Source organism: Triticum aestivum, chromosome 6B, assembly GCF_018294505.1.
Source record: "Triticum aestivum cultivar Chinese Spring chromosome 6B, IWGSC CS RefSeq v2.1, whole genome shotgun sequence".
In the NCBI taxonomy this organism is placed as follows: domain Eukaryota; kingdom Viridiplantae; phylum Streptophyta; class Magnoliopsida; order Poales; family Poaceae; genus Triticum; species Triticum aestivum.
The window spans coordinates 570,631,284-570,699,034 of record NC_057810.1 but is presented as its reverse complement, the minus strand read 5'-3'; the positions used below and the strand labels follow the sequence as shown (position 1 = coordinate 570,699,034).

Here is a 67,751-nt window from a genome sequence, read left to right as displayed (position 1 = left end):
AGTTGAATTAATATATATATATATATATAGAACTAGTTTATTTTTAGTAAATGCTTTAAACTAATTGAATTAATATAACTAGTTTATTTTAGTAAATGCTTAGTTGAATTAATAGAAGTAGTTGAATTAATTGAATTAGTAAGTGATTAATGTTTCGCCTAATATGAACATAGGAAATGTCGTCTGACGACGGAAAAAATTTCATTATGTGCGAATACTGTGAAGACCAGCGCGGCCAGTGCGACAGAAATTTCCTTGTTGATGGTAGGCGATTCAGCATCAAGCTGGATGAGACTTTCGAATTCGATACAGTAAGTTACAACAACAAGTCTGTTTTCGTAATTAAGCATGACTTATATATGCTTCATTTGCCTGACTTATAATTTTTAATTTTTACTATTCTACTAGCGCATCCCGTGTCATGCAAGATTTTTTGTCTTGGATAAGATAGGTTTCAAAGATATGGAAACTATGGAGGTAAAGAGAGCTTACCTGAAAACTGAGCATGATGGTTATACTTTCAACGTCAAAGTATACAATACACACACGTACACATATTTTGAATGCAAAACTTGGCAAACACTATGCAAGGCTTATGCATTTGAGCCTGGTATGGTTATTGTTGGGGAACGTAGTAATTTCAAAAAATTTCCTACGTACACGCAAGATCATGGTGATGGCATAGCAACGAGAGGGGAGAGTGTTGTCCACGTACCCTCGTAGACCGTAAGCGGAAGCGTTATGACAACGCGGTTGATGTAGTCGTACGTCTTCACGATCCGACCGATCCAAGTACCGAACGTACGACACCTCCGAGTTCAGCACACGTTCAGCTCGATGACGATCCCCGGGCTTCGATCCAGCAAAGTTTCGGGGATGAGTTCCGTCAGCACGACGGCGTGGTGACGATGATGATGCTCTACCGGCGCAGGGCTTCGCCTAAACTCCGCGATGATATGACCGAGGTGGAATATGGTGGAGGGGGGCACCGCACACGGCTAAGGAATGATCCGTAGATCAACTTGTGTTGTTGTGGGGTGCCCCCCTGCCCCCGTATAAAAAGGAGCAAGGGAGGAGGAGGGCGCGCCAAGGGGAGTCCTACTCCCACCGGGAGTAGGACTCCTTCTTTCCTAGTCCAACTAGGAAAAGGAGGGAAAGGAGGGAAGTGGAGAAGGAAGGGAGAGGGGGGCCGCGCCCCAAACTCTTTGTCCAATTCGGACTAGGCTTGGGAGGGGCGCGCGCCACCTCCTGGCTCCTTCCCACTAAGGCCCATTAAGGCCCAATACTCTTCCCTGTATTCCCGTAACTCCCCGGTACTCTGAAAAATACCCGAATCAGTTAGAATCTTTCCGAACTCCGAATATAGTCGTCCAATATATTGATCTTTACGTCTCGACCATTTCGAGACTCCTCGTCATGTCCCCGATCTCATCCGGGACTCCGAACTCCTTCGGTACATCAAAACTCATAAACTCATAATAAAATTGTCATCGAAACCTTAAGCGTGCGGACCCTACAAGTTCGAGAACTATGTAGACATGACCTAGAACTATTCTTGGTCAATAACCAATAGCGGAACCTGCATGCTCATATTGGCTCCTACATATTCTACGAAGATCTTTATCGGTCAAACCGCATAACAACATACGTTGTTCCCTTTGTCATCGGTATGTTACTTGCCTGAGATTCGATCGTCGGTATCCAATATCTAGTTCAATCTCGTTACCGGCAAGTCTCTTTACTCGTTACGTAATGCATCATTCCGTAACTAACTCATTAGCTACATTGTTTGCAAGGCTTATAGTGATGTGCATTACCGAGAGGGCCCAGAGATACCTCTCCTACAATCGGAGTGACAAATCCTAATCTCGAAATACGCCAACCCAACATGTACCTTTGGAGACACCTGTAGTACTCCTTTATAATCAATGGACCCGTTCTTGGCAACAAAAATCTTGCCTTCGGATCTGAGGTAGAAGGTATACCCAATGGTTTCCTTAGGGTAACCTATGAAGACGCATTTTTCCAACTTGGATTCGAGCTTTTCAGGTTGAAGTTTCTTGACATAAGCATCACATCCCCAAACTTTTAGAAACGACAGCTTAGGTTTCTTCCCAAACCATAATTCATACGGTGTCGTCTCAATGGATTTAGACGGTGCCCTATTTAAAGTGAATGTAGCTGTCTCTAGAGCGTATCCCCAAAATGATAGCGGTAAATCGATGAGTGACATCATAGATCGCACCATATCCAATAGAGTGCAATTATGATGCTCGGACACACCGTTACGCTGAGGTGTTCCAAGCGGCGTGAGTTGTGAAACGATTCCACATTTCCTTAAGTGCGTACCAAATTCGTGACTTAAATATTCTCCTCCACGATCTGATCGTAAGAACTTTATTTTTCGGTCACGTTGATTCTCTACCTCATTATGAAATTCCTTGAACTTTTCAAAGGTCTCAAACTTGTGTTTCATCAAGTAGACATATCCATATCTACTTAAGTCATCAGTGAGAGTGAGAACATAACGATAGCCACCGCGAGCCTCAACGCTCATTGGACCGCACACATCAGTATGTATAATTTCCTATAAGTTGGTTGCTTGCTCCATTGTTCCGGAGAACGGAGTCTTGGTCATTTTTCCCATGAGGCATGGTTCGCACGTGTCAAATGATTCGAAATCAAGAGACTCCAAAAGTCCATCTGTATGGAGCTTCTTCATGCGTTTGACACCAATGTGACCAAAGCGGCAGTGCCACAGATATGTGGGACTATCATTATCAATCTTACATCTTTTAGTATTCACACTATGAATATGTGTAACATCACGTTCGAGATTTATTAAGAATAAACCATTGACCAGCGGGGCATGACCATAAAACATATCTCTCATATAAATAGAACAACCATTATTCTCGGATTTAAATGAGTAGCCATCTCGTATTAAACGAGATCCAGATACAATGTTCATGCTCAAAGCTGGCACTAAATAACAATTATGGAGGTTTAAAACTAATCCCGTAGGTAAATGTAGAGGTAGCGTGCCGATGGCGATCACATCGACCTTGGAACCATTCCCGACGCGCATTGTCACCTCGTCCTTCGCCAGTCTCCGCTTATTCCGCAGCTCCTGTTTTGAGTTACAAATATGAGCAACCGCACCGGTATCAAATACCCAGGAGCTACTACGAGTACTGGTAAGGTACACATCAATTACATGTATATCACATATACCTTTAGTGTTGCCGGCCTTTTTTGTCCGCTAAGTATTTGGGGCAGTTCCGCTTCCAGTGTCCGCTTCCCTTGCAATAAAAGCACTCAATCTCAGGTTTGGGTCCATTCTTTGGCTTCTTCCTGGCAACTGGCTTACCGGGCGCGGCAACTCCGTTGACGTCCTTCTTGAAGTTCTTCTTACCCTTGCCTTTCTTGAAACTAGTGGTTTTATTGACCATCAACACTTGATGTTCCTTTTTGATTTCCACCTCCGCTGATTTCAGCATTGAAAATACTTCAGGAATAGTTTTCACCATCCCCTGCATATTGTAGTTCATCACAAAGCTCCTGTAGCTAGGTGGGAGCGACTGAAGGATTCTATCAATGATCGCCTCGTCGAGGAGGTTAATGTCCAGCTGGGACAAGCGGTTGTGCAACCCAGACATTTTGAGTATGTGCTCACTCACAGAACTATTTTCCTCCATCTTACAACTGTAGAACTTGTCGAAGACTTCATATCTCTCGACCCGGGCATGAGCTTGGAAAACCATTTTCAGCTCTTTGAACATCTCGTATGCTCCGTGTTGCTCAAAACGCTTTTGGAGCCCAGGTTCTAAGCTGTAAAGCATGCCGCACTGAACGAGGGAGTAATTATCAGCACGCGACTGCCAAGCGTTCATAACGTCTTGGTTCTCTGGGATGGGTGCTTCACCTAGCGGTGCTTCTTGGACATATGCTTTCTTGGCAACTATGAGGATGATCCTCAGGTTCCGGACCCAGTCCGTATAGTTGCTGCCATCATCTTTCAGCTTGGTTTTCTCTAGGAACGCATTGAAGTTGAGGTTGACATGAGCGTGGGCCATTTGATCTACAAGACATTTTGCAAAGGTTTTTAGACTAAGTTCATGATAATTAAGTTCATCTACTCAAATTATTTAATGAACTCCCACTCAGATTAGACATCCCTCTAGTCATCTAAGTGATACATGATCCGACTCAACTAGACCGTGTCCGATCATCACGTGAGACGGACTAGTCATCATCGGTGAACATCTCCATGTTGATCGTATCTTCCATATGACTCATGTTCGACCTTTCGGTCTCTTGTGTTCCGATGTCATGTCTGTACATGCTAGGCTCGTCAAGTCAACCTAACTGTTTTGCATGTGTAAATCTGTCTTACACCCGTTGTATGTGGACATTGGAATCTATCACACCCGATCATCACGTGGTGCTTCAAAACAACGAACTTTCGCAACGGCGCACAGTTAGGGGGAACACTTTCTTGAAATTATTATGAGGGATCATCTTATTTACTACCGTCGTTATAAGCAAATAAGATGCAAAAAAACATGATAAACATCACATGCAATCAAATAGTGACATGATATGGCAAATATCATATTGCTCCTTTGATCTCCATCTTCGGGGCGCCATGATCACCTTCGTCACCGGCATGACACCATGATCTCCATCATCATGATCTCCATCATCGTGTCTCCATGAAGTTGTTCGCCAACTATTACTTCTACTACTATGGCTAACGGTTTAGCAATAAAGTAAAGTAATTACATGACGTTTATTCATTGACACGCAGGTCATATAATAATTAAGACAACTTCTATGGCTCCTGCCGGTTGTCATACTCATCGACATGCAAGTCGTGATTCCTATTACAAGAACATGATCAATCTCATACATCACATATATATATCATTCATCACAACCCTTATAGGCCATATCACATCACAAGGCATATGCTGCAAAAACAAGTTAGACGTTCTCTAATTGTTGTTGCATGTTTTTACGTGGCTGCAATAGGATTCTAGCAAGAACGTTTCTTACCTACGTAAAACCACAACATGATATGCCAATTTCTATTTACCCTTCATAAGGACCATTTTCATCGAATCCGATCTGACTAAAGTGGGAGAGACAGACACCCGCTAGCCACCTTATGCAACTAGTGCATGTCAGTCGGTGGAACCTGTCTCACGTAAGCGTATGTGTAAGGTCGGTCTGGGCCGCTTCATCCCATGATGCCGCTGAAACAAGATAAGACTAGTAGTGGCAAGAAAATTGACAACATCTACGCCCACAACAAGATTGTGTTCTACTCGTGCATAGAAACTACGCATAGACGTAGCTCATGATGCCACTGTGGGTTACGTTGCAGAAAATAAAAAAATTCTACGCTTCACCAAAATCAATCTATGGAGTCATCTAGCAACGAGAGAGAGGAGTGCATCTACATACCCTTGTAGATCACGAGCGGAAGCGTTCAAGAGAACGGGGTTCAGGGAGTCGTACTCGTCGTGATCCAAATCACCGAAGATCCTAGTGCCGAACGGACGGCACCTCCGCGTTCAACACACGTACGGTTGGGGAAGACGTCTCCTCCTTCTTGATCCAGCAAGGGGAAGGAGAGGTTGATGGAGATCCAGCAGCACAACGGTGTGGTGGTGGAAATAGCGGCGATCTCGGCAGGGTTTCGGCAAGCTCAGCGAGAGGGAGAGGTGGTACAGGAGGATAGGGAGGCGCCAGGGACTAGGGTGCGGCTGCCCTCCCTCCCCCCTCTTTATATAGGGGCCCTGGGGGGCGCCGGCCCCCTAGAGATCTAATCTCAAGGGGGGCGGCGGCCAAGGGGGGGACTTGCCCCCCAAGTCAAGTGGGGCGCCCCCCACCCCTAGGGTTTCCAACCCTAGGCGCAGGGGGAGGCCCAAGGGGGGCGCACCAGCCCACCAGGGGCTGGTTCCCTTCCCACTTCAGCCCATGTGGCCCTCCGGGATAGGTGGCCCCACCCGGTGGACCCCCGGGACCCTTCCGGTGGTCCCGGTACAATACCGGTGACCCCTGAAACTTTCCCGGTGGCCGAAACTGGACTTCCTCTATACAAATCTTCACCTCCGGACCATTCCGAAACTCCTCGTGATGTCCGGGTTCTCATCCGGGACTCCGAACAACTTTCGGGTTACCGCATACTAATATCTCTACAACCCTAGCGTCATCGAACCTTAAGTGTGTAGACCCTACGGGTTCGGGAATCATGCAGACATGACCGAGACAGCTCTCCGGCCAATAACCAACAGCGGGATTTGGATACCCATGTTGGCTCCCACATGTTCCACGATGATCTCATCGAATGAACCACGATGTCGAGGATTCAGGTAATCCCGTATACAATTCCCTTTGTCAATCGGTACGTTATTTGCCCGATATTCGATCGTCGGTATCCCAATACCTCGTTCAATCTCGTTACCGGCAAGTCACTTTACTCGTACCGTAATGCATGATCCCGTGACCAAACACTTGGTCACATTGAGCTCATTATGATGATGCATTACCGAGTGGGCCCAGAGATACCTCTCCGTCATACGGAGTGACAAATCCCAGTCTCGATCCGTGTCAACCCAACAGATACTTTCGGGGATACCTGTAGTATACCTTTATAGTCACCCAGTTACGTTGTGACGTTTGGTACACCCAAAGCACTCCTACGGCATCCGGGAGTTACACGATCTCATGGTCTAAGGAAATGATACTTGACATTGGAAAAGCTCTAGCAAACGAACTACACGATCTTGTGCTATGCTTAGGATTGGGTCTTGTCCATCACATCATTCTCCTAATGATGTGATCCCGTTATCAATGACATCCAATGTCCATAGTCAGGAAACCATGACTATCTGTTGATCAACGAGCTAGTCAACTAGAGGCTCACTAGGGACATGTTGTGGTCTATATATTGACACATGTATTACGATTTCCGGATAACACAATTATAGCATGAACAATAGACAATTATCATGAACAAGGAAATATAATAATAACCATTTTATTATTGCCTCTAGGGCATATTTCCAATAGTATATGCGTAGGACTTGTAAACTGAGACGGAGGGAGTAACATAATATGTTACCATCACATAGCGCTTTCCAATGCATAATGAGTCTACAAAGTAATAAATGAAGACAACTATATTACCACACCTATGACACTACCCACTATGAAGGTAGTAACATAGACTAGTAACATATGTATGTTACTAGTCTAAGTTACTCTCCACTATGACTCGCCTTAGGCTGGTCATAGTGGGAGTAACATAGGTAGTAACATAGATGCCACATAAGCAAAAATGATGATATGGCAAGTAGTTAATGAGGAGAGATGCAAATAGAGTAACATAATATGTTACCATCACATAGCGCTTTCCAATGCATAATGAATCTATAAAGTAATAAATGAAGGCAACTATGTTACCACACCTATGACACTACCCACTATGAAGGTAATAACATAGACTAGTAACGAAAAAGTTGCTTTGAGTTGTGTGCTGTGAGTTACTCTCCACTATGACTAGGCAGAAAACGCTAGGCTAAGGTTTGACGAAAAAGTTGCTTTGAGTTGTGCGCTGTGAGCCGAGAACGCTGTAAGCTTTTAGTTGTAATTGCTTTTTTTTTCTTTTTAGATAAAAGGCGCCCTTTATTTCATGTGGTGGTGGACTCGAGAACCATACCTGACGGCCAACATCAGGAGTGTTCATCACTAAAATCACAAGCCAAAATAAATAAATAAATAAATAAGGGACGCCAATACTTCCAAGATTTTTGGGTCAGTGATCCCTTCAATAACAACTGCCGAGGCCCCTTCAAAAACACCATGATCATCACGACAAATCACGCCGACAGCTCCTCTGGATATTGTAGGTGACATTGTTGCATCAGTATTCATTTTCTTGGTTCCATTCGGGGAGGGATCCAGTGTGGCCCTCTGTACATTTTCCTTCTGCTCATCTTTGATCTCCTCCAAGTGACGGTTTATAAACAGATGCGTTGGCACAGGGATTTGGAACTCGCTTTTGTGGATTGCCTGTCGCGTCGCATACCAAATACTAGCACGTAGATAGTGGCGCGCACCTCAATGACTTGGTCTGGACATGATGTTGCATAAGGAGAATAACCAAAGCTTCAGATTCGTCATCTCATCACCATGAATTGGTAAAACTGCATCATTTTATGGTTCCAGTAGGTGGAGGGAAACACTGTGGCCCTTGAGGAACTGCAACAGCCCTCCTTTGTACATTCTCCTTCTACTGGTCTTTAATCTCCTCCAAGTAACGGTTTGTAAATAGATGCATCGACAAGGGGATTTGGAACTCGCCTACTCGCCTTCGTGGATTGCCCGGCGCCTCGCATACCAGATAGCACAGAGTGACGAGCACCTCAATGAACTGGTCGTTGGACACGGTGTTGCACGAGAGTAACCAAAGCTTCGGGTTCATCGTCTCATCAACATAAAACATCTATAGTTTCACGTCCAAACATTGACAATGTCACAAAGGACGTTGCACGGAATAATGCAAATACCAGCACCTATATATTACAATATCGATCTATTATTAAGCAATACAATAACTGTAACAAATTACAACATCATTTCAATCCCAAATAACATAATCAGATAACATTCTTCAAAAGTTCAAATACAAGCACAAGAACCTTAAATCAAAACCCCAGTCATAGCTCATAGCAATACACAAACCACTTCTTGCACAACCCGATATATAGCTCGACAGTCGACACCCAGTCTTGCCATAACCAAACCTCTCCAGTAGCAGCGAACACGACTCCAGGCATATGTATTATCAAGTACGGGCTGCTCCGACGCTAGCGGTGCGAGACCAGACCTTTTTTGCGCCATTAGCCACGAAGGCAAACCCATAGGCATACTCAGTTTCCGTCTCAGGACAGATGATTGCTTCTCCCATGGTACTCGTGGCCTTTTACCCCCTTGTCTTGGCCCTCTTCATTCCAAGGCTGTTGTGGAAAGGGGATGCGGAACCAGATCTTTGCATCCCTTCCTCACGGAGGGTGCCGTTGAGCATTGCAAGCTCCCGGAGCTGCTGCTTCTTGAAGAAGTCCTGAGACTCGTCCTGCTTATAGATAATAGAATACAAGAATTTTGAGGCACTGATTCTGCAGAATCAGAAGACAAATAGAGGAGATATCAATATAAATACATACCATTGGCCTTAACAGATCCTCAAGGATCTCGCGGGCTTGCATCAGACGAGCATCAATAATTTCAACAGGCAGCTCTGCCTCAACCAATATATGTAGGGGTTCATTCAGATGTTCATATCCTGGCTTTCCACGCATCATTTCCTCCTACAAAGCATCACCACAAACTACAAGGTGAAGTCGACTGAAGTACAAAACAAACACAAGCATGCAGAAAGGGGGGGAAATAACACTTGAATGACATATGGTTACCACTGGAAACAGGCCGAAAACAAGTAGTACAAGCTTTTTCCGCCAGAACCAAGCAATTCTTTGGTTATAATTCACTCTTACAGAAATATGTAAGCTCAGAAATAACATAAAATAAAAATTAACAATAAGAAACCACTGGGGAGAAAGCTGAAAAACAGCCAGTATAGATAACAAGTGATAGGAGTGGGGTTGCCACAAAAACTAAACCCCAGGTTCTATTTGTAACATGGGGTAATAGGAAAGGTGAAAATGATATACCTTTTCCTAAACATGCTTATGGTACAAATTTGCTTGAAACAAGCCAATAAATATGCTCCAGATTTGCCAATATATCTAACTGGGGAGATTAAGAAAGCATGGTATCAAGAGTTTTACCCGAGCTGGATCTTTAATGCTACCCCGGCCTCTTATAAGCACACGGCAGTCAGTAGTTGCCTCCACTCGCTTCAAGGAATTTCCTCTGGGACCAAGGATGCGACCAACGAAGTTGTACTAGAAAAATAAACAAAAAGCATCATAACACAACTCCCACAACAATTCAAAGTGTAATAACATAGTAATAGCACACTTACTGTTGGATATTTGTCTACTGGAATATCAACCCTCATTGTTTTCTTGACAATTAGTCCAGATGAGCTGCCTTGAGAACCTCCAAGCCAACTATAAGCTGATGAACTCTGCAATGGTTACAGCTCGATTATTTAGAACAATGGATATGGAGCGACAGGAGTAGCTTTTGCTGTAAGCACTTGAAAAGTTACAAAATTCAAGGCAAATGTAAAGAACTAGTCAAACACACATGACTTATGAGCAATCAGAATAGTTACAGGATTACAAATAACAGTTACCACGGTTCGTTTTGCTATCAATATCATAAAGATCTACAAAGTCAACACTATCTTCCAGTTCAGATACTCTCAAATATTGTGTAATAATCATCCCAACTCATCTTAAGGTAGCAACGAAAATGTGTAGTAATAAGTAGCATCACTGTGGCCAACTAGCAGACTGCCGTTAGCATGTCAATTAAGTAGCATGCTGGTTAGACTTCTGACATATGGTGCCGCATTAGTGAGTTAGTGTTAGCATGTTATCCGAAGTTCCAAAATCCAACAGTTGCGATACAGAGAGGAGTTTAATGGCATCTTTTGAACCCTCTGCCTGGAAGGGATAATAAAGTTAGCAAAGTTGGCATAAGGATCAAGCAGTATCAAGAGCATTAGCTTTAGCAGTGCAAAAAGCAGCTTGAAACCCCAGATTTAAGATTTCAGGAATAATAAATTAGCATAAGGACCAAGTGGTACCAAGAACGTAACCAGGTCTGTTAGTGTCACAGTCAGTTAGAGATGGTAATTAGACATGTAAGAGTAAGTTATGTTAAATGGTCAGTATCCATACTTCTGATTGAAATGCTGATGTCCATCCATTCATATCAGTTGCTGCTCCATTTGAATATAATCCTCCCGATGTTAGTGGACTACCATGTTCAAAGCCACTTTGGTTTAAAAGGGAGGCGTTCTCCAATAGTGTGGAAACACGTAAAATTTCTGTTTCAAATTGCAATTTCAAGAACAAGATGTAGAAAGTCAGCAGTTAGAATTAGTGATTAGCAATATACATATATACCTGACGAGTTAGTGTAAATAACTAATCTACAGAACCTTTCATCCCTTAACAAGGAAAATTTAACAAAGTTATAATAGTGTCAACTGCAAATCTGTATAGTTAGTTGTAAAGCACTAATAAATTATGCTGAAAAGATATGCGGATAAATTAATTAATTCGCACTTGCAGAAAAAAATAGTAGCAGAACAAATATTCATAGAACAAGCAGAATTCAACAATATAAATATAGTTACAACATTACAGCTAAACGGAGCAACACGAAAAAGGTATACATCAAATGCTTAAAATTTTGCATCCTAATTACAGCTATAATGTTGTAAGATTATTAATTACAGCTATAAAAGATTAGCACACTGGTGTTTATCCAACTAAGTTGGAGCTTCCCTGTGATCCTGGTAATCTAAAATATCCTCCGCCACAAATAATCCCATCAAGGAAGGATATATATTGCCCCATAGACATGCCGTCTAGTGTCATGGGCATCCGGGTCAAAGCTCAAGGGGGCATGACATGTCTCTTTATATCATGATTAGCACAGTTTTGTTAGGATTACTATGAATGAAGATTAAAGGGTGCATGGCAGCATCTATTTCTATGAATGAAGATTAGTTAGGATTACTTTCCCTAGAGACAAAGTAATAAATCCTCCTCTTCTAAATAACCCGTGGACTGGTAATAGAGAATTGCACGGCTGCAAGCTCACTGATGATCATGACACATTGGGACGTGACAGAAAATGAGGTACTATGCAGCTTAGTACTTTCAAAAGGCATGCCCCCATCAGGTTGCTGGATGAGACAAAGTCAATGTAGTCCAGCAAGCCTCAGCCAAGTTAGTGAAGCCATTCATCTAAGACTAAGCTACAATGAGATAGTCGTGGGACGCCATGCTCATAAAGATTAGGCATGTAGAGTTGCGGATGAGTACATGAATTCGTGGAGATAAAGATTAAGGCTGCGTTTGGCAGCTCAGTTTTTTTTAAAGTATTTGGAGAATACTCCATACTATGTTTTCTCAGAAACCACAGTTTTCAAAACTTTGAGGTGTTTCTCCAATACCATGTTTTTTTTAGTATTTAAGAAACAGGTCTTGACCACTCTTTTCGAAACTGAAGAAGAAATAAAAATGTGGTTTTTAGAAACTGAAGTATTCATTGCCTAGGCAACTGAATACTGAGGTTTTAGATTACTACGTTTTTGATAAAACCATGTTGCCAAACTAGGTGTCTAAACCAAAGCAGATGATGAGTGGCGAGGTGGGGTAGTGGTAGGTAGGGTGGTGAAGAAACAAAAGATATTAAAGAGTTTCCATCATTTGCTAACGCAATACTCCAGTGTAGTAGTTAAGCAAGCAAGGGGGGGGGGGGGGGGGGGGCGCACCAGTGTAGTGGTTAGCTAAACAGCAATCATGAAAGAAGCAGCAGCAAGGTAAAATAAAAGCATACCCCCCTCGACAATATCTAAAAAGTAAATGCACACACCAAGAATGATACATTTGTGGTAAATCATTCTCGGATGCAAATGAAAACAACCTAAAGAGCAGTCATGGAAACGATTGTTACTCATTTTATAAAACAAGCAGAAGCAACAACACGGTAGAATAAAAGCATATCCCACCACACTATGTACTCCCTCCATCCCGAATTACTTGTCACGGATATGGATGTATCTAGATGTATTTTAGTTCTAGATACATCCATTTCCGTGACGAGTAATTTGGAACGGAGGGAGTACAAAGTAAATGCACACAACAAGAATGACCGAGTTTGTGGCAAATCTAGCTCAGCTGCAGGTGAAAACAGCTTCCTTTGTGTAGGAAAAAGGGTATCCACCATAAGCAACGAATCAAAGGCACACAAGCAAGGAAAGTCAAATATCCTCGCCATCACAACAGAATATTCCGAATCGTGTGGAAGAAGCAGCAATTGGACCAGCAAGCAGATATTATATCATAACACAAATGGCATGATTAACTGAGAGCTCACCTTGATTCAGCAGCCGTATGCTATGGGGGAGCACTGGGACGAACGGGTTGAGCTTGTGGCGCTCCGCGAGCAGCTCCGCAAGGTACCTGGTAGAAAGACAAAGAACCATTATTAGTCATCGTCTGTCACTCTTATCGTATAGCACAGCCAAGTCAGCTTTCTCCCCCTCACGCAATTTGGTAAATAACCAGCAAATCCCCGCTGGATCACGCGGTACAGAATCACAAGGCGATCAGCGAGCAAAGTGAATACCGGCCGAAGTGAGCGGCTGGCCCGTTTGATTCAGCGAAAATCCGGTGAAGAGACGACAAGACGCAATGGTTACCACAAAGGGGAGATCTCGCCGCGGGGAATCAGATCCGATCCCAAAAAGCCCTAAACCTCACCGGGTTAAATCAGATTCAAGCCCGCAGTACCTTGGTGACACCCCAAAACAACACCGAATCGGCGCTGGCAAGGCCCGAATCTGGCCTCCCCGGCGCGATCGGAGCCGAACCTCGCCCAAAGTCAGCGACGGCGGCCACTCCAAGCCCGCGTACAACACACAGCACACACCCTCTAGTCTAGTCCAGCTTAGTCCACTCCACAAACGACAAGACGGGGAGGTGGGGGAAGCTCGGGTGGGGTGCTTACTTCTCCTGGTCGGCGACGGCGGCGGAGGAGGCGCGGAGGCCGGAGATGCGCGGGGAGTGCGGCGTGGTGGACGGGGAGGGCGAGTAGGCCATGTACCGTCCCGATGACATCTCTCTCTCTCTCTCTCTCTCGAGCAGCAGCTAGTCCTCTCCAGCCGGCGGCGGTAGTTGGGCTGGCTAGGGTTGCGGTGGTGGCCTGCTCGCCCGGCGCCTACACGCTGTCTCTATAAGGAAGGGATGGCGGCGGGGGCGAGAGGGGGAGGGGGAGGAGGCCGGGCGAGCGGCTTATAAGGAAGCGAGGGAGGGAGGGAGGAAGGGGATGACGATGCGCCGCGCGACGCGGTAAGTAGCGGGGCGGGTGAATGAACAGTTCCTGGCGGACGCGGGGATGGGGAGGGGCCGCGGCGGGGCGGCGCCCGGTCTCCTCTCCTCTCCGGGTTCGGTTCGGTGGCCGGTAAAAAAATGCCGGGAAAGTGGTGGGACGTTGGGCAAATCCGGAGGGGGCGGGGGTTGGCTCTGTCTGCGTGTGAGTCAAGATGCCGCACTGGTAGGTGAGGTTTTACTTGGCCGCCCTAAAAATAGGAGCCCGCTGCTGCCTGGTTTACCCGCGTCTAGAAGATTGGAACTGGTGTTACAGTAGTTAGCTAGGTAGAGTGTGGAGACAAGGGATCTGTCTGCGCTTGTGTTTTTTTTCTTTTTTTTTTTTGAAGGCGACCTGTCTGCGTTGCTGCCAACAACAATGCTGTTTTAGGTTAGGGTCTGCGTGACGTGATCAGAAGAGCACTGTTTTGGCAAATGCTATGGCCGCCACACGTATATATTTTGTGTGTTGTTCATTCATCGGGCTTCTAGGGCAAATCGGACCGATCGTTGGTTCAATAATATTCCTTCTGTTTCTTTTTTTTTTCAACCGGGCTCACACCCCTTTCCATTAATTGCTTAACGGAAATATTACAGTCTCAGTTGTTTTCCAAATCCACAGCACACTGAACTATCCGAGACCGAATAAGCAAAAGGAGACCGAAAGGGAAGAGCGAGTTGGGGCACCAACAGAAAACCCGCAACAAATGACTCTAAAACGAGTCATCTGCCACGGGGCAAAAACCCGTTGACACCAACTATCCCAACCCCGAAACGAACAGCACAGCGAAAACTACGCGTATCAGGACTAAAGTACCGGACACCACCACCAAAAGAAGCCACAGAACATCTCAGCGGGCATCAAACCCCAGTGAGATCAAAGACATCACAGACTACTGTCCAGAACAGCTTCAAGCTCCCGCGCCATTCCCCAGCATGAGCCTTCCCCTGGGAGTAGAACGGTCCGCCAAAGACGCAGCCACGCGCACCATCTTCTGCACTCCAGCTTGGACTCTTCCCTTATCAATCCCTTTCAGAAGACTTGACCAATACATCAAAAAGGAACACGCAGTGAAAACAGCCTCCAAAGGAGAGCGAATGATACAGTTATCAAAGGTTGCCTTGTTACGAGTGCACCATATACCCCAACAAATAGCAGCAACCATAGACATGTAATGCTTTTTGCCCCCAGGAAGATATTTATAGAGCCATGCCCAGCTCTGCCAAATAGTTTTAGGAGTACAGGATGCTCCCAAAGCAGCCCCGATCACTCCCCAAACAGAACGGGCAAACACACACCCAAAGAAAAGGTGATCAGCAGTTTCAATATCACGGCAAAACGAACAAATTGAGTTTCCTGGCCATTTTCTTTTACGCAGGTTATCCCTGGCGGGGATAGCATTTTGGAAGAGTTGCCAAAGGAAGATTTTGATCTTCAGAGGGATCTTAGCTTTCCAGATCCACTTATAATCAGGTCCTGATAAACTTTTTCCAACCACTCGTAAACAGATTTTGTCGTAAATTCTCCTTTGCTATTAAACTTCCAAACCACTTGATCAGGTGCATCATTCAAAGTTAGCTTTTTAGCCCCATCCACCACACAAGCCCACTTATCGGATAACTCAGCAAAGAGATTACGCCAGAATCCCATCCCAAAGTTATTAGCAGCAAAAATCGCTAAGGTGCATTCTTGCTCTTGACAAATATCATATAGAGCAGGGTAACAAACTTTCAAAGGATTCTCAGATAGCTAAGGGCCGTGCCAGACCCTAGCCAGGTCACCCATATTAATGCGGATCCCCCTACCCTCCATATACACCTCTTTAACCTTCATAATAGCTTTCCAACAGGGGGAGTCATTAAATCTGATATGTACATTAGCCACCGTATTGCGCTTAAAGTACCGAGCCCGCACGATCTTTTGCCACAGCCCATCACCTGACTCCAACTTCCACCACCATTTAACTAGGAGGCTAATATTCTGTTTATGCAGATCCTTAATACCCAATCCCCCTTTATTATTCGAACGACAAACTCTGGACCACTTAACCCAGTGATAAGCCCGTTTGTCTTTTTTCCTCCTCCAAAAGAAGCGCATACGATGTTTATTCATCTTCTCAATAAACGATTTGTTAAGAAGGAACATAGACATGAAGTAAGAAGGAATCCCATCTAGGCTGGAGTTAACCAAGGTTAATCTAGCACCAGACGAAGCAACATAACTAATCCAGGCAGCCAATCTTTTGAGGAGCTTAGCATCTAGGAAGTCCCAGTCCACAGTTTTAAGCATGGCATACGTCACTGGGACCCCCAAATATCTCATAGGAAACTTGCCAATCTGGCACCCAAACATCCCAGCATAAAATTGATCAATATCATTATCCCCACCGACCGAAAAAACCTCACTTTTATCAAAATTAATTTTAAGCCCAGACATCAACTCAAACAAATAGAGCAGCAGCTTCACATTTACTGCCTTGTCCACATCATGGGAGAAGCAAATAGCTGTATCATCTGCATATTGCAATATCCCCACTCCCCCCTCAATAAGATCGAACGCAAGCCCCTCGAACAACTTATTTTTTTGAGCAGCCAGAACCATCTTAGTCAGACACTCAGCGGCTATATTGAACAAAAAAGGGGAATGAGGGTCACCCTGACGCACCCCTTTGGCACTTTGAATATAGGGCCCAAGCTCATCATTGATCTTAACACTAACCGTGCCATCACGAAGGATCTGTGACACCCACCCACACCACTTAGCATTAAAGCCTATCTTACTATGACAATCAAGAAGGAAATCCCAATTAACCTTGTCCTAGGCTTTTTCGAAATCAAGTTTAAGGACAATCCCCGTCCTTTTTTTTATATGAGTATAATGAATGACTTCATGAAGCGATAGGATCCCGTCCATAATGTCCCTCCCTTTTATGAAGGCATTCTGCCGTATACTAAATAGTTTGGGGGCATACACACTCGCTCTCCTATCCATGACCTTGGTGATCAACTTATAAGGGCATCGCAACAAGCAAATAGGTCTGTACTGTTGAATCCTATTGGCCTCCGAGGATTTGGGCAAAAGGGTGATAATGCCATAATTCAAGCATTGCACATCTAGTCTGCCCTCATGAAACCACTCAAAAAGCCTAAGGAGATCCATGCAAACAACATCCCAGCAGTGCTGGTAGAATTCAGCAGGTACACTATCAGTGCGGAGCATCCCACGTTCATCCCCATGTACACTCCGACTACTCCCCAAACCCCAAGTGGACATATGACGAGACCTCAAACATACGCCATTGGACACAAGGTGAACTCGCTCCTCTCCGAACCTTCACTTCCCACATGTGAGACATGGTTACTACCTCATATATATGTGCTATGCATGACCAGGAACAAGGAGGAAGACCATGGACAAGACGGCGAGGACACCAAGTACAAGGACCAAGAGAAGAAGCTGCCCGAAGCTACAGCGGCCGGACGTCCGACCAGGACCGGACGTCCGACGACTCCCAGGCTCCGGACGACCGGCCCCCTCCGGATGACCGTGCCAGCGACCACCGAACCAAATCTGCGGACATCCGAAGAACTCCGGACGTCCGGGACCCCGCGAGCCTCCGGACGACCGGCCCCCTCCGGACGTCCGACCGAAGCGCACCCGAGCCGAATCTACGGAAGTCCGAAGAGCACCGGACGTCCGGACCTTCCCGAGCCTCCGGACGACCGAAACCCCCCGGACGTCCGACGCCTGTCTGCGCACAGTGTGTTGGGCCGCAGCCCATGTACCCCTTCACTTACCCCTTCGTGGCCCTAGACTATATATACTCCTCCACCTCCTCCTAATTAGGTTTAGCGTTGATTTAGCTCAAGTTAGAGATAGAGCTTCGCTCATCCATCGGATCTCCTCCTCGTGAGAGACCGCGGCCTCTTCGGAGAAGATCCTATCGAATTCAAGACCCCCTTGTGGGAAGATCCCCTTGTGGATTCAAGACCTCCTCTCCTCACGGAGAAGAACGGTTCCTTTGTATCCTTACCTTTGTTGACTTTGGATCTCGTGTATCTCTTTGTGTTCTTTGATCTAGCACTTGTGTGACCGATTTCTTGTTGTTTGAGTGTTTTACCTCGTTCCTCCCCGTGATTTCCTCGTGTTCTTCCGCTTGTTCTTCGTGTCTCCCCATAGGATCCACTCCAAACGTGAAAGATCGTCCATCTAGGGTTCTGCCCTACATCATCTTGGTACCATGAGCCACGTTGATCATGTTTTTGGAGCCTCTACCCCTCTTTTTCTAGCTTAATTTTGTGTGTTCTTTGCCTAAATCCGAAAATCCCCACCAAAAATAGCCCCAAATTTTTTTGTGATTTGTTGGTTTTGTTGATGTTTTGTTGATTTTGATCCATGGATTTGCTTGGTTTCAAGTGGATCTAGCATCTCCCCAAGTTTCCCCATCTTCCATCCACGAAATTCCGCGAATTTTGACCTCGAAATCTCCATTTTTCGCCCAAAATCGCGTCCCCGAACTCGCATTTCGCGTTGACCCCGACCCACCGGACGACCGGACTTTTACGGACGTCCGAAGCCCCAGGAACGACCGGACGTCCGACCTTTTCCGGACGACCGGAACCCCTAACCCGAACCGAATTTACAGATTTCCGACCTTTCCGGACGTCCGACGCCCCGGACATCTGACCTTTCCGGACGTCCGTAACCTGTAGGTTTTGACTTCGGCTGATTCTTGTTTCGGCCATAACTAATTCATCTGAACTCTGATTTTGACGTTCTTTAGCTCGTTTTGAAGCTATTTACATCCCCCATCCCACAAAAATACCACCAACATCATTTGACTCCATCAAATTTTCGAAAATTTGGCAAGTTTGCCTAGGCCTTCCACCATATCATCCGCATAGCCACCACCGACTTCCGCAACCTAACCCATTTTGTTCCATATAGCATTAGTGGTTGCTTGAGTAGTGATTCGGGTCTCCTAAGGTGTTTCGGCTACTTAGAGACAATTGCTTCTTCATCAACCACCACCACCACTTCCGCATTGCCAAGTGCAAACCTCCACCGCTTTCCGCTACTACCATTTGACATTTGTCATTTGAGATTTTAAGTTCGCGGTTTTTCCGTTTCCTAAGGTGTTTCGGCTACTTAGGGACGGGTCTCCATCATCTTGGTATCTACATCAAGAACACCGCCACTCATCATCGCAAAGAACGGTAACCTCGACGACACCATTGCATATTCCCCTTGCCATTGCATTGTTAACTCCTAGCCCATTTTGCGTTACTTGCCTATCGAGACTAGCCATTTGAGTATTGCCGGCAACGTGACTTGTGCACATTAGTGATCATACTTCCCATAGCATACATACCATATCATCTTGGTATCATATCATTCATTGTGTATCAAGTTTGTTCCCGCATATACACAATTGCTATCTTGGTTTGTGCATTGTGCAAAAGTGGCCATAGAAAAAAAGAAAAAGAAGAAATAAAGCTTTTAAGCAAAAGAGAAAGAGCAAAGAAGCTAGTAAGCAAGTGCCATATCATCATACCACATTGCATATAAGATTTTCATATCCGATCATCTTGGATCATCTTGAGAGTAACACCGGGAACCATACATATATAGCATACTTGGGATAGAAAGTTTATCCATTTTGCATCTCATAGGTTGTGCACAAGTGTCGTATCCGCCTATTGAGCAATCGTGCTAGCGTCTCTCTTGAGTTGTGCAACACGAGCGTTTTCTGTGGACTCCACATTTTGTGCTCATTCCTTGGTTGCACGACCCCATTTATCTATCCGTGTGTGCGTTTCCGTGTATATTTCATTGCTATTGGTCTACTTGTTTCGCTTGCGAATTTGTGAATCTCTTTCAACATTATTGACTCGTACTAACATTTTGCATTAAATTTTTGTGCCACTATCCTCACCGAGCTCCACTATAAGCTTTACTTGTGTAGGTGTGAGAACCGACAAGGATTGGTACCAATAGTGCTATTCATTATCCGCATTTGAGTGAACTTGATTCATTGTCAACATCGGTCAAGGTACATTGGTATAAGTTCTTCTCTTTCTCCCACTCATATTTGCTCGAGTCTTGTGATGGATAGGCAAGGCATTTCATCCCCGGTCTACGACAACAACGACGACGTGAACAACTACATCACCAAAGCGTCTATCTTCGATCTACAACGACAAGTGCAAGGTGCACAATCAAGATTGCGAGAGCGCATCGAGAACATCTCCATCGACATTCGTCACTCCGAAGCAAGGAGAAGGGACTACATAGACAAGAAGCTTGCCGCACATAAAGAGGAGCAAGATGCAAGGATGGAGGAGATTCGGACCTTGCTCAAGTCTACTTCCCCTTCATCATCTTCAAGGCGACGACATTCAAGCCACAAGTCTTCGGAGCGCGAAAAAGATGCAAGCGCAAGTCGTCCAAGTCCACATCTACATGGCGACCACCATCACGTTCGTGATCAATATCGTCATGAAGGGCAAGTCACCTCCAAGCATCATGTGCACGACGGCGACGAACGCCAAGGAGCTCAAGCACGTCAACGACATCATCATCATGAAGATGCTCCACAAGCGCAAATGCACAAGTCCCAACAAGCCCTACTTCACGCCAAGTACAAGCTTCATAAGCACAAAAGAAGACCGCGAGACGACCACCACCAAGACGGTGCTACGGCTACATCAACCACTTAGGCATCTTCGCCAAGTGTTCTCAAGGCATCTTCGCCTTTGGACGTACGACCTCTTTGCCTACTTCCCATGAGTTCGCCTACATCAACATCCTCAACAACAAGGCAACCACCTACAAGCGAGGGCGACACTTCCATCTTAAAAAGCCCCCCAAGAAAGATGGCCAAGCATGGGAAACTCCCTTTGGTCATGGAGACGAGCTATGAGGTGCCACATCATATGGGCCTCCCACACCAAGACGGCGACAAGATGGTCGAGCAAGGGCCATTCCCTTCGACTACGACGACAAGCGTGAACCTCTTCAACAACATGAAGACGGCGTCCATATTGGACTCCTACTCCGACTCAAGCTACGCGACTGCGCATGGAGACATTTGCACCTACATCTCTCCGACACCCACATATGAAGAGATGCCCCAAGTGCCATGTGAGGAGAGCCACCACCACATGAGTGACATGAGTGACTCCACCATACGTGACATTGAGAGCATTTCCTATGAGAGGATGAGTGTGACCACCACTAGCCCCACACATGAGAGCATGCCACACATCCTATGTGAGGTTGAGCGCCATTTGAGTGACTCCACCAATCATATGAGTGAGAGCATCCTTGAGGGAGTGAGTAAGCCACAACACTTAGCGAGTGAGATAGTTGAGATGGCATGTGAGGCCACTATGATTTCTAATGACTTAACCTCTACTCCTAGTGTGTTTTCTTCTTTGGTGCTAGGTCTCCTACATGATGACATGCCTATCCTTGACGAGTCCATCCCTCCAATGGGAAAAATCGATGGCCATGGTGGACGATCATGCACCCCCCACATGGTTCCATCAAGATGAAGATGACAACGAGACAATCTTCAACACCTCACCTACAACACATGAGCGACGCTCCAACGGTAACATAGGTGATGGTGCTTCTCTTGTCCCACTAGTGGACTATCTTGACATTGATTGCTTCCATGATGTTGACCCACCTATTACCATGCTTCATGCTAGTGAAACTTCTTCATGCCTTGACTTACCTATTTATGATGAATATGATGATGAGCATGTTGAGTTGCCTAGTTGTGATGCTATGCTCCATAGGATATCATGTGAAAATTCTTTTGGTCACATCCTGTTTGACAACCCATTGAACTTGTCATATGCTACGAGTGAGATCTCTCATATTGCATCATTTCAATCTCAACATAGTAACTATGCATGCCCTATTAAAATAAATCCCATTTGCACTTATGGCATAGATGACGAGATGATGGTCATTGGCTTATGTTTTTCATGTGATGATATTGCCATGCTTCCTTTATATGATTTGCGCAATTCATCTACTATGTCATGCCATGATCACATTGTTCCAATTATGCATTGTTTTGGATGTTGTCAATATTCTCCACGTGATGTTTCTACTCTTGCTCATGAGGAGACCCCCATAGTTTCCTCATACATATTAGGAGATCTTGATGCATTTCATACTTTGCATAATTCCCATGATAGTGTACACCATATGCATTCCATGAATAACAATGCTCTAGATATTTCTCATGATGCATTACATCCTTTGAGTCTCCATTATGCCATACATAATAACAAACATATCATGATGGATGACATGTTTCTATATCATGCATCTCATTTATTTGAGCATTGGCTATTTTGTGCTAACCGACACATGCATGTGCGCATCATGATGGATGATGTGTACATATACCATGCACACACAATTTTTCCTTTGTTTTTGTTTTGTGTAGGTACTTATGAACACTCGTCAACCTCACAATCCCATGAGTTGACGAAACGAACTCTTGAGAGCAACGATGACTTGGGATCCCGTGGACTATCCTTACCACCGTTCTCTTCGCGCAAGGACTACGTGCATCTCTTCTACTTGGCTCTCACACGGCTATGGGCCATTTACCACTTGTCACCTTATGCTCATTTTACCGTGTTCACGTTGCATGTTATACTTGGTTCTATGCCTTTGTCATGCAATTGTGACCCTTGCTTGCATCTACCCATGATTGACCCTATGTGTATTTGCATGCTTGGTGGAGATCCTTGTTGCTATTGCCATGTTTATCATGTGCCCCATGCTATCGATGCTTGTTGTGTTGGGAGAGTCATGATGACCCATTGCTATTTACATATGGCCTCTCGCCAATACATCCATGCCACTCTACTCATATCTTTCTTTCATGCTTGTACTATGTCATGTCCATTATTCATGCCCACTATTTGCACACATGACATGCTTACCATGATTCCTTCTAGTAAGTTGCATCTTCGCACTACTAGCTTGCTTAACTTGATTGCTATGATTGCTTGCTATGTTGCATCACCCATGTTCCACTATTACTCACTTTCTTGGGTTGATGACATATATGCTCATGCCTCTCACATGATATATCTTGATCATTGTCTCTTGTATCTATTAGTTGCCTCTTTCATATCCACTTGCATTGAGTGCAACCATACTATGCTTATTGATCCTAGAGACTTTGAAATCTTACTTGTGATGCACGCTTGTTTGATTGAGCCTATTGCATTTGGTTGTTCTCGCATCATATGCCTACATACTATGCAATACTCCCTTGTCATTTCTTATGATGAGCATGATACATACACTTGTTGGGTATCTTACCACACGAATGATTGGTTTTGCCATTTCACTAACCTCATTTGTTTTTCCAAGTGTTTGTCATGTTCTTTCATTTTGAAGGATTTACAAGGCGGTACCACCACGAGACATATTGGTTATGTGAAGGCATACAAGATGCGCGACTCCATCATCCTTGAGAAACTACTAAAGGTGACCTCCTTCTCTTTGAGCCATCCTCAAATACGCATATTGGATGGGTCACTCTTTCATTGTTGTTTCCTTCTTGTTGTGTACATGATACATCTCGTGAACGGAGGAGCGACATTGGAGATTGGCTACATGGACCTTCACATTGAGGAGCGCTCACACTTGTTGGATGCACCTTCGAAACTACACTCATGCCTCGACATCGAGCTTTGGTACACCAACACCTCCATATTTGTTGATTGTGCTCATACATGTCATGCTCGATGGACATATCATAATCACCACAAGTTTGCACTCCATGCATGGATTGACTCACATTATGATTGCCTTGTTGCATCTGGTATTTCCATGCCATCCATGATATATGAGCTTGTCCACTTCCTTAGCAAATTTGTTGTGATCTACCTCGATGGCATATTCATACATCATGATCATATTGTCGACCATCAATTGCATGATAGCTTACACATATTGAGCATCCATTGCCATATTCATGCTATTGATAAACCGTCTCACTATGATATCATTTTGCACCGTGGTTGCATTGATCATATTTACAACACATTTGTGTGCACAATGATTGCATTTCTTCCCATGAATGCTTTGCATCTCATTCTAGATCATCTTGATAAGCTTCACGCGCTTTGTCACGACCAATCTTGCGGCACGGACTCATTCTTACATGATGGACACTTTGTGTGCGCTAACCATTGTATTCCCGAGTGTTGCTTGTGTTTGCTCTTTTTGCATGTCTATTACTCCGGCGACACCTTGGACTACTTGGATTGCGCCATGTCTTCAACTCCGTCCAACTACAAGTTCGTCCCCAACAACCGTTTCCATGATGATGAGGATCACGATCCGAGGTCGGATCTTTCCCAAGGGGGGGGGGAGATGATGTGGAGCATCCCACGTTCATCCCCATGTACACTTCGACTACTCCCCAAACCCCAAGTGGACATATGACGAGACCTCGAACATACGCCATTGGACACAAGGTGAACTCGCTCCTCTCCGAACCTTCACTTCCCACATGTGAGACATGGTTACTACCTCATATATATGTGCTATGCATGACCAGGAACAATGAGGAAGACCATGGACAAGACGGCGAGGACACCAAGTACAAGGACCAAGAGAAGAAGCTGCCCGAAGCTACAGCGGCCGAACGTCCGACCATTACCGGACGTCCGACGACTCCCAGGCTCCGGAGGACCGGCCCCCTCCGGACGACCGTGCCAGCGACCACCGAACCGAATCTGCGGACATCCGAAGAACTCCGGACATCCGGGACCCCGCGAGCCTCCGGATGACCGGCCCTCTCCGGACGTCCGACCGAAGCGCACCCGAGCCAAATCTACGAAAGTCCGAAGAGCACCGGACGTCCGGACCTTCCCGAGCCTCCGGACGACCGGAACCCTCCGGACGTCCGACGCTTGTCTGCGCACAGTGTGTTGGGCCGCAGCCCATGTACCCCTTCACTTACCCATTCGTGGCCCTAGACTATATATACTCCTCCACCTCCTTCTAGTTAGGTTTAGCGTTGATTTAGCTCAAGTTAGAGATAGAGCTTCGCTCATCCATCGGATCTCCTCCTCGTGAGAGACCGCGGCCTCTTCGGAGAAGATCCTATCGGATTCAAGACCCCCTTGTGGGAAGATCCCCTTGTGGATTCAAGACCTCCTCACGGAGAAGAACGGTTCCTTTGTATCCTTACCTTTGTTGACTTTGGATCTTGTGTATCTCTTTGTGTTCTTTGATCTAGCACTTGTGTGACTGATTCCTTGTTGGTTGAGTGTTTTCCCTTGTTCCTCCCCGTGATTTTCTCGTGTTCTTCCGCACGTTCTTCGTGTTTCCCCGTAGGATCCACTCCAAACGTGAAAGATCGTCCACCTAGGGTTCCACCCTACATCATATAAACTCTTTTAAAGATTTTAATATAAAAGTTGTCGCGGAAGAAGGATCTCGAAAAGCTCCTTTCAGCGGCGGCGGCGCATGGATGAGATGTCGTGCAAGATTGGACCTCGGGAAGGTCCTTTCAGCTAGCGGCGGCGGGGCATGGATTGGAGGAGGCAGATACGGACACCTTCCGCTCGACTTTCACTTCGACCGTTCCACCTCCTTCTCATGGATCTCCTATCTTCTTTGCTTATCCAAATCAATGCGTGCCTGTGGTTGATGCTGGTGAGTCCCTTTTCAGCTGCCCCTCCCACCTCCTTCCCATCACTTGTTTTTGGCATGATCATGTAATAATTTCTTCTAGGTTTCCATTCCCAAGAAGAGACTGCAAGAGAATCCATCCAAAGGCACTAAGGTTGATTTCTGTATTGACATCTCTTCTTTGATTATTACTGCATTTTCTCAATAGTTAGTTTCGTAGTTTATGATGTGGAGGTTCACCCACATATATGAAAACAATAACAATAATACTTACCATTGATTGATCTGCTAATTGCTATCAACTTTTGCATATCTACTATCTTTGATCCTTGAAAGGAAGAGATGAAAAATATATATTGGGACACCTTATGTGTATACTGAATAAGCAATTTGATTGTTGTGTTTTGCAGTGTTTCTTGGTGTGCCCTTATGCTTGACAGAGGTCTTTTGAGGTATAGGAGATCTGGAGTTCTGGACATCATGAAGAACACGGGCTTCAATGCACGTTGGTTTTTCAATCAGGGTATATGGGGCCTAATCACTCTCTCTCTCTATCTCTCTTATATGATGCCCACATCTTCTGGTATAGACTGACCTTTATTTGGACCTATACTAATTTTGTCGTCAATTTTATTTATTTTTATGCTTTACTTTCACTAAGCCTGTACTAAACAATGATGAGCATGCTCTGCTGATCACCTAGTACAACCAGATATCACACACACCATTGAATGCATACGTCTTCACTATATAAACAATTGTTCATATTTTACTACAAGTGTCACCATGCACCTTTTGGAATTATCTATATCATTATTTCAAAATGAAAATGGTCAGAAGTCATGCCTTACTACCATATATTGGCATAAATTACTGTCATTCTAGCACACAAATGAACGGGCACGGCAACGCGTGCCATTATGGTCTAGTTTTAAAAAGAATGGAGCGTGTATCTTATGCAGCGCCGGGAGCACATGGCTGGGCAGGCTCTCGTCAAACCATCAAATTGACAAACCACCCGACCTGTAAGCGACACTGGTTCATAGGCCGGTCCCCTATAGAAGCCTAAACGTATGTGTAGTTCAGCGGTACTAGTACTTGGTGAAAACAGAAGTGCAGCGAAGCACCTTCGTGAATACTACAGCGACGACGTGCGACTTTCAGGCCCCGTTGATCCCTTCGCCATTTGCGGCACGGGCACATATTTTACTCCATAATATCGAAAGATAAACTGCAGACGATAACCATTAGGCGGGCGGGGACGGGATCAACTCCCTCCGAGAGCGATTACCGGGCGGGGCAGGATGAATGGCGACGGCCCGGCTGGGCGTCGCCGTCGAGCCAGCCTGTCCCCTCCGGAAAGGAAAAGGAGAGGCGGGGAAAAGGGAAAAGTTTCGTGCGCTGCTGATGTGCGATGGGCGATGGCTGGCGCCGGGAGAAAAGAGGAGGAATCCGTCCGTCTGCCCAACAACGTCTCGATTGATGAGGTGGCGAGGAAACAAAGGGAGCCGAGGGAGCTGGTGTGCGTTTTGGTCCATGTGTCCACGAGGATCTGAAACGGACCGGTAATAACCTCGACGTCGAGGCTGCTGAATATGCCACGGTGCAGGTATCAACACGGGGAATACCATACGAGCCTACAGTTTGCCTGTTTGATACTGCCCATCTTTTTTTTTAAAAAAAAAAAACTTCTGATCCGTTCATCTTCAATCATAGCAGCATATTGAAAAATAGAAATAATAAAAATTGCATTCAGATCCATAGACCATCTAGTGACGACTACAAGCATTGAAGCGCGCCGCCGTCATCGTCCCTTCCTCGCCGGAGCTGGGCAAACCTTATTGTAGTAGACAGTCGGAAAATCGTAGTCCTAGGGTCTCATGGGACCAGCGCACCAAAACAACAACTGCCCCAGGTGAAGAGTAGCGTAGATCGACGGTAAACGAACGACGACCAAATCCGAGTAGATCCACCAAAAACAGATCCACCAGAGACGTACCTCAACACGCCCACCGGTGATGCTAGACGCACCACCACGACGGTGGCTAGGCGGGGAGAACCTTACTCCATCTTCAGGGAGCCGCCGCCGTCTCATCTTCCTGAGCAGGACACAAACCCTAACAAAACTCAAAGAAACATCTGAAAACAGAGCCCTTCCACCGGCAAAGGCCGGGATCCGCCACGCCCACATGGCCCTAAGGCCACCGGAGACAAGGCGGACCGGCAACGACGTCGGCGGGAGATAGTGGAACCCTAACTTTTTTTGGGGGTGGGGGGGGGGGGGGCGGAGAATTGACAACTTGACTGTCGTCGTCGTTAAGTTTGGTGACCGTGTCGTTGGTCGCGTTATACTACCTGCTTACTTAGGCCTCTTTTGTTTAACAGGGTAGGAAAATCATAGAAATAAAAATGTCATATGTCAAATCCTATAAATTGGAATGGAAATGGAGTTGTCGTTTCGTTCACGTCATTTCATTGAGTCTAGGCTAATGTTTATTTTTCTATGAAAATTTTAAATCAATAAGGAGAAGCACTTTCCGGCTCCCTTTTTATATTAAAATAATAGAAGCCACACAAGTACTAAGGGACAAACAGAGTAGTGGGTTCAAAGGTTCTAGCCTATTACATGATAGCAACCTCGCTGCAAAAAGAGAGCAGAGATAACTGAAAGAAACTAGAGTTGTCACCCTACATCGCAGATATAGGGCAAACTGCGCTCAGCGGTGCTTCTCCTTTTTCATGTTTTGTCTCTCCATCTGACAGATCAATCCACCCGGAGCATCGTCGTTGTTTGCGACCAGCAGGAGGCCTCCAACACCGAGATTGGGCTCATAGTAGTCACTGAAGCGAAGATTTTGTATCCTGGGGGCGAAGCGGGGGGCTGTCTGAGTCCAGTCCACGCTGTGTAGTCTGAGCTAGCGGCTGGATGTCGATCTTGCATTCCCAGATAGACATGCACTCTACCCCCACATTAGCATTGTTGGCGCCTTCAGCACGACTGCAAGTGATGGCAGAAGAGGTCTATCTGCTCCAGCATGTGATCCTTGTGTTGAAATATTAGGGTGGGCCTAGGCCCATCTAACAATTTCTGAAAATCTATAAGGATCCATGTGGGTTTAATATGCACTAGATGTAGTGGAAAGTTTGGTCTCATTCCGAAAGTTGGAGAGGAGTTGGACCTCCTTATATGGGTTTCTCTTCCACGTGCTATTAGAGCTTGAGAATAGAAGAGACCCTCGCACACTCCTCCTCCTCCGCCCTCCGCGCCACGAGAATGAGATGAGCCGAGCTCACACCTATGCGCTTACGCGACTGCTCGCCTCCGTTCGTCTACTTCCTCTATGTCAGCATCGTCTTCATCATCACAGTGTCTCAGTCCGACGCAGACCGTCTCGCCGCCGAGAAGCTCGAGGCCGACAAGAAGGCCGCCGAGGACGCCGCTGCTGCCGCCACCGCCGCCGCGACTTCTGCATGGCCTACTGAAGGGTATAACACGCTTATCCCGCTCCTGTTTATCTCCGTATTAGCAGTACAACATTATGTGTAGATGTGTCTACTGTTTGCATAGTACATGATTGTCTAGATCAGAATCAGTATGTCGTTAATTATGTCAATACCATACTAGTGATCTATTTATGGATTAAATTAGTCAAAAAAATTTGCCTATTTACTCAACACCTTGAAGATCGGTCTCCATTTCTTGACCAGTCTAAGAATCGTTCCTAGGATATGTTTAACAAAAATTCATGCCACACCATTAAAGATTAGGTTATTTTTGAACTTCCACGAAGACGAAAGCACAACAGAACAAATGGTGTTAACAACATCAAGTTTTCCCCGCTACCCAAAGGGAACTAATGGATTCAAAACATGTCGCTAATGACCTATTCCAAAAATTGGCCAAACCTACTTTGCAACTATGCAATCAAAGAGAGAAGGTGTTACACTCATTCCTTAGATGTGCAGAAAACACAATCTTCAGGTTTATTCATATTCCTTTCTTCAGATTATCCCTGGTTAGTATTTTATTATGACTAACCAACCGGAGGAATACATGAACCCTAGGAGGGACGGCCAACTTCCAAACAACGGGAATATAAACAGGAGTCGCACCTCTAAACTTGATGATAGCATACAAAGAACTTGATAAATAAATGTAGAACTTGATAAATAAATGTCAAAGATCTCATATTGCCAAATCAGTGAGTCACCCCCTTCTTTTTATAGAAAATGCTACTAGCTATGGCTAGTAGCTCATACCACTGCTCCATCATACTATCAGTGAAGATCCTCCTAAAAGTAAGCTTGAGGATGCTCTCATCCTATATTTGATTAATGGTGCTACATTGTTCTCTACAAATGCAATAAATGTCCAGAAATTGGAACGGGGGTGGGCCAAACTAGGAATCCTCCCAGAACCTGATTTGATGACCATCCCCCACAGTCCACCTGTAGCCAAATTTGACAGCTCTAGCAGTCCACATAACCCCTTTCCAAAAGACAAAAGAATTTACTAAGCTACCACATAAGGCTAGCCATAGTGGGAGTAACTTAGGTAGTAATATAACACATCCCAAGAAACAATTGTTTATGTGGCATGGAGTTAATGAGAAAAGAGATGCTTGTGGTAACATAATATGTTACTGTAACATAACACACTTCGAGGAAAAATGAGTCTATATCTCAATTAATGAAGGCTTGCATGTTACCATCCATATGTTACTACCCACTATGAAGGTAGTAACATAGACTAATAACATGTGCATGTTACTAGTCTAAGTTACTCCCCACTATGACCAGCCTAAGATATTGGGGGAAGAGATGTGGTATTTGCCATCAACCACATATCTCCATATTTTTCCTTTCCCAAAGGCATGTTTCTTAATCCAAGATCCTAGGAGGAAAATATTGAGGTATTTTAAGTTAGGGATCCCTAGCCCTCCAAAATCTTGGTTCATGTACGCCAATTGCCAATTGGCCAAATGCAGTTTTCTATGGCCCTCAAAGTCATTCCAAAGACAGTTTGCCATTTGAGAATTTATGAGGTTCAAAACCCGCTTGGGAATTTTAAAAAGGGCATAAGATAGATGGGGATGCTAGCAAGGTAGGATTTAATTAAGATAATCCTCCATTTGTAAGAAAGGAGTTTACGCCTCCATCCTGCAATCCTTTTAAGGATTTTATCTATTAAAGGTGGAAGGTCTTTCCCAGAGAGTCTCTACTCCTAATGTCTCAGTTGGTAGGTCGCGTTCCGGGTTTTATTTTCGTCCCACCTCACCCGGTCTTTTTTGGTACTTCTTTGGTACTTCCTCCCACCTTCCCCCCGTTTTATTTCGCTGGTTTTTTTTCGTCCCTCCCCCACCCCACCGGTTTAGTTTCCCGTCACCCTCTCACACAACGAAAAAAATCTTAACGGATCATAACTTTCCATGCTGGTGCAAGTTATTTTTAGTAATGTCTTTATGTGAAAGAATATCAATCTCTAAATATCAAATCTAAATTAATTAACCTTACCTTAAATTGCTCAATCACATTAATTAGGAAACAAAATAACCGATTTTAAGAAAATATCTACTCTTAATGGAGGGTATTACATACCAAACATAGGTACGTCATTAGCTCGCTTCCTTCCCTTCTCTTCCCTTCGTCCCTCAGTCCCATGCTCGTGGCGCTGAAGTGGCATCGACAGGCGATGGCGGCGAGGACAGCACGTGGCAGCCCCTGAAGCACGAACACGACTGCACCTCGGGTCTGCCGTCTCCCAAGATATGGGTGAGTTCTCGTGATGCCCACCCTAAACCCTCACGTCCTACAAATTCCTCAACCTCTACCATCTCGATTTCGTTCATGCTCTGATCCAAATGACGATGCAGCTCCGGCCGATTGACAATGGAGGTTTGCCATCCTTCCTCTCAGCACCCACTCCTGGAGGAACGACACACCATGCCGATCGAACCCGGTCGAGATCACTCACCAAGATTGCTATTCGGAAGTTTTTTGTCAAAAAGTGAAGAGTGGGACGGGATCTGCACTTTTGTTAATATCTCTATTCCTAATGTCTCAGTTGGTAGGTCGCGTTCCGGGTTTTATTTTCGTCCCACCTCACCCGGTCTTTTTTGGTACTTCTTTGGTACTTCCTCCCACCTCCCCCTCAGCCACGAAAAACCAAAGAAAACCCCGCGATCGAGTCCTGCACATGCCCAAACTCCCGTCGTTATTAACTAAAAGGATCGAAAATAAACCACGGAGCACAAACCGGCGAAAATTAACCAGCGAAAAAAACGGCAAACTGTGCGATCTCGATCTCGTCTGGTTTTTCTTTGGTATCTCACCCCGCACGTAAAACAAATCTCAATCTCGATCTGTTTCATCTCAGCCTCCAGCCCCGAGAGGAGCCGCCGCCGAGAGGAGACGCCCCAGCCCCGAGAGGACCCGCCGCCGCCGCCGAGAGGAGACGCCCCAGCCCCGATAGGATCCGCCGCCGCCGCCGCCGGGGAACGAGGTCGCCGCCGCCTCCCTCGCCCGCGGCCATGATGACCGATCTGGCGTTGGCGCCGCAGATCACCCTCTGGTCCATGGCCTCGACTAGGTACGAATCCCTCCTCCACTTCTTCTGGTTTGGTTATTTCCGCATCTTGATATGATTCGGGCGTGTGTGCAGTTTGCTATGATCTGGCGACGGGGATGCAAGGAGAAGCTGCTGCGGTTTCAAGGGGCTGTGAGGATGCCCACCATGAAGGCGTGTCTGGGATGATGGAGGTGATATCCGCCAGGTCCCCGTTGCCGTCGACTGGCGGCGGCCACCGTCTCCTCTTCCATGGCGTCGTCGGGGCCTTCCCCTGCCAAGCGTAGCGGCTCCTTGGCTGGATCACCGTCGCACACCTCACCGGCGTGGTCGGCAAGATCTGCATCTCGATCCTCGCCACTCTCCATCCTCTTGCAGGTAATAGGCTTTCCGCCCCCTCTTTTATCTCTGGCGTTCTCGTGTGCACGGATTGTGAGCGTGAAGGAATATTTCTCTTCTATTTCATGGTGCTGATGTGCTCCTTCTGCTTTCACACTGCACATATATAGATTCTTCAAAGGAATTGGATGCTGATAATATCAACTAAGTTCCCTGAATGTGATATATATTCTTCCCTCGCTTTGAATTGATTGCCCCAAACAATATATCTCTGGTTGACAGTCATGGCCTATTATTATTGTTGTTAATTTACAACACTCTGCGCTGTATTGTCCAATCATGGTCCAAACTTCAACTTGGTTGTGGATTCATTGTATGTACCATATGCTGTTCATAGCTACAAAATTGCAATCTCGCGAAAATGTTCTTGAATACAGTAATTTTTTTGTCACATAACCCATATGCTGATGATAAAGTTTGTTGTATGAGCTTGTGGCATACTGATCCGACAGGTGGCAGGTATGCATTCAGATGTTGCAGCTGTAAGGAAGGGTAGTATATGGCACATGGCTTCGTGGGTTGTTCAACAAGAAGTGTTTTGGGCATATTCGAAAGGCAATCTTGTGAAAATTATACATCGATTTTCTTATTCCGTCATCAGCTTCTATTGATATGAGCGATACAAAAAGTTCAGCACTGAATTTTAGTATGTTAACTTGCAAGATTTCTCACGACTATGTTTTTTTGTTATAGGTTTATAAATTTCGAAATATAGTTGCAGCTTCACGGAATGGACGGCCCAAATTATGTTAGTGTCTATATGTTTACTTGGTGGTGGTCTAGCGTGAGTGACACCTACATCTGTAACTTACCCATTGGATGTTCTTCGAAATCACCTGACAACACAGGTGATGCTTTTCTTCCTTTCGTGATTTGTGAATAACACTAAGCCAACCAGTCAATCAATATAACTTCCAGTTAGAACTTAGAGCATCTTTACCTAACGCTTTCATGCAATGTAGCTTTAAAGACCAAAGGAACAGGTTTTAGTAAGCTAAACTTTCATGTCTATAAAATTCTGCAGAAAACCACTAGGTATTACAAGGGCATCTTTCACACGTTGTCTACAATTTGTAGAGAAGAGAATAGTAGAGGATTGTATAAAGGCCTTTGGTCCACCTTATTGGTAAGCCGTATGTTTCTGCTGAGAATTGTTTTTTAGTTGACTTCCCAGTAACTTTTATGTGTTACAGGGAGTTGGACCTGATATATCAATCAACGTTTATGTATATGAATCCCTGAGGTCTCATTGGAAAATGGAAAGTTGAATGTCAAACTGTGCGACCAATGATTTGATATGGTACCTCCCTCTTCTCTCTTCTATGAACCCTATAACACACGTCTCAAATCTTAATTTCTTTTATCCTATTGCAGGTTAATTCCAGTTGGGTGTGTTAACCTACAGTAATCAATCAAGTCAACAAATATAACAATGATACTTTGTCTTCTGATTTTTGGTGATGATTTTTTTTGTGACTGAACTAACAGGAGTTGAAGCATGTGTTCTTATTTTTTTATATGACTAGATGCATATGAACTGAAGCTCCATAATTTTCTTTTCAAGTCGACATTGGTGGCAACCAATACAATTAGCGTTATTTACAACCAATGAAGTCTTATAATTTTCTTTCTTAGAAATATACAGTGACGCTGACTATCATTTAGTAGCTCTACAGGCACTAGCCAAAAACAATAATGTTTATTTATTTAACCACCAAATAGAACAATAGGTTATTCTGCATTGTGGGTACACAAATCACAACACTATATTTCAGCTGTAGAAATCTGTGTGGATGCCTGCTAATAGTTTAAGCCTACATATTGCCGATTTGGTTTGAGTAATGCTTGAAGCATAATTTACTTCCTAATGTGCAAATAGCAGTATCATTTTTTGTCAAGAAACTGAGAAGACGGAAGAGAGTTGGTGTTGTCAGTGTGGTGAGCCTATGCGGCAACCACAAGGCTGAAGTCTGCTTTGATCGTTATTCAAGATTTGAGCCTTGGCTCCGGTTTTGATAGCTCTATATCAGTAAGTTTAGTCCAGTAACTATTTTAAGTATCTTTACTGTGCATAGTTGCATACATTTTATTCATGGATTAGTCTTGGTAATATTAACATTTGAAAAGCAATTTTTGTGTGACCATTTTTTCATCTTAGTATCTCCATCTACCAGCAAAGGTCAACATGCACAAACCTGTATTTAACATGCAACATGAGATAGTGTGCATCGAAACTATGCTTATGTTTGTGACATTCATGTGGCATCTCATGCAGATATATTTTATTATCCATTTCTGTAGCATGCAATGTTTATTTTCTTCTTTTGGTCCATAATCCCTCCTAAAAGAAATATAAGAGTGTTTAGATCACTAAAGAAGTGATCTAAACGCTCTTATATTTCTTTACATATGGAGTAGATGTCATGATTGTTGGATACACATGCAGACTTTCAGCGAGTTTTTGTTCTCGGACTAGGGATCCACAGTCCAAAGTTGATTGGTGGATCAAGTGAACTTGGTGCATCTCCATTCAAGCTGGAGTACAATTACCGACCTGCTTGTTTAGTGCAGTCTCCACAATCATACAAGCAAATGAGCAGCTGGCGACCCAACAGACAAAGTTTCTATCTTCTTATTTTCTATGCAAGTAGCAGCTGGCGCAGCGGTGGTGTTGATGAACGACACCCAATGCAGAGGCGGCAGTTACCATAGGGAAGAGGTCAAGAACATCTAGCTCTTGTGGTGTTCCTCCTCATTATTGTCATCGCCATCAACAGCAACAATGACGACCGGCTCATGAGACAGCTACTAGAGAGGGAGCGAGGAAGGGGGAGACAAATCTTTCAGGTACAATGGTATGACAACCATGTTCTGAACTATCAATGAGATTTGGTGCTAAGTCAGCATCGTGTTTTATCCAATCTATCAAACACCATAAGTTTCATGTCGAATGTGTTGTAGAAATGTTCTTCCAGAAATATGGTTTTAGTCCTTCATATTTTAGCATCGTTGTAAATTTATCCATTCACATATCACTCTGAGAAACATTTTTAAATGGGGGAAGGAAGAATGGGAGAAAAGAAGAGTGCTTTGACGTAAAAAAAGAAGTCGTCAATATAGCCCGTTGCAACGCACGACGTTCTACTAGGAGATGCAAGTGGAGTGGAATAATGAAAATACATTGCATCAAATGCATTTTTTGATACTATAATTTTTTTCTATACATGTGAAATTGGAAATGCATTATGCTTATGTATGCAATCAGAAAAAAAAAATTAAAAGGCCCGCGACAACGCACGGGCATTGTACTAGGGAAACAAGTATTGACATTGTACTATGGAAACAAAACGAATAGACATGCAGACTAAGCTCCATATCCAAGGGATTTTGGTAGTACATGCCATGTTTATGCTCACTGTTGAATAATTTGTATATAACTATTTATGCAATACTTGGACCATAGGAGCAATTCATTCTGTATATTTTGCTGGGGATTGTGCCTTGCAGTCAATTTATAGAAGGGTAAGATGTATCGCAATATCTTTGACTTGCATTCTCTGTGATGTCAAGTAAGAAAATAGAATATATACTCTTTGAATTATCTTTTTTTATGTCTCTATCTTACTTATATAATCCAATTGGCATTTGCTAAAGTTTCTGTTGATGAAACATTTGTTTTGTGATGTGAGGAGGTTCTGTTTGTGAGTAGATACGGTTCGTAGATCATGATATCTGCACAATCTCAATCTACTTCTTATGACCATATATTGTATTAATGGGTTGTGTCAGGGTTATTTTATCAACTACTGGGTTGTTGATCTACATTACGGTTTAATTCTTACACGAATTAATGTTGACTCGATTCCCTGTAGTAGGTTGAGAGGCTTCTCCTCTCATGATTTACTATGATTAGTTTGCTTGGCTCCATGCTCCTCATGATTTCTTTGAATTTTTCTGTAGGTGCTCGGTCAAAAATCACCTAAGGAAAATATGTTGTTCTTCTCTACAAGGGTTGCATGTGGAATTTGAGGAGAATCTGTGCACCAGCATCCGACTCCTTGATGTTGCTCTGATCATATTGTGTAAATATATTTCTAATAAAGCAATCGTCCGATGGTGTACATGTTATAAATAACAAGAATCATCAAGTGTGAGAGATGGCAACATCATGATGGGATGGTATGTACTGTTGTGCTCATCAATAGAGTTAGATCACTTTTCCTTTTCTGTCTGAGAGTCGATTTTTTTGTGCGTTAGATGGATTGACAAGTACCAAAGATTGATGCCAAGCAGAACTAAAACCTGTCCATGGATTACCTTCAGTCCCACATTCCAATCAACAACATTGGGCCGAGCGAGCGCGCGGGTGGCGCAAGAGGCAATGGACAGCCGGTAGAGACTGAGTGGTGAGCGGCGGTGGTGAGGTCGAGAGGTTGGCACCAACGGCGAGTAGGCAATTACCGGGTGAGCGGACGGGGCTTGTAGGTGTCACGATTGCATCACAATTGGAATAAAGTAAACAATGCATACTCGTGTGGCGATTGACTGATTTTGTGTGTTGTGTGCTTGTGTTAACAGCCAGCCAAATCAATCAGCCAAGGGCCATTATGTACGTGAGTGTGTTAGCAGTGGGTATATCTGAAGATTATTTCTCAACTCGGCATGTGGGTAGAGACTAAAAAGACAATACCATGGTAGCATGGCAGACCTGGCAAGTGCCACGAACATCATGATATTCTTCCTTTTCTTAATTCCTTGATTTGAAAAATAATTTGCTCTGCGTGTATAGGAACATAGCAGTCGGGCAAACGAGGAGGCGGACGGAGCAGGGCCGGAGGGGAAGCGGATGGAGCGGGGCCGGGCGGAGGATGGACCGGAGGCGGAGGCGGCCGGAGAGGAGGCGGGCGGGGTCGGGGCGGAGGCGAACGCGATAGGGCAGCGCGGCGGCAGGCGGCGGCCTAGGCGGGGTAGAATCAGTGGTGGGGGTCTGGATCTATGGTGGGGCGAGACCTTAAAAAGTTAACATGTAACTCTTACAAACTATTTCAAGAGCCCGTGGCAACGCACGGGCAGTCTACTAGTTTATTAGAATGCAAGGGTATGCCTAAATACTTGATTGGGAAAACCCCTATAGGGCAACCAAATATGTCAGCAAAGCAAGAAACTTATCATCTTTTTTTTTTTGAGGGCTAGCAAGAAACTTATCATCTAGGTTTAAAGAGACCATCTCACTTTTGTCATAATTAATCACATTTTCAAAGCAAGTAAGGACCCATTTGAGGTTGGCAGCCAAACTGGGGTCACAATCAACAAACATGATTGTATCATTTGCATACCACAGACTGATAATGCCTTTAGGGCAAAAAGCATGTCCTAGGCCCTTAATAAGTTTTTTCTTTGGAGGCTTTGTACAACATTCTAGTTAAAACATTCACTACTAGATTGAAAAGTGGGGGAGAGAGGAATCTAGGACAGGTCGTAGATTTCCTTGCGCCTTTGCACGACTCTTTTGCTAAAATAACTCATGTTACATTGCCCTAGAGTTTCATTACTAAGTATGAAACCACATGTTTTACATCGACAACTACAACACCATTTTTTTTCTAGAACATTGCCAAACAAAGCCAAGCGTAGAGCTGCATGTAACATTTCTTGCATCTATGTTATTTACATACAATGTAGAATTGGGTCAATTTAAAATATAACACGAGTAAACACATCTCATTTCGTTGATAATTCCTTAACATAGATTTGTAAGACAACACAAATTTGTTAGTCTTTGATTTGATTAGGGAAATACGTGTTATATGCCCACTAAAAGCATTACGGAATTTGTTGTCGAGTCAAGTTTCCAAACATGACTTGTGGTCACCATTGGGCATGTAGATAAGCAATAAAAAATACATCTACTTTTGGTGGCATATTACACATATTCCCTCCAGGCGGGAACATAAATCTGGCGCAGGTTTTTAGGTCTTTGATTTGATTAGGAAAAGATATGTTGTTTGTCGTAAAAGTTATATTTTAGATTCATCATCGAATGCAGTTTCTAAACATGTGCATTTTGCGGCATACTACCTCCGTCCTGTTTTATGGGTCCCTTTGTAGTTTGTGTCAAATTTTGACTAAAGATTTAACTAACAAAATATTAATGCATGCCATGAAAAATTATCTCATTGGATTCGTATTTGAACATAGTTTTCAAAAATATAATGTTTGGTGACATGTGTGAACATTTTGTTAGTTTAATATATGATCAAAATTTGGCACAAAATACAATGGGGACCAATAAACCCGGTCGGAGGTAGTAGTATATATGCTTCGCTAGTTAAATCGACGACTTAGGATGTCGTGTCCGACTTGTATACCCATTCACAAGGAGTATTAAAGCAATTGATTGTAATTCAACCAATAGTGGATTTGTTTCTATCTTCCAATGAATCTTTTTCGGCTAGAATTTACTTCCTACATACATACCTCCCTATAAGCTTGGTCAACCAAATACCTAAAAAAAGTATCCGTCTTGTAAATCTCGATGGAGGGAATAGTTATAGGGTTTATCAAACAATATTCTCACAATCTCTTCTCACATATTTATGTACAAGGTTTCATCTTGGAGAGTGGGCCTACACTAGACCTATGCATGGGCAGCCCAGCCCGGCCCGAGCCCGATTGCCCGACATCTGGGTCGGGCTTGGGCTCCATTTTATCGCTCGAAGCCCGACCCGAAAGCCCAAAAAAGCCCGAAACAACAACAAATGTATATTTTACTCGAAATGTAGGTACTTCCTCCGTAAACTAATATAAGAGCGTTTAGATCATCACAGAGGGCGTGCATTATATTATTTTAATATCTCGAATATCAATATTTTAATTGAAAAGTGTCACTGTCCTGTGTTTCAGGCCGGGCCGGGTTTGGGCTTGGTTTTTTGCTTCAGGCTTTGCCCGGCCCGGGGTATGATCAGGTTTAACCTAGACCCATCTCATTTACCAGCAGTACATTACATGAGCTGGGTTTGAGAGCTCGGGGGTGAATCACGCCTGAGCAGGGTACATTGATCACCGACACACACGTTGTCAGACCCAGTGGCAACCAACCACTGCCAACGCCATGAAAACACGAGGTCCCGGTTCGATCGATCGATCCCTTGGTCCAGACGGCCGCCGGAGCCAGTCCGAAGGACGGACATAATCATTCCCGTCCAGACGACACCACACACGTCGATCGTCCAGAGGGGCAGGCGCCGTTGGCCAACTCGAAACAAAAACGGTTGTTGCGGCGGCGCAATGGAGCGACGCGGGTATCCAATGCCGCTACCCGCTGCCGATTCTGGTTGGCAGTTATCATAGGTTTCGGACACGCTGTAGGCTGTCACTCTGCCTACCTGTACCGATCGAGTTCATCGTCGTTTCCCTTTCTCTTTTTTTATATGAAACCCGGACAGAGCTTTTTGATACGGAGCATATGCTGGAGGGATAAAATATGGGTAGGGTGGTGCTGAGTGAGGAGAATTGTGCCAACGGAGAGGTCAGATGATTGATGCGGCGTAGTGTGCCGTAACTTTGGAGGACGATGTGATGCTGTAAATTAGTGTACTGTACAACCTGATTAGTGTCGCCTTTCAATAGTTTGATTAATTATCATATTTTCCATGAAAAGGACATGAATCTATTATAAAGGTTCACTATAGCACAAATCACCCAGGCATAATAAAAAAATAGGTTGAGACCTTGGATCACCAAACGGCCACTATGGTCGTCAGAATTAGCTCTGACGCGCCGCTGTCACCGCTGCCCTATCGGAATCGGACTGGCCTTGTCGATAATAGGCGGGAATTATCTTTCAACGCATATACCTTGCATTATTTCTAGAAGTTTTCCTTCTATAGCCTACCAATGGGCTTCTACTCGCCCCCCCCCCCCCCCCCGCGTGAACGTTTTCTGTGAGAGCTTGAACAAATACGATAGTAATTTCTTCGAAGACAGTTAGGATAACAAAAAGAAATATAAAATAGATCAATGGAAGCCCTCTTTTCTTACTGTACTGTCTAGAATCTACTTGTTGCTAAAGATGTTCCTCATAATTGCTAAGTCGATATTCGTTGATCTCTTTCCCATCAGGAAATGGATGATTGGTGAATGCTTATTGCTGAGATCTCTATCCTCTCGATTGAGTAGATCAAGTGGCTTAGCATCATACTGACTCCATAACATTTTCACCAAATCCCTTTATGGTCAACTCTCCTAGGGCTAGACCAACCTTAATCTAAATAAAGTTTGGCAGATTAAACCCCCTTCAAAATCAAAATTTTCTTATGGCAATCAAGCGATTATGGGTTGCTTATCTTCTATTGACCATTTTATTAAGAGAGACTAACGTTGGTTGCTCTCTTTGTAAAGAGTCTGATAACATCAATCACATATTGTTTATGTGCACCCTCACACAATTTATGTGGACTTGTGTGCTAGGAATGGTTGAATGTCCACTGGAATCCCCTTCATTTCTCAGCTTTTAGGATGGGTACTATGCTACATATCAAATCAATAACAAATCCTAAAGGACCAAAATAGATCACATTAGCAGCGTACAAACCGTTAATTTTTTTTAAAAATGCATTATTTCCAAACCAACTGTCCAAATCAAACAGTTTTCATCGTTGTGTTCCTACACAATGAGATATTTCAAACCAAACCTGCATGTGCATATTTAAATGGATAGTTCCGAAAAGAAACTTTGAGCCAGAAAAAGCAAGTTTGAGGTATGAATATGCTTTTCTTGTTCGGGTTGACTCTCTACCTCAATGACAAGTCAACATTTAGTATACACTATTTGACCGTGAAAAGGATGTTTACGAAAAGCAGGAGTTTGCATATAATTCAACAACCTTTTGTGTAGTTTCTATGGCATACACTAGCTTCTTAGAAATAACACAATATAGCTAAGTTACAACTTACCTTTTGTCATGCTAATTTATGTTTTTAAAAATATAAGGGGACATTTAAAAACTGTATAAAAATTATATTTCAAAACATGAAACTTACTCTTACCGCATACAGTTAATAAACGACGTTATAGCCACCGTTAGTCAGAGAAACTAGGTTTATATTAAACATTTTCTTTTCGTCGTAGCAAGTTTCTTTTTAGTTATATACAACATAACTTTTCCATGTGGATTATAAATTTGAAGTTCACATAAAAAGGAACAACAGAGAAATCAAGAAAGCGTTTGGATATACTTTTACTAAAGGAAACACCATTTTGTTGCCATGTGCTAGAAAAGCAAGTACATACAAGGAACTTAGTTTTCGTGGTAGAAAGTTTCTTTTCAAAAACATTTGTCGGAATGTGCTCATCTAGGATTTAGTTATGAAGATCTTGTCGTGAAAAACACGATGGTGGAAGCAGATTTTGATTTGGCCACATGGTTTGGAAGTTATACATTTTAAAATTCTAAAATAAGTTTGAAAGGGACTAATATTGTCTATTTTGTCTCATGTGGAATGTGCTAATTTTTTATTTCCTCCGTCCAAAAGTATAGTGCATATTAAAAGTTTTATAAGTCAAATTTTGTATACTTGGATCAAGTTTCAAGAAAAACTATCAACATATAGAATATCAAATCAATACCATTAGATTTATCATGAAATATATTTCCATATGGTCTATGTTACGTATCGTAGACATAGATTTTTGGAAAACTTGATCAAAGTTTATGAAGTTTGACTTTTGCAAAAAGCAACACACACTAAATCATGGGACATATGGAGTTTTCATTGAGTGGTGAGCATGCATCTCATGTCTTTTCTGCAAATGCCGCTTCTAGCACACATGCGTTCTCTATCATTAGATAGAAACAAATGTATTTTTAGCATATTTTTCCTAACCAACCACCCGATGGTTTGTCGAAACTGTTGGCTTTCTTGCAACAATAGCAACCACCATGTGGAGCTTTCGATTAGGGCGCATATGCTTTATTGATGACTATAGGATCAAATGTATCAACCAGATCTTGGGGGTGAATGGAAGATTTTAGCAAATTATTTGAAAACAATAATTCTTCAAAGAAAAATAGTGTAAACATAACTACAATAGAACAGTAATGAAGAAAAAAATATAACTGGAGGGGCATAGGGGCATGCATGGCAAAATCAATAAGTAAAATAGCTAGATCGATAGTCAACTTAACTAGTAAGCAAACATACTTCAAAACAGAGTAAATGAGTACAAATATGAACATAAAGCTAAGAAACAGAATATAAAAGTATCCAGACAAGTTGTCACAAAAGTAGAAGGGGTAATTCTTCATAAGACGCAAATTACAGAAAGTAAAACGCGTGAAAAATTGGAATTTGGATGCTCGGTGAAGACATGTTGATTTGTTTATCCTGCTTAAACTGTTGAAGCAATTCTATGTATGGATTGGAGAGGTTGAGCCATAGCTCTGAAGACACATAAGTCTTCGCCTTGTTGTCCTTGAGCTAAGTTCCTCTAAATTCTCACAACTACTCGAGGTAGATCTTGGGGTGATCTTCGGACCTATATAAACTTGTTCTTCGTCTATCACACACGATGTGCTTTGAACAACTCCTAGCCATCTGAAGTATGCACAATCCTCAAGAATAACAAGTCCAAGTTAGGCTCAATCAGATTCTTCGGTGATACTCAATCATTATGGTTTAGGTTCTGTGTGGTTTTTCTCATTTAGAATTTCTCCCAAATCAGTGCTAGGAGGGGTGCTCACTACACAACACTTCACATAGTTTCCTTTAGAGCAACCACCACTATCCAGGGGGTAGTGGTCTAGTTCATAGTCGTGGCCCACGACTGGGTGATGATATGATCGTTGGACGGGACACATCCACCAATGTGTTGTAGCTAGCTGTCATAACAGTCAGAAATTTGAACTCTCAAATTCATCGTCTTCCTCATAACCTAGGACAACCACAATGTAACATTCCTAAATCCTCATTGAAGACTTCTAACACGAGTACTTTGAAGAATCACTTTCATCACAATTCACAAGAGCTAGTAATCTTGCGTGGAAGGATATTTGCAAGACTTTACTCTCAAGTGTAGATAGGTTCGATTGACCACACATGAAAACTTTCTATATTGCTTCACTTTGACCCCTCAAGAGTATAGTATGTCCTACTCACAAAAAGAACAAAAGAAACTAATGAAGAATTACAATTCTTCAAACTTCAATACCTCATAAAGCAACCCAGATTCTTCAATGTCATCACAACATTTGTAGCGGTCATATCCAATTGGTTAAACCAGATCATCACACACTTTCACATGTGTTACTCACAAACACATCAGTCCCTTAACTTTATTGTTATTAATCATCAAAAAATAGAAGGGGCCACGAGATGCACTTACATTAACCAAGTGACATGTGTCACTCATTATTCTTAGACCTGCTCTCAGCTTGTTCCTTGGTATTTATCCTTTTATTGTTGGTTCGGTGTGACCCTTTTCTGAACCTTTGTATTTCTTTTTCTCCTTGGTGGATGTTGTTATATAGCTGATTTTAATATTTTCGACTATTTATAAAATGGAGAATAAGCCTTGCTCTAAAAAAATCCAAAAATACTACAGCACACACAAGTCTCAATCGTGGGCCGTTGGCCGACAGGGTAGTCGCAAGAGAAGGCCCATCATATAGTCTGGAAAACCTGGAATGAATTAGATGGAGAGATGGGGCAGTACTATATCTCACCTGCTGCGAGATAGAGTGTGCGCTCGCCTCTGGGCAGGCTCTAGTAGGCCGACCCATGGTTCATTCGTTGATTTTCTTTTATTTTCACTCCTTTTTGTTTTGTTTATATTCTCAAAATATTCGAAATTCATATATTTAGAAAGTAATGTACTCAATTTTTAAAAGTGTTCATCACACATTAAAAAATGTTCATGCGGTGTAATAATAATGTTTGCGCAACTTAAAAATATTGATGTCCTTAAAAAATCGTGCCATTAAAATCGTCAATCTTTTTGAAAAAACTTATTGACATTTAAAAATTTATAAACAATTGTAAACAATGTTCACATAATTTTTGACGTTTTTTTCTACCATTGAAAAATCACGCCCTCAAAAGTATGTTCTTCACATTTATTAAAAATGTCTATATGTGTAAAGATGTTCACGTAACATAAGAAAATGTTTGGACTATTAAAAAAAATATTTATGACATTTAAAAAAATGTTAATGCATTTCAAGAATATGTTCATGATATTTAAAAAATATTTATACAATGCAAAGAATGTTCATGTACTTTTTTTAATCATATCACTGAAAAATGTTCTACGTGTATTGGAAAATGCATCAAAAAATCGTGCATGTAATAAACATATGTTCATCATATATTGGAAATTGTTCAACTGGTATCAAAGAAATTATACCGCTTTATAAAACATTAAAATGCTCAACATCTATTTAAGAAATCAACATTTATTTGGTTCCTTTCTAAAGAATAAAAAAAGTAAAAATCCTGAAGAAAACCTAAATATAGAAACAAAGAACGAAAAAACCGCATGAAGACATGTAAAAGCTATCCAAACCGTTCCAAGCCTTTGACAATGGCTCGGGGTGATAGAGTATTGGACCGGCCCGCTAGAGCGCACCAGAGGCAAGACGATAGTTGGTCTTGCTGCTGGCGAAACATAGGCCTGGCGGGAGAGATGCTCTGGACCTGGACTGGTTGTTTGTCGATAGCTAGCCGGATGCTCTTCTCATCTGCAGAAAAATATATATTTGAAAGCTACAAGTAGGAACAAATATGCTAGAAGTGTGTATCAGCGGGAGGGAAAGAGGTCCTTATTGGATTTGTGGCCCAATCTATTCCAACATACTCGATGCATGTTTCAAGCTACCTCGGGGTTTATGCGAGCACATTAATGGGCTAATTCGGAAATTTTGGTGGGGGGGAGAATTATGTCAAAACCAAAGTTTATGGGTGGTTTGGGTTTCTGAGATATCGAGTTGTTCAGTTTGGCTCTACTTGCCCACCAAGCTTGGAGGTTGATGCAGCAACCGGAGTCACTAAGTGCCCGAGTCCTTAAAGCTCGGTATTACCCTAATGTTGATCTGCTAAATGCCACGTTGGGAACTGCCCCCTCCTAGGTCTGGCGCTCTTTGTTGGAAGGCCGAGATATACTGTCATTAGGTCTAATTAAGAGGATTGGTTCCGGTGTAGATACAAATATTTGGCAGGAGAACTGGCTCTAGAGGGACTATATGCTGAGTTCCATCTGTGCTAGATCAGCAAACCCTCCAATGATGGTATCGGATCTCATCAATTCTATCACCCGATCGTCGAACAAGCAAGTTCTTAATGATCACTTCCCTGCTGATGTTGAGGTTATTCTCAATATTCCACTCATCACCCGGCTACAGGAGAACTTTTGGGCTCGGCATTACGATAAGCGTGGAATTTTTTTGTCAGGTCGGTTATAGGATGATTTGTGCTATTAAAACACAAAGAGAAGATTGGCTAGAATGTTGGGGAACGTAGCAGAAATTCAAAAATTTCTATGCATCACCAAGATCGATCTATGGAGATTCTAGCAACAAGAGAGGGAGAGGATGAGCATCTTCATACCCTTGAAGATCTCTAAGCGGAAGCGTTACAAGAACGCGGTTGATGGAGTCGTACTCGCGACGATTCAAATCGCGGAAGATCCGATCTAGCGCCGAATGGATGGCGCCTCCACGTTCAACACACGTACAACCCGGGGACGTCTCCTCCTTCTTGATCCAGCAAGGGGAGAGGAGAAGTTGAGGGAGAGCTCCGGCAGCACGACGGCGTGGTGGTGGAGCTTGTGGTTCTCCTACAGGGCTTCGCCAAGTGGAGGAGGAGGAGGTATTGGAGGAGGGAGAGGGCTGCGCCAGGGGAAGGTTGTGGCTGCCCTCCCACCCCCTCACTATATATAGGGGGAAGGGGAGAGGGGCCCAGCCCCTCTAGATGGATCTAGAGGAGGGGGTGGCGGCCAGGGGAAACCCTAGATGGGTTTGGGCGCCCCCACCCCCTAGGAAACTTGCCCCTCAAGCCGGGAGGGGAGGCTTGATACGTCTCCAACGTATCTATAATTTTTGATTGTTCCATGCTATTATATTACCCCTTTTGGATGTTTATGGGCTTTATTTTACACATTTATATCATTTTTGGGACTAACCTACTAACCGGAGGCCCAACCCGTATTGCTGTTTTTTGCCTATTTTAGTATTTCGAAGAAAATGAATATCAAACAGAGTCCAAACGGAATGAAACCTTCGGAGGCGTGAGTTTTGGAATGAACGTGATCCAGAGGACTTGGAGTGCAAGTCAAGAAGCAGTCGAGGCGGCCACGAGATAGGAGGGCTCCCCCCTGTAGGGTGCGCCCCCTGTCTCGTGGGCCCCTTGGGTAGCCACCGACGTACTTCTTCCTCCTATATAAATCTAAATACCCCAAAAACATCGAGGGAGCACCCGAAACACAATTTCCACCGCTGTAAGTTCCTGTATCCACGAGATCCCATCTTGGACCTTCGCCGACGTTCTGCCGGAGGGGGAATCGACCACGGAGGGCTTCTACATCAACACCATAGCCCTTCTAATGAGTTGTGAGTAGTTTACCATAGACCTACGGGTCCATAGTTATTAGCTAGATGGCTTCTTCTCTCTTTTTGGATCTCAATACAATGTTCTCCCCCTCTCTTGTGGAGATCTATTTGATGTAATCTTTTTTTGCGGTGTGTTTGTCGAGATCCGATGAATTGTGGGTTTATGATCAAGTTTATCTATGAATAATATTTGAATATTCTCTGAATTCTTTTATGTATGATTGAGTTATCTTTGCAAGTCTCTTCAAATTATCAGTTTGGTTTGGCCTACTAGATTGATCTTTCTTGCCATGAGAGAAGTGCTTAGCTTTGGGTTCAATCTTGCGGTGTCCTTACCCAGTGACAGAAAGGGTTGCAAGGCACGTATTGTATTGTTTCTATCGAGGATAAAAAGATGGGGTTTATATCATATTGCATGAGTTTATCCCTCTACATCATGTCATCTTGCTTAAGGAGTTACTCTGTTCTTATAAACTTAATACTCTAGATGCAGGCAGGAGTCGGTCGATGTGTGGAGTAATAGTAGTAGATGCAGACAGGAGTCGGTCTACTTGTTGCGAACGTGATGCCTATATACATGATCATGCCTAGATAATCTCATAATTATTCGCTTTTCTATCAATTGCTCGTCAGTAATTTGTTCACCCACCATAATACTTATGCTATCTTGAGAGAAGCCTCTAGTGAAACCTATGGCTCCCGGGTCTATCTCTTATCATATTTGCTTCCAATCTACTTTTATTTGCATCTTTACTTTTTGCATCTATATTATAAAATACGAAAAATATATTTATCTTATCATACTATCTCTATCAGATCTCACTTTCGCAAGTGGCCATGAAGGGATCGACGACCCCTTTATTGCGTTGGTTGTGAGTTCTTGGTTTGTTTGTGTAGGTGCGTGGGACTTTTGAGGAGCCTCCTACTGGATTGATACCTTGGTTCTCAAAAACTGAGGGAAATACTTACTCTACTCTGCTGCATCACCCTTTCCTCTTCAAGGAAAACCAACGCAAGCTCAAGACGTAGCAAGAAGGATTTCTGGCGCCGTTGCCGGGGAGGTCTTTGGTCAAGTCAAGACATACCAAGTACCCATCACAAACTCATCTCCCTCGCATTTACATTATTTGCCATTTGCCTCTCGTTTTCCTCTCCCCCACTTCACCTTTGCCGTTTTATTCGCCCTCTCTTTCCCAATCTCCTCCTCTCTTTTCCGTTTGCCTTCCCGTTGCCATGGCCGAATCAAAAAGAACTAAGGGTTTTCTCTCGGGTTCTAATGCCTTGGATAACCCCTCTACCCTCTCTCAGCTCATAAATAATGATGCTATGGAAAGACCCACCGGGGTCACCAATGAGAGCTTAAATAATTTTGATGAGGATGACTCCGGAATTTTTCGCTATTTGCTTGATGAGTCTTTAAAATATTCTTGGGATATGTTATTAAGGATCCGGGCTAGCTATGTGCCACAATATCAAATTGAAGTCTACTTAAAAGGTTTCTATGTTGGCTTTCACGCTTCTTTCAAACAAGTTTTAGATTCTATTTTTGAAGAAGGTTTTCTTGAAGGGGATGCTATAAATACCTATGAAAAACTGAAAACCATATTTGGTCACCCTATGAATGATAAGGTTGAATCAACTACTCTCTTGTGCTTTTATCAAAATGAAATTATCAAAGAGATGAAGTCTAGCTTAGAGGCAAATTTCCGTAATGTGCTTAATCTTACTTCATCCATTAATGGCAATGTGCTTACCCTGAATAAAAGAATGAATTCCATTGAAAGAAGATCATCTTTTTCCTTATCAAGTGCCAAAGATGGCACTACTTAGATCTATCTTCGCTTTTATGCCTAGCTAGGGGTGTTAAACGATACCGCTGGTTGGGAGGCAACCCAAATTTCTTTATGTTTTTTGTTTTTGTTCCTGTTTAGTAATAATTTTTAGCTTCTACTTTCTGTTTAGATGTGTTTTTATCTTTTAATTAGTGTTTGTGCCAAGTAGAACCTATAGGATAAACTATGATGATAGTTGATTTGATTCTGCTGAAAAACAGAAACTTTGTGCTCACGAGAAAAAATTCAATAAATCACAGAAACGTGCTTTTGCATTGATTCTTTTTGCTGCTGATAAATAGACAAATTTTCCAGTACTTCCTATTTTGGTAGGATTTTTAGAGTTCCAGAAGTTTGCGTTAGTTACAGATTGCTACAGACTGTTCTGTTTTTGAAAGATTCTGTTTTTCGTGTGTTGTTTGCTTATTTCAATGCATCTATGGCTAGTAAATTAGTTTATAAACCATAAGGAAGTCAGAATACAGTAGGTTTAACACCAAAATAAATAAATAATGAGTTCATGGCAGTACCTTATGTAGTGGTTTTATTTTCTTTCACTAACGGAGCTTATAAGATTTCCCGTTGAGTTTTGTGTTGTGAAGTTTTCAAGTTTTGGGTAAAGCTTTTATGGACTATGGAATACGGAGTGGAAAGAGGCTAAGCTTGGGGATGCCCATGGCACCCCAAGATATTCAAGGATAGCCAAAAGCCTAAGCTTGGGGATGCCCAGGGAAGGCATCCCTTCTTTCGTCTTCGTTCATTGGTAACTTTACTTGGAGCTATATTTTTATTTGCCACATGATATGTGTTTTGCTTGGAGCGTCGTGTATTATATTAGTCTTTGATTTTTAGTTTACCACAATCATCCTTGCTGTACACACCTTTTGGGAGAAGCCTACTTGATTAGAATTTGCCAGAATACTCTATGTGCTTCACTTATATCTTTTGAACTTGATAGTTTTTGCTCTAGTGCTTCACTTATATCTTTTAGAGCACGGCGGTGGCTTGATTTTATAGAGATTGTTAGTCTCTCGTGCTTCACTTATATTATTTTGAGAGTCTTTTAGAATAGCATGGTATTTGCTTTGGTTACAAATTTGGTCCTAGAATGATGAGCATCCGAGTTGGGTATAATAAAAACTATCATAGAAATTGAATTGGATGCTATGATCAATTTGTGGCTTGATAATTGTTTTGAGATATAAAGGTAGTAATGTTAGGGTCATGCTAGTGGATAATTATGAAATTGAGAAATACTTTTGATGAAGTTGGCAAGTCCCATAGCATGCACGTATGGTAAAAGTTGTGTGACAAATTTGTTGCATTAGGTGCTCTTTTGATTGTCTTCCTTATGAGTGGCAGTCGGGGACGAGCGATGGTCTTTTCCTACCAATCTATCCCTCTTGGGGCATGCGTAGTAGTACTTTGCTTCGAGGGCTAAATAGACTTTTGCAATAAGTATATGAGTTCTTTATGACTAATGTGAGTCCATGGATATACGCACACTCATCCTTCCATTTTGCTAGCCTTTCTTATTATCGCGCAACTTTTGCCGGTATTGAACCCATTATTTACCTTCCTCAAAACAGCCACCATACCTACCTATTACAGCATTTCCATAGCCATTCCGAGATATATTGCCATGCAACTTTTCATTGTTCCGTTTATTATGACACATTTCATCATTGTCATATTGCTCTTTGCATGATCATGTAGTTGACATCGTATTTGTGGCAAGGCCACCTTCATAATTTTCATACATGTCGCTCTTGATTCATTGCATATCCCGGTACACCGCCGGAGGCATTCATATAGAGTCATATCTTGTTCTAGCTTTGAGTTGTAATTCTTGAGTTGTAAATCCATAAAAGTGTGATGATCTTCATTATTAGAGCATTGTCTCGGTGAGGAAAGGATGATGAAGACTATGATTCCCCCACAAGTCGGGATGAGACTTCGGACTTTACAAAAAGAAAAAAAGGAGAAAGGCCAAAAAGAAAAAAAAAGGAAAGGCCAAAGAAAAAAAGAAAAAAAGGGGGAGAAAAAGAAAAAATAAAATGAGAGAAAAAGAGAGAAGGGACAATGCTACTATCTCTTTGTCCACACTTGTGCTTCAAAATAGCACCATGACCTTCATGATAGAGAGTCTCATATATTATCACTTTCATATACTAGTGGGAATTTTTTATTATAGAACTTGGCTTGTATATTCCAATGATGGGCTAACTCAAAATGCCCTAGGTCTTCGTGAGCAAGCAAGTTGGATGCACACCCACTTAGTTTGAGCTTTCATATATTTATAGCTCTAGTGCATCCATTGCATGGCAATCCCTACTCACTCACATTGATATCTATTGATGGGCATCTCCATAGCCCGTTGATACGCCTAGTTGATGTGATATTGTCTTCTCCCTTTTTGTCCTTACAACCACCACCATTTACCACCATAGTGCTATGTCCATGGCTTGCACTCATGTATTGCGTAACAGTTGAAAAAGCTGAAGCGCGTTAAAAAGTATGAAACAATTGCTCGGCTCGTCATCGGGGTTGTACATGATGGGAGTATTTTGTGTAACGAAAATGAAGCATGGCCTAACTATATGATTTTGTAGGGATAAGCTTTCTTTGGCTATGCTATTTTGATAGGACATGATTATTTGTTAGTATGCTTCGAAATATTATTATTTTTATGTTTTATAAGCTTTTATCTTGAATCATTTGGATCTAAACATTCATACCACATTAAAGAAAATTACATTGAGAATTATGCTAGGTAGCATTCCACATCAAAACTTCTCTTTTTATCATTTACCTACTCGAGGACGAGCAGAAATTAAGCTTGGGGATGCTTGATACGTCTCCAACATATCTATAATTTTTGATTGTTCCATGCTATTATATTACCCCTTTTGGATGTTTATGGGCTTTATTTTACACATTTATATCATTTTTGGGACTAACCTACTAACCGGAGGCCCAGCCCGTATTGCTGTTTTTTTACCTATTTCTGTATTTTGAAGAAAAGGAATATCAAACGGAGTCCAAACGGAATGAAACCTTCAGAGGCGTGATTTTTGGAACGAACGTGATCCAGAGGGCTTGGAGTGCAAGTCAAGAAGCAGTCGAGGAGGCCACAAGATAGGAGGGCACCCCCCCTATAGGGCACGCCCCCTGTCTCGTGGGCCCCTCGGGCGGCCACTGACGTACTTCTTCCTCCTATATAAGCCTACATACCCCGAAAACATCGAGGGAGCACCTGAAACACAATTTCCACCGCCGTAACTTCCTGTATCCGCGAGATCCCATCTTGGAGCCTTCGCGGGTGTTCTGCCGGAGGGGGAATCGACCATGGAGGGCTTCTACATCAACACCATAGCCCTTCTGATGAGTTGTGAGTAGTTTACCACAGACCTACGGGTCCATAGTTATTAGCTAGATGGCTTCTTCTCTCTTTTTGGATCTCAATACAATGTTCTCCCCCTCTCTTGTGGAGATCTATTCGATGTAATCTCTTTTTGCGGTGTGTTTGTCGAGATCCGATGAATTGTGGGTTTATGATCAAGTTTTTCTATGAATAATATTTGAATCTTCTCTGAATTCTTTTATGTATGATTGAGTTATCTTTGCAAGTCTCTTCAAATTATCAGTTTGGTTTGGCCTACTAGATTGATCTTTCTTGCCATGAGAGAAGTGCTTAGCTTTGGGTTCAATCTTGCGGTGTCCTTACCCAGTGACAGAAAATGTTGCAAGGCATGTATTGTATTGTTGCCATCGAGGATAAAAAGATGGGGTTTATATCATATTGCATGAGTTTATCCCTCTACATCATGTCATCTTGCTTAAGTCATTACTCTGTTCTTATGAACTTAATACTCTAGATGCAGGAAGGAGTCGGTCGATGTGTGGAGTAATAGTAGTAGATGCAGGCAGGAGTCGGTCTACTTGTTGCGGACGTGATGCCTATATACATGATCATGCCTAGATAATCTCATAATTATTCGCTTTTCTATCAATTGCTCGACAATAATTTGTTCACCCACCGTAATACTTATGCTATCTTGAGAGAAGCCTCTAGTGAAACCTATGGCCCCCGGGTCTATCTCTTATCATATTTGCTTTCAATCTACTTTTATTTGCATCTTTACTTTTTGCATCTATATTATAACATACCAAAAATATATTTATCTTTTCATACTATCTCTATCAGATCTCACTTTCGCAAGTGGTCGTGAAGGGATTGACAACCCCTTTATTGCGTTGGTTGCGAGTTCTTGGTTTGTTTGTGTAGGTGCGTCGGACTTTTGAGGAGCCTCCTAGTGGATTGATACCTTGGTTCTCAAAAACTGAGGGAAATACTTACGTTACTCTGTTGCATCACCCTTTCCTCTTCAAGGAAAACCAATGCAAGCTCAAGACGTAGCAAGGCTACCCTAGGGGTGGCGCCCCTACCTCTCCAGGTTACGTGAGATGGGGTGGGAGGGGCGCTCATCCCCTTAGTGGGCTGATGTGCCCCTCCCCTTGGCTCATAAGGCCCCCCAACACTTGCCGGGACCTACGAAACCCCTTTGGGACACGCTGGTCATCACTTGGTACCCCCGGAACAATTCCAGACTCCAATACCCTTCATCCAATATACCGATCTTCACCTCTGGACCATTCCGGAGCTCCTCGTCATGTTCGGGATCTCATCCGGGACTCCGAAAAACCTTCGGTAACCACATACTATTTCCCATAACAACTCTAGCGTCACCGAACCTTAAGTGTCTAGACCCTACAGGTTCAAGAACCATGCAGACATGACCGAGACATCTCTCCGGCAATAACCAACAGCGGGATCTGGATACCCATGTTGGCCTCCACATGCTCCACGATGATCTCATCGGATGAATCAGAATGTCGAGGATTCAAGCAATCCCGTATACAATTCCCTTTGTCAATCGGTACGTTACTTGCCCGAGATTCGATCGTCGGTATCTCAATACCTCGTTCAATCTCGTCACCGGCAAGTCACTTTTCTCATTCCGTAATGCATGATCCCATGACTAACTACTTAGTCACATTGAGCTCATTATGATGATGCATTACCGAGTGGGCCCAGAGATACCTCTCCGTCATACGGAGTGACAAATCCCAGTCTCGATTCGTGCCAACCCAACAGACACTTTCGGAGATACCTGTAGTGCACCTTTATAGCCACCCAGTTACGTTGTGACGTTTGGTACACCCAAAGCATTCCTACGGTATCCGGGAGTTGCACAATCTCATGGTCTAAGTAAATGATACTTGACATTAGAAAAGCTCTTAGCAAACGAACTATACGATCTTGTGCTATGCTTAGGATTGGGTATTGTCCATCACATAATTCTCCTAATGATGTGATACCGTTATCAATGACATCCTATGTCCATGGTCAGGAAACCATAACCATCTATTGATCAACGAGCTAGTCAACTAGAGGCTCACTAGGGACATGTTGTGGTCTATGTATTCACACATGTATTACGGTTTCCAATTAATACAATTATAGCATGAACAATAGATAATTATCATGAACAAGGAAATATAATAATAACCATTTTATTATTGCCTCAAGGGCATATTTCCAACAGTCTCCCACTTGCACTAGAGTCAATAATCTAGTTCACATCATTATGTGATTGTATTGAATCCAACACCCATGGTGTTTGATCATATCTCGCTTGTGAGAGAGGTTTATTAGTCAACAGGTCTGAACCTTTCAGATCTATGTGTGCTTTACAAATATCTATGTCATCTTGTAGATGCAGCTACCAGGCGCTACTTGGAGCTATTCCAAATAACTGCTCTACTATACGAATCCGGTTTACTACTCAGAATCATCCGGATTAGTGTCAAAGCTTGCATCGGCGTAACCCTTTACGACAAACTCTTTTACCACCTCCATAATCGAGAAAATTCCTTAGTCCACTAGTTACTAAGGATAACGTTGACCGTTGTCCTGTGATCCATTCCCGGATCACACTTGTACCCCTTGACTGACTCATGGCAAGGCACACTTCAGGTGCGGTACACAACATAGCATACTATAGAGCCTACGTCTAAGGCATAGGGGACAACCTTCATCCTTTCTCTCTCTTCTGTCGTGGTCAGGTCTTGAGTCTTACTCAATGCTCACACCTTACAACACAGCCAAGAACTCCTTCTTTGCCGATCTATTTTGAACTCCTTCAAAATCTTGTCACGGTATGTATTCATTTGAAAGTACTATTAAGTGTTTTGATCTATCCTTGTAGATCTTGATGCTCAATGTTCAAGTAGCTTAATCCAGGTTTTCCATTGAAAAACACTTTTCAAATAACCCTATATGCTTTCCAGAAACTCTATGTCATTTCTGATCAACAATATGTCAACAACATATACTCATCAGAAATTCTGTAGTGCTCCCACTCACTTCTTTGGAAATACAAGTTTTTCATAAACTTTGTATAAACCCAAAATCTTTGATCACCTCATCAAAGCGTATATTCCAACTCCGAGATGCTTACTCCAGCCCTTAGAAGGATTGTTGGAGCTTTGCATACTTGTTAGCATCATTCAGGATTGTCAAAACCTTCTGGTTGTATCACATACAACCTTTCCTCAAGAAAATCGTCGAGGAAACAATGTTTTGACATCCAATCTGCAAGATTTCATAAATAATGCAGTAATTGCTAATATAATTCCAACAAACTCTTAGCATCGCTACGAGTGAGAAAGTCTCATCGTAGTCAACTCCTTGAACTTGTCGGAAAATATCTTAACGACAAGTCGAGCTTTCTTAATGGTGATACTTACCATCATTGTCCATCTTTCTTTTAAAATCCATCTGCACCCAACAGCCTTACGACCATAAAGTGGTTCTTCCAAAGTCTACACTTTGTTTTATACATGGATCCTCTCTCGGATTTTTTTATGGCCTCGAGCCATTTATCGGAATCCGGTCCCACCATCGCTTCTCCATAGCTCGTAGGTTCACTGTTATCTAGCAACATGACCTCTAAGACAGTATTACATACCACTCTGAAGTAGTACGCATCCTTGTCTACCTACGAGGTTTGGTAGTGACTTGATCTAAAGTTTCATGATCACTATCATCAACTTCCACTTCAATTGGTGTAGGCGCCATAGGAACAACTTCCTGTGCCCTGCTACACACTATTTGAAGTTATGGTTCAATAACCTCATCAATTCTCCACCATCCTCCCACTCAATTCTTTCAAGAGAAACTTTTCCTCGAGAAAGGACCCATTTCTGGAAACAATCACTCTTGCTTCCTGATCTAAATTAGGAGGTATACCCAACTATTTTTGGGTGTCCTATGAAGATGCATTTTATCCGCTTTGGGTTCGAGCTCATTAGGAAAAACTTTTCACATAAGCGTCACAACCCCAATTTTTTAAGAAATGACAGCTTAGGTTTCTCTAAACCATAGTTCATACGGTGTCATCTCAACGGAATTACGTGGTGCCCTATTAAAGTGAATGCGGTTATCTCTAATGCCTAACCCATAAACGATAGTGGTAATTCGATAAGAGACATCATGGTATGCACCATATCCAATAGGGTGTAGCTATGATGTTCGGACACACCATCGCACTATGGTGTTCCAGGCGGTATTAGTTGTGAAACAATTTCCACAATGTCTTAATTGTGTGCCAAACTCGTAACTCAGATATTCATCTCTATGATCATATTATAGACATCTTATCCTCTTGTCACGACGATCTTCAACTTCACTCTGAAATTACTTGAACCTTTCAATAATTCAGACTTGTGTTTCATCAAGTAAATATACTTAGCATCTACTCAAATCATCTGTGAAGCAAGAACATAACGATATCCACTGCGTGCCTCAGCACTCATTGGACTGCACACATCAAAATGTATTACTTCCAACAAGTTGCTTTCTTGTTCCATCTCACTGAAAACGAGGCCTTTCAGTCATCTTGCCCATGTGGTATGATTTGCATGTCTCAAGTGATTCAAAATCAAGTGAGTCCAAATGATCCATCTGCATGGAGTTTCTTCATGCGTATACACCAATAGACATGGTTCGCATGTCTCAAACTTTTCAAAAACAAGTGAGTCCAAAGATCCATCAACATGGAGCTTCTTCATGCGTTTTATACCAATATGACTCAAATGGTAGTGCCACAAGTAGGTGGTACGATCATTACTATCTTATATCTTTTGGCATGAACATCTGTATCACTATGATCAAGATTCAATAAACCATTCATTTTAGGTGCACGGCCATTGAAGGTATTATTCAAATAAACAGAGTAACCATTATTCTCCTTAAATGAATAACCGTATTGCAATAAACCTAATCCAATCATGTTTATGCTCAAAATGTATTACTTCCAACAAGTTGCTTTCTTGTTGCATCTCACTGAAAACGAGGCCTTTCAGTCATCTTGCCCATGTGGTATGATTTGCATGTCTCAAGTGATTCAAAATCAAGTGAGTCCAAACGATCCATCTGCATGGAGTTTCTTCATGCGTATACACCAATAGACATGGTTCACATGTCTCAAACTTTTCAAAAACGAGTGAGTCCAAAGATCCATCAACATGGAGCTTCTTCATGCGTTTTATACCAATATGACTCAAATGGTAGTGCCACAAGTAGGTGGTACGATCATTACTATCTTATATCTTTTGGCATGAACATGTGTATCACTATGATCAAGATTCAATAAACAATTCATTTTAGGTGCACGACCATTGAAGGTATTATTAAAATAAACAGAGTAACCATTATTCTCCTTAAATGAATAACCGTATTGCGATAAACCTAATCCAATCATGTTTATGCTCAACGCAAACACCAAGTAATAATTATTTAGGTTTAACACCAATCTCGATGGTAGAGGGAGCAGGCGATGCTTGATCACATCAACCTTGGAAACACTTCCAATACACATCGTCATCTCACCTTTAGCTAGTCTCCGTTTATTCCGTAGCTCTTTTATTTTGAGTTACTAACACTTAGCAACCGAACCGATATCTTAATACCCTAGTGCTACTAGGAGTACTAGTAAAGTGCACATTTAATACAATGTATAGCCAATATACTTCTGTCAACCTTGCCAGCCTTCTCATCTACCAAGTATCTAGGGTAGTTCTGCTTCAGTGACCGTTCCCTCATTACAGAAGCACTTAGTCTCGGGTTTGGGTTCAACCTTGGGTTTCTTCACTAGAGCAGCAACTGATTTGCCGTTTCATGAAGTATCCTTTCTTTCCCTTGCCCTTCTTGAAACTAGTGGTTTTACTAACCATCAACAATTGATGCTCCTACTTGATTTCTACTTTCGCAGTGTCGAACATCGCGAATTGCTCAAGGATCATCATGTCTATCCCTGATATGTTATAGTTCATCACGAAGCTCTAGTAGCTTGGTGGAAGTGACTTTGGAGAAACATCACTATCTCATTTGGAAGATTAACTCCCACTCGATTCAAGTGATTGTAGTACTCAGACAATCTGAGCACATGCTCAATGATTGAGCTTTTCTCCCTTAGTTTGCGGGCTTAAGAAACTTTTCGGAGGTCTCACACCTCTTGATGTGGGCACGAGCCTGAAATCCCAATTTTAGCTCTTGGAACATCTCATATGGTCCGCGACGTTTCAAAATGTCTTTGGTGCCTCAATTCTAAACCGTTAGCATTACGCACTGAACTATCACGTAGTCATCAAAACGTGTATGTCAGATGTTGGCAACATCCACAGACGACACTCGAGGTTCAGCACACCGAGCGGTGCATTAAGGACATAAGCCTTCTGCATAGCAATGAGGACAATCCTCAGTTTACGGACCCGGTCCGCATAATTGCTACTATCAACTTTCAACTAAAATTTCTCTAGGAACATATCTTAAACTGTGAACTAAAGCGTAAGCTATGACATAATTTGCAAAGTCCTTTTGACTATGTTCATGACAATTAAGTTCATCTAATGAACTCCCACTCAGATAAACATCCCTCTAGTCATCTAAGTGATACATGATCCGAGTCAACTAGTCCGTGTCCGATCATCACGTGAGACGGACTAGTAATCATCGGTGAACATCTCCATGTTGATCGTATCTACTATATGACTCATGTTCGACCTTTCGGTCTCTTGTGTTCCGAGGCCATGTCTGTACATGCTAGGCTCGTCAAGTCAACCTAAGTGTTTCGTGTGTGTAAATCCGGCTTACATCCGTTGTATGCGAATGTTAGAATCTATCACACCCGATCATCACGTGGTGCTTCAAAACAACGAACTTTCGCAACGGTGCACAGTTAGGGGGAACACTTTCTTGAAATTTTATGAGGGATCATCTTATTTATGCTACCATCATTCTAAGCAAATAAGATGTAAACATAACAAATGATACGTCTCCAACGTATCTATAATTTTTGATTGTTCCATGCTATTATATTACCCCTTTTGGATGTTTATGGGCTTTATTTTACACATTTATATCATTTTTGGGACTAACCTACTAACCGGAGGCCCAACCCGTATTGCTGTTTTTTTGCCTATTTCAGTATTTCGAAGAAAAAGAATACCAAACGGAGTCCAAACGGAATGAAACCTTCGGGAGCGTGATTTTTGGAACGAACATGATCCGGAGAGCTTGGAGTGCAAGTCAAGAAGCTTCCGAGGGCCCCATGAGATAGGGGGCCGCGCCCCCTATTGGGTGTGTCCCCCTGTCTCGTGGGCCCCTCGGGCGGCCACCGACGTACTTCTTCCTCCTATATAAGCCTACATACCCCGAAAACATCGAGGGAGCACCCGAAACACAATTTCCACCGCCGTAACTTCCTGTATCCGCGAGATCCCATCTTGGAGCCTTCGCCGGTGTTCTGCCGGAGGGGGAGTCGACCACGGTGTTCTGCCGCATGAGTTTATCCCTCTACATCATGTCATCTTGCTTAATGCGCTACTCTGTTCTTATGAACTTAATACTCTAGATGCAGGCAGGAGTCGGTCGATGTGTGGAGTAATAGTAGTAGATGCAGGCAGGAGTCGGTCTACTTGTTATGGACATGATGCCTATATACATGATCATGCCTAGATAATCTCATAACTATGCGCTTTTCTATCAATTGCTCGACAGTAATTTGTTCACCCACCGTAATACTTATGCTATCTCGAGAGAAGCCTCTAGTGAAACCTATGGCCCCCGGGTCTATCTCTTATCATATTTGCTTTCAATCTACTTTTATTTGCATCTATATTACAAAATACCAAAAATATATTATTATCTCTCTATCAAATCTCACTTTCGTAAGTGGCAGTGAAGGGATTCACAACCCCTTTATTGCGTTGGTTGCGAGTTCTTAGTTTGTTTGTGTAGGTGCGTGGGACTTTTGAGGAGCCTCCTACTGGATTGATACCTTGGTTCTCAAAACTGAGGGAAATACTTACACTACACTTGCTGCATCACCCTCTCCTCTTTGGGGAAAACCAACGCTAGCTCAAGACGTAGCAAGAAGGATTTCTGGCGCCGTTGCCGGGGAGGTCTTCGCTCAAGTCAAGACATAGCAAGTACCCATCACAAACACATCTCCCTCGCATTTACATTATTTGCCTCTCGTTTTCCTCTCCCCCACTTCACCCTTGCCGTTTTATTCGCTCTCTTTCCCAATATCCTCTCTCTTTTCCGCTTGCCTTTTTTCCGTTGCCCGTGTGTTTGCTCGTTTGCTTCGTCGTTATGGCTAGTCCTTGTCCGCTCCTATGTCTCCCGAGTTTGAAGTTCTTCACTTCAAGCAAAGGCAATGAGAAAACTTAAAAGATGCTTGGTATAGGATGATGGAATCTTATCGCAAGTGCACCCTAGAGGTGAACTTTAGAATTCTTCTTCGCAATTTTTATGTTGGGTTAAACATGACACATAGACAACTCTTGGATTGCATTGCCAAGGGAAATTTTTATTGAAATTGATCCAAATATTGCGCATGAAATTATAGAGGGAATATTGGGAACACTACCTCAAAAGGGAGGATCTCATCCTACCCAAGAAGAAATGCAAGTGTTTGCAAAGATTTGCGAAGTAACAATTTTTTTACAAAAATCTCTTGAGCCTCTTAAAAGTGTTAGCGGAAATCTTCACCGCATGAATATGTTGATCACTCTTTGCAATAAGCGGTTGGATTCTTGAGATCTAAAAATTTCAGAGTATGAAGGGAAGCGGAAAGAACCTCCCAGATTCGAGCATGACTCCGCTAAAAAACTGAAAATTAAAGATGGCACTCCTTAGATCTATCTTTGCTTTTATGCCTAGCTAGGGGCGTTAAACGATAGCGCTAGTTGGGAGGCAACCCAATTTTTCTTTATGTTTTTTGTTTTTGCTCCTGTTTAGGAATAAATCTTGCATCTACTCTCTGTTTAGATGTGTTTTTATCTTTTAGTTAGTGTTTGTGCCAAGTAGAACCTATAGGATAAACTACGATGATAGTTGATTTGATTCTGCTGAAAAACAGAAACTTTGCGCTCATGAGAAAAAAATCAATAAATCACATAAACGTACTTTTGCATTGATTCTTTTTGCTGCTGATAAATACACAAATTTTCCAGTACGTCCTATTTTGGTAGGATTTTTAGAGTTCCAGAAGTTTGCGTTAGTTACAGATTTCTACAGAATGTTCTGTTTTTGACAGATTCTGTTTTTCGTGTGTTGTTTGCTTATTTCAATGCATCTATGGCTAGTAAATTAGTTTATAAACCATAAGGAAGTCGGAATACAGTACGTTTATGTAACACCCACGATGCGGCTATATCTCCCACGTGTCGAAGCACGACTTAGAGGCATAACCGCATTGTGGTTTTGTCGCAAGAAGGGTCATCTTCACACAATCCCATGTAATGAACAAGACTGGGATAAAGAGTTGGCTTACAATCGCCACTTCACACAATGAACATATAATAAATCATACATCATTCAGAGTACACACATAGTCCGACTACGGATGAAGCCAAAAGAAAAGAAGATAACCCAACTGCTAGATCCCCGATCGTCCCGACTGGGCTCCACTACTGATCAACATGAAACGAAACATAGCAACAACTAAGGTCTTCGTTGAGCTCCCATCTGAGCTCGGTTGCATCACCTGCACTGGTATCATCGGGACCTGCAACTGTTGTGATAGTATCTGGTGAGTCACGAGGACTCAGCAATCTCAAAACCCGCAAGATCAAGACTATTTAAGCTTATGGGAAAGGAAGGGGGGGGGGTAAAGTGGTGAGGCTGCAGCAGCGACTAAGCATATATGGTGGCTGACATACGCAAATAAGAGCGAGGAGAGAGCAAACGGAACAGTCGTGAAGCTAGCAATGATCAAGAAGTGATCCTAAACTCCTACTTACATCAAACATAACCCAAAAACCGTGTTCACTTCCCGGACTCCGCCGAGAAGAGACCATCATGGCTACACACGCGGTTGATGCGTTTTAATTCGGATCAGGTGTCAAGTTATCTACAACCGGACATTAACAAATTCCCATCTGCCTATAACCGCAGGCACGACTTTCGAAAGATTATACCCTGCAGGGGTGTCCCAACTTAGCCCATGACAAGCTCTCGCAATCAACGAAGGAATAGACCTTCTCCCAGGAAGACCCGATCAGACTCGGAATCCCGGTTTACAAGACATTTCGACAATCGTAAAACAAGACCAGCAAAGCCTTCCGATGTGCCGACAAATCCCGATAGGAGCTGCACATATCTCGTTCTCAGGGCACACCGGATTGTCCAAACTTCTAGTAGGCCAGCCCAGAGTTGCCCCTGGTGGCCACCGGCGGTTGACAGGTTGGACCAACACTCACGACGAGCACTGGCCCGGGGGGTAAAATAAAGATGACCCTTGAGTCTGCAAAACCCAAGGGAAAAAGGCTTAGGTAGGCAAATGGTAAAACCAAGGTTGGGCCTTGCTGGAGGAGTTTTATTCAAAGCGAACTATCAAGGGGTCCCATAAATCACCCAACCGCGTAAGGAACGCAAAATCCGGGAACATAACACCGGTATGACGGAAACTAGGGCGGCAAGAGTGGAACAAAACACCAGGCATAAGGCCGAGTCTTCCACCCTTTACCAAGTATATAGATGCATTAATTAAATAAGAGATATTGTGATATCCCAAAATAATCCTGTCCATCATGAAGCAATCTTCAACTTCACCTGCAACTAGCAACGCTATAAGAGGGCTGAGCAAAGCGGTAACATAGCCAAGCAACGGTTTGCTAGGAAGGGTGAAAAGGTTAGAGGCTGACATGGCAATATGGGAGACATGGTAAACTAGGGATAGGCAGCGCATCATAGCGATAGAACGAAGCAACTAGCAAGCAAAGATAGAAGTGATATCGAGGGTAAAGGTCATCTTGCCTGAAATATTCCGCTAGGAAGCAGAACGAGTCCATGAAGAAGACAAGCAGACGTAGTCGAACGAATCCTCACAACTCCGGAACGAAACCGAAGCTAACAAGAGAAGCAAACCGGAAAGAAGCAAAGAACGCGGTAAACACACAAGCATAATCATGGCATGATGCACAATCAAGTATGATGCATGTCCGGTTTAAAGAGGCATGGCATGGCAATATGCACAAACAACACTACAAGTTAAGTGGAGCTCAATATGCAACGGGTTGCATATTGACGGAACACCACATCAATTATTTAGTTCTCTCTTGTTTAAGTTAACCAACAATATTAAATGTTGTCAAACATGGCAAGAGGTGAAACATAAGCAAACCGCCTATTTAGGCAAGTTTAAATGAGGCCGGAAACAACAAATAACAATTCCGGGAAGTCCTCATATGTCATTTAGCAATTAAAGCAAACAACAATTTTAAGCATTTTAATTGTTGTTATCATGATGCGGATGACATATACAAGTTTTATGCAATTTATGAAAATGTTGACATGAACATGTTACGAGGCATTTGTCGCCATGGCGGAAGGAAAAAGGTGCCACGGCGGCGAAACGGAAATGGTGCCACGGCAACATATCGGTTCCGGTAGCTCACAGAGATACCGGTGCAAAAGGAGGCGTGACGTGAGCGAGTCATGCAAGATGGTGGGGTGATCCCGACTTCCGGGTTCCCACGGGTTAGTGGCATGGAAACGAGTGACAATTCGGACACGGTGCAAACGGTGCATCTCATTCAACACATGCATTAGGTCACGGGCGTCGTCTCGGTGTTATACCTTCGAAGCGTGCGTTTTCGGAGCGGTTCGAGTCGTCGAGGGAAGTTGTCGTTCACGGGCCGTAGTGGAGGTAGACGTTCACGGGTCGTCGTGGGAAGTAGTCGTACACGGCGTAGTGGAAGTCATTGTACACGGCGGCGGCGGTAGTTGTACATCTTGTAGTGGAACTTGGGCGTAGTGGTACATGGGTCTTCGGGCGACAGTAGTCGTTCTAGGCAAGAAATGGTAGTTGTCCACGGTTCGTAGATGTTCATGTCGCCGTAGTCGTTCGTGTCTTGGAGTGGGTTCACTTGACGGTGGTAGACGAACTTGGCGGTCCTCGTCGTCATGGTACTTGGCGTCCCAAAACTTCAGGAGGTCACCGGTCGAAGTGGCCCACGCGAGCACTCATGCGCGGGCAAGAGAGCGAGCACTGATGCTCACGCAACAAGCAGGGAAAACAAAGGTCGGCGGTAGGGACTTGGCGCTGGTCGAAGCGGGCGAGCAGAGAAGGCGGAGGACAGAGGTCCGGCGAGGCAGCAGCGGGATGGCGGCGCTCGAGAAGAGCAACGGCAGCAGGGCGCGGGTGCTGGGGCCGCCGGAGTTGGCCGAGCTCGGGGACGAACTCCTGGCTAGCAAGGGGAGCGAGGAGCGCGGGGCGGCAGCCAGCAGCGGCTCCGGTGGCCGGCGGACGGAGCTCCAGGAGAGGTGGAGAAGTGGTGGCGCGGGCAAGGTGACAAGGCGAGGCGATGACGCAGAAGATGGCGCGAAGGGTGACGACCGTCGCCGGAAGCGGGGAGGCAGCGGCGAGGCGCTCGAAGGAGGTCGAGACGGCGGCGGATCCGGCCAGGAAGAGGCGCCGGTGGCAGGAGCCTCGTGGGCAGCCACGACGAGGGAGACGAGGCGAGGCGCAAGGGGATCGAGCGCTGGCTCTCCCTGGCGATGCGGCGCTGGAGGGAAGCGAGAGGGAGAGAAGGGGATCGAGGAGAGGAAGGGGGGGGTCAGGCGCAGGCGCGGGTGTGCGTGCAACGGCGCACAGGGGAACGAGGGGAGATCGATGGAGAGAGGACTGGGCTAGGGTTAGGAGGGAGTTAGGTGGGTTGGGCCTTAGAGGCCGGCCTAGGTGGAGAAAGAAGTGGCCTGGCTAGGCTAGGCTCTCTCTCTCCCTCATATTCTTTTCTTTAGCAGAAAACAATTAAAGAGAAGAAAAAGAAAGAGAGGGTTAGGGAAAGATAAAAGCGCAAGGGGATAATTTTCCTGGACTCACAAAAATGAGCTCGATCCAGGAAAAATAGAAAAGAGGCACGAATGCAAGATTTAAATTCAAACTCATTTGAATTTAATTCAAATGGGTTTGAACGGAAGTGAGGGTTTGGGAAGGTCCAAAAATGTTCGGATTTTTGGCGGAGCTCCGGAAAATGATGAAATAATTATTGGCAAGGTTTTGAGGTCAACTCGGAGCAGAAAAGGCATGGGATTTATTTTGCAAGTGTGTTTTGGTGATTTCCGAAATAAAGAAATATTTAATATAGCTCCCTAATATTGGAGGATATGTTATAAAGAGAAGTCACCATGTGAGTTCCCTCGGTTTAAACGGACCGAAGATCCATGCAATTTATTTAGTTGAGTTTTAAAAATTAAATGGCATGATGGCATGATGCAATGCAAAAATAAAAGAGCAAGCACAAAAGAAACACATGGCAAAACTCGGAATAGCTGGAAGTCTTCTGAAGCATCGGTCTCGGGGCGTACAACACTCCACCACTACAAGAGGATCTCGTCCCGAGATCTAGAATGGCACCGGAGAGAAAACGGAAGAGAAAGAGAAGAGGTAAAACTAAGTTGCTTCTTCGACAAAAGAGTGAAACCAAAGAACCTTGAGAGGTTGAAAAGTTGAAAGAGAGAACACAATGGAGTTGAACACAATTGAGAGCACTGCGGTAGAAAAATAGAAATAAGGAACACCATGTGAACCTTGGAGGTTGCAAAGTTATGAATGACGAGTACAATTGACAAGAAGGAATTGGAACCACTCTGGTTGAAACGAGATAAATAAGGAACGAGGAAGAACAAATTCGGACAGCACTCCGGTTGAAAGGAGATGCAAGACTTGATAAGATGAAAAGCACTTGAAGAGATGACACAACATTCTGGTTAAATGGATAAGCACGAAAAGAACACGATCCTCACAATTCGAGATGATGAGTGAAAAGAGCAACATCACAATGCCTCCGGAAGAAATAATAGAAGATAGATCATTGGAATAACAGAATGGAGAAGAAAATGCCAACTTCTGCCACAAATGAGCTTGGAAAGCAGCCTTCCAAGAAGGTTATAACGGAGTTGTTGGAAACCAACAACGAAACGAATAAGCTTGTAGTGGGCTTATGGAAAACATCTCAAAATTATGAGGTGACAACCGGCCACTAACGGAAACAATTGCTTGCTTGAGATCAACGAAGAGATGAAAACTGCTTTCGCTGAGAGGATAGGAGAAAACTTGGATCATTGATAAGCACCACAATACAACATTCCTTAGGGAAGGCTTTAGGTGAAATCTATACCAAGATAACTCCAACGAAGAGATTGATGGATTTAAAATACCTCGTTCTTGACAACATATGAATCATGAAACATGAAGGAAATTGTCAAGAGTGACATAACACCACCTCAAAAGATAAGGTAGGAAGAATTGCACTTCGAAATGCACGATAAAGAATGCTTGAACTCCTCACAAAAAAAACATGTGTTGAGCACCATGTTTATTTTAGAGTGTAGCTTGGCGGATCTTAACTTCGAGAGAAATCTTGAAGAACAATTGAAGGATGAAAGGAATCCTTGATGAGCCACCATGTAGAGCCTCCATGAAGAACTCCGGTAAAAGAAAAGATGAAGCATCTCGAACCGAGAAATGTAACATGATGAACAACTCTGGAAAGAAGAAACTAGATCACTTGAATGAAACAATAATAAGAATTATGTCATGCCTATCCTTCACCAATTTAAATTGATGACAAGCAACGGATTTGGCATACTACTTATTCTCATTGAAAAATGATTACAGATAGAGATATAGCGCAAACTTCAGAAGGAATTGATGGAACCACCAATGGGATTGAAATAACAAAAGAACGAGTGAATTGATATGATAACGAAGGAAGAGAAATCTTGAACAAACCACCGTAAGAATTGAAAATGAGATTAGCAAAGGCACAAATCACCGGGAAGAATTGGAAAATGAATGAAGATACTTGACAGAATTTAGATACAAGAGAACAAAGAGATCATGAGCTGACTATAGGATATCTGGACGATGCACCGGAAGAATTCGAGAACGAGAGCTGAAAGCTGAGAATGAATAATATTCATAAATGATGGCCTTCAGATGATCG

The 67,751-nt window shown here is 43.3% G+C and overlaps 1 protein-coding gene and 1 pseudogene across 2 annotated transcripts; one reads left to right on the top strand and one right to left on the bottom strand.

The window, feature by feature from the left end:
- Positions 1-8,590: 8,590 nt before the first annotated feature.
- LOC123138071 (KH domain-containing protein At5g56140) lies at positions 8,591-14,045 on the bottom strand. 2 transcript variants are annotated; one of them, XM_044557966.1, is made up of 7 exons: positions 13,729-14,045; positions 13,096-13,181; positions 10,884-11,032; positions 10,058-10,162; positions 9,861-9,977; positions 9,237-9,380; positions 8,591-9,148 (listed from the first exon to the last, which is right to left on the bottom strand). In XM_044557966.1, exons 1-7 carry the CDS (start codon positions 13,836-13,838, stop codon positions 8,996-8,998), a joined length of 864 nt encoding a protein of 287 aa, XP_044413901.1. In that variant the 5' UTR covers positions 13,839-14,045; the 3' UTR covers positions 8,591-8,995. The 2 variants fall into 2 exon arrangements, with proteins under 2 accessions (XP_044413901.1, XP_044413902.1); XM_044557967.1 differs by having other exon boundaries at positions 8,591-9,145; positions 13,729-14,032.
- Positions 14,046-32,745: 18,700 nt separating this feature from the next.
- LOC123134446 (mitochondrial substrate carrier family protein B-like) lies at positions 32,746-33,911 on the top strand (annotated as a pseudogene).
- Positions 33,912-67,751: the final 33,840 nt, after the last annotated feature.

Bases quoted from the DNA above. Each gene is read 5' to 3' on its own strand.
- LOC123138071 (XM_044557966.1), bottom strand. From the start codon at position 13,838: ATGTCATCGGGACGGTACATGGCCTACTCGCCCTCCCCGTCCACCACG. The intron at 11,033-13,095 runs GTGAGCTCTCAG...AATTTGAAACAG, and splicing joins CATACGGCTGCTGAATCAAG to AAATTTTACGTGTTTCCACA. The intron at 9,149-9,236 runs GTATGTATTTAT...ATTATCTATAAG, and splicing joins AGGATCTGTTAAGGCCAATG to CAGGACGAGTCTCAGGACTT.